Below are 56374 nucleotides of genomic sequence, written 5' to 3'. Positions count from 1 at the left end.
AAGAAAAAAAAAAAAAAAAAAGGGGGGGGGGGGGGGATGGAAACGACTGGGATCGCCCAAGCGACCATACAAGGTACGTACACGCGCGAAGGAACACAAAATTCGATTACGCTCCACGGGGCTGTGGCCGAGCCATGCGTGTCGTGCACACATACACACAGACAGACAGAGGAGGGAGAGAAAAGAAAAAGAAACACACACACACAACACACACACTGTGCAAGAAACACAGCGTTCCCTCGCCACTACTTCCGTAGCTGCGCCTAACCTCATCTTCACTTCCAAAGCTGTTGCTGCTGGGTATACCCTGTGCCCGATCTTAGCACCTTAGCCTGTCTCTTCATAATATATATATATATATATATAATATATATATATATATATTCTCTCTGTAGCTCCCTGTGGTGCTTTCCTTCTGAGTTTCTGATTTTTACACCGTCGCTCAAGCGATGCGAAACACCGTTATGCGCTTCCTTCAGTCAATTTTCTGGGTCTTCTTTTTTTTTTTTTTTTTATTGTCCCTTTTTTCCTTAAACCCTCCATCCCGAGTTACTATCTGCCAATTTAACTCTTCTAGCTTATCAGGAATGCCTGTCTGTCTATTTCACCTTTTTTTTTAATCCACTTGGCGCTCGTGTTCCTCTATATATATATGCGGTATGTGGTGTACGCTTTCTTATTACTCCTTTTTTTACACCACGAAGCGCAGAGCGGGAGAATACGGTGTAACATGTCCCTTTTCTCAATTTCCTCGAAGTTTCACTTCGCCTGCTTCCTCGATTATATACATATATTCTTTTCAACCTGCTCTTACGCTTGTCTCGAAAACCGAAAGAAGAAACGAGTGAGAAGAGATATCAGAGAAGAAGGCTGGAATTTCGTGTAAGCCGGAGAAGACATCGGGCCGGAGGAAATAAATAAAACGTGCTTTAGCGGGCCGAGCCATGCGCTAGTTCAGTTCCAAGCCTCGAAAAAAAAAATGCGTACTTAACAGGCAAGCACGCGAGACAGCCATGGATATAACACAAGAACGGCGCGAAGATGAAACAGAATGTGATAACAAACGAGACTGAAGCTGCGGTGTTTAGTGAGCCAAGCTCAAAGCCGAGATAGTATTCGGGTAGCGCAATAACAAGTGAGATGATAAAGAATCTGGGATGATGCAGGGAAGGAAGATTGAAGCAGCGGTCCGTAAAGAGAAAAGTTTAAAGGAAAACTAAAAAGGGACTTTAAAAAATGTGATTACTCCTCTCTCGCCTCCCCTCCTTCTCCTCTTCTCAACCCCCCTCCCCCATTTCACGGTGTTCATATTTCTGTAAGCAACTTCTTTTTGCCAATTCTGTGCAGTGGTGGAGAAACGTTGACAGTCACTTAAGTACGATATCCTTACGTGATTTGAATGCGAAAGCATAATGACTTCTCTAAGTTATCACCTTACATTAAAACTCTACCTTAATCCACCTTAATCCGCTTTAATCCACTTGACTCCACCTTAACCCACTCTTATCCTCCGTAATCCCCCTTAAGCCAATTTAATCCACCCTAATCCAATTTTGGGAGTAGACCAGGTCAGTTTTTTGAGTCTGGGCCACGGCGCCGTCCGACGCTGTTCACCGTGGGATTTCGCAGTGCGAGCCGCAGTAGGTCCAGCGCCGGTAACGTGACGTCATCACTTGGTCACGTGGGTTTTGGTACCATCGCATGAGGCATATAAGGTTCGCTTCATGAGGCGTATAAGGCTTCGCCTTAATAAAACGACAAATCATTTTCAGATGCATGCCACTTCGACAACTGACACATGAACGACAGCGTGAGCGACAATTCTCCACAATCTTCGGAAATCGAACGCAGCCGGCAGTTTTGCTGCCGCGTTCGACAACGGCCGCAGCTGGCTGTTCTTACAGTCATCATCATCATCATCCGCCTATATTTATGTCCGCTGCAGGACGAAGGCCTCTCCCTGCGATCTCTAATTACCCCTGCCTTGCGCTACAGCTGATTCCAACTTGCGCCTGCAAATTTCCTAACTTCATCACGCCACCTAGTTTTCTGCCGTCCTCGACTGCGCTTTCCTTCTCTTGGTATCCATCCTGTAACTCTAATGGTCCACCGGTGACAGCCCCCAAATAAGACTGAATTGCAACACCACGGCGTCAGCAAGCCTTAACCGCCGCCGCCGTACAAACTCCATAATGGCGCAAAAGGGACGAAGGACGGCACGAAGAATACAAGACCAGGGAATACTTTCAACTAAAGTTTTATTGCGAGGCGTACACCCTCTATGTAGGTATTAGCCCCTGAAAAAAGGAAGGAAATATGAATAAAAGGAAGTCAGATAAGTTATCGCCATAGATCATGTGCGCACGCGTGAGTAAAAACCTACACATCACGTAACGGGGCCATGCATGGTTAACAAGCATGGTGTCACGCGCGCACAAGCAAAAACAAACGCATATCTCACTCGATGACCGCGGAAACTCGCTGTGGAAACACTGGAGTGAGTAAGCGCGGCGGACAGCAGCAGCGAGCGAATTGACCTTCGTCCCGCCGCTCGCATCAACGCGAACTAAGCCGCGAAAACGCAGCGCAGGGCGGAAGTACTCTGCCCCCGCAGCAGATGGCTTTCAATGTGCAGCCGCCCGGGCGGGAGCGCGAGGCGTACTATGCCTCCCCCCCTCCTTACCCTCCCTCCGGAGCGTTGCACGCGACTGGATGACGGTGCGCTTCCATCCCGCTTCGTTCGCTTGCGTGTGGGAGACTGAGCCGCGATTGCCGGCTCACCCTCGCTCGCTTTCACTCGCACACAGAGCACACGGCACGCGGCGACGGCTTTATCGCCCGTGGACTTTGTACGGAGCCTCACGGCGACGCCGACGGCAGAAATGCGCCTCGAGTGTCCATATAATTGCTATCGCAATAAAATATATAAATAAAGATCGTTCTATATATGTGGTTGTCTACTCGTATTAGATATACGCAAGGTAACGTATATTTCAAAATCACTGATCGTTACTATTCAAAGCGAATTCGGAGCTCCAATACGCGTCACGTTGAATATGCATTCGACATCGACCACACCGTCACATGAAAACCGTTGCGGAACTGCCCATTAAAACTTTGCCGTAATAACCCGAACTTCGAGCTTCAGGTAAATTGAACACCCCCGCGTAGCTCAACGCGGCCCCATTTCATTTCTACGTGGGGAGTATTGCTACATACGACCACTTTACTTTGCTGTTCAAAAGAATTATCGTGTTTGACGGGATTTTCGACGTCCCACGTTCCGTAATCGGCTACAAAAGAATAGTGTCTCATTTCTCGTATAAAGCTTTCAGCGAATGATTATCTTGGGCTCTTGCGTTGTGCCCATGACGAAAAAACAATTAAAAACCAACGTGGCTGACAATGCAGTATATTTATACTAAAGTAATGTTTAATTTAAAAGACTCATTAGAGAATGCGCGAAGCATCAACCTACCAAATTCAGTTTCTTCAGTGCAGTCTGCAGCTTCTTGCTGTACAATTATGCACCACCTGTGAAAATTCTCGAAGCTTGCTAGTTTGAGCCTTTGCTTCTTTTTTTTTTTTTTTCAAGAAGGAATGTAGTCTTCTTTTAACACTGACCAGCGCTGCCAACTATTATTCGAGCTTTTCGTTAAACTGAGACTAAGAAGTCGCTAAATTGTCGCTAAATTTTGCAAAAATTGCCCCGAAAACTGTCGAGTTAACTTTGGATAACGAAGGCATTTTGGGACATTATCTTATAGGCTAACGTGCGCGGCGTAACGCATCCACCAAAGCCTTTCACGTTCGTTTGGTGCCCGTGCAGGAAAAGCATAAACTAACAAGTTACCAGAAGATGCAGAGGGCTCTTAACCAATACGCTTGCAAAACAACGATTGACAGGGCTAAAATTCCGCGTTCAGCTTCAAATTGTAACTACTAAAATGCCGCACGTCCCAAAGAAACAGGGCTAACTGTATTTTCTTTGCACGATAACGCACAACCCTCCAATTTTCTATCGTTCAGAGCTCGCGCAAAGAGTAATCAATTCAGCGAAACGAGCTTCGTCATGTTGTTAACACCGCTGATGACTTACATGGCATTAATTTGGGTCGAACGCTTCGCTTCCGTCCCTTAATCCACCTGAAAGCTGCTTTCAGCATTTATTAGCCCGAAAGCCGCGAGATAGAGACGCAATGCGTTTAAATTTGCATGGGCTTTACGTTAAAAAGCCCAGCCACTCCATTATGCACGCATTTCTACACTTGATCCGCGATATTATCCGCCAACTGCATCATTAATACAAGCATAAAATTTATTGCAACATGTTCCAGTATACAGTTTATTTGCTGCTACGCTTGCTAACGTCTACGCATCGAACGCGTATGTAGTGAAACTGCAGTCCCCCCAGGCGTCAAGACCCATTCTAACGAGTTTTGTAATGAACAAAATAGTAATGATAATAACTGAATTTTTAGCGCACTTTAAAGCGTATTTACCTCGGAAGTAACCGCAGCGCATGGCCTCTTTGGAGACCACCGTTGCTTCATCAAGGTCATAGAGCTCAAACCCTGTACGGACAATTTCGGCCGCCTCGAAGTAGCTTTTGAGTAATAAAGTACGTTCTAGAAGGCAACTATTTAAAGCAGCTTTTAACTTCAGAGTCGCTAACGAATCACCAAACTGCTGAGTCGCTAAAAAGAATCGCTGATAGCTAAACAGACAAAGAAGTCGCTAGATCGGGCGAAAAAATCGCTGCACTGTCAGTGGCGCGCATGAAAACGTAGGGCAATCAATCAATCAATCAAATCAATCAACATATCTATCTATCCTGAAATCCTGTCCTCCCACTAAATTCTACACTTCTATTTATTTTTCTATCACAGTGGGTTCCCATCTCTGGTCGAGTCATCCTGTTTTAACATCAATTTTGTTCATTAACGGCAAGAACTACACCACAAACAATTTCATGCATTTCTTGCACATTTGGCGTAGGGAGATAGAAACCATCGGGTGCTTAATGCGTGCGACGCTTTCCATGTGTGTGCATATATTGTCATCATCATCATCATCAGCCTATATTTCTGTCCACTACAGGACGAAGCTCTCTCCCAGCGATCTCCAATTACCCCTGTCTTGCGCTAGCTGATTCCAACTTGCGTCCGCAAGTTTCCTAACTTCATCACCCCACCTAGTTTTCTGCCGTCCTCGAAAGCCGCTTCATTTTTCCTGGTATTCATTCTGTAACTCTAATGGTCCACTGGTTATCCATCCTACAAATTACAGGGCCTGCCCAGCTCCAGTTTTCCCTCTTAATGTCAACTAGAATATCGGCTATCCGCGTTTTCTATCTGATCCACACCGCTCTCTTCCTGTCTCTTAACGTTAGGCCTAACAATTTTCGTTCCATCGCTCTTTGTGCGGTCCTTCTGTGTGTGTGTGTGTGTGTGTGTGTGGTGTGTGTGTGTGTGTGTGTGTGTGTGTGTGTGTGTGTGTATGTATGTATGTATGTATGTATGTATGTATGTATATATATATATATATATATCCGTTTAAGGAAACCGCGTCTAAGGGCGCCATGTGAAAAGGTCTGGCCGTCGTCGTCACTGCTGTTCGCGTGCTTTATTCCAGCCTAACATTGCGAGGAATGGATAATACAGATTGCCTATATGCCTAGAAAAAGAAAGCGTTCCCGTACATGATAACGAAATGGCCTAATCCGGCAGTGTACATATAGATTATACTGATGACCACGATGTCAAATGTTCACTGCGTGTCCCCTGGCGGACAAACGAAGTACACGAAAGCGCTTTTAAAGTAAGCATCGCTTTTAGCGAACGCAAATAATAAGCTCCCTTTCGAACTAAATGGGGTGTCGTTAAGGAAGGAAGGAAGGAAGGAAGGAAGGAAGGAAGGAAGGAAGGAAAATAAGAGGTGAAAGGCAGACAGGTTAACCAGGTGAAGTGTCCGGTTGGCTACTCTGCGCGGGGGGATGGGGTAAGGGCAGAAAAGATTAGAAAACAAGATTTCAAAAAAAGAACAAAAAAACACATCTGTCCGCACAATTCTATAGTTTTTCATGAAGTCCTGTTTCTTTTAAAAAGCGAACTAGCGCTTTTAAAGCAGTTCGTTCCGACGTCGGCTGGGACCAGGGACCAAGAATTCTGGCTTCCGTAAGGGGACGGCTGTTTATCTTGTCGAGCGTAGTTCTGAGGACTTTCCTTTGTACACTAAAACGACGACAATCACACAGAAGATGTGCTATCGTCTCTTTGCACCCGCAAGTTTCACAATCTGGACTTGTGGCCATTCCAATCAGGTAGGAGTACGCGTTGGTGAAAGCTACTCCAAGTCTTAGGCGACTAATGAGAGTTACCTCCCGTCGTGGTAAGCCATGTGGAAGGCGGAGCTTCAGATTAGGATCCAGGGAACAGAGGCGCTGGTTTTTAAAGTCCGTTGAATTCCAGTGGGCTAACGTAAGCTCGCAAGCAAGCGCACGGAGCTTTCTTGCTGCGTCTGTTCTGGACATTCTGTTCTGTGACGTCTGTTCTGGGTGTCGTTAAAATAACCAGCGTGCGGTTAGGGGGCGCCTGGCTTTCTTTTCTGCAGGCCCCGCGTGCATCCGAAGTAAGCCACATCGGCAAAGTGATGCCGGCGTCCCTGTTATCGTTGTATTGCTTTTCCAGCGAGCCGGCCCCTGAAATTCGGAGGCAAGAGCGAGCACGAACGAGATTGCAAAAAAAAAAAAATTATCCGGGAGATCTGTAAGCACAAGATCTCAAGGAAAACGCACGCTCCGCAGCCTCTGACTAACGGCTCATTCACACTGACCACCCACGGAGGTAACCCGACCAAGTTGGTCAAAAGGAGACCGATCGCAAATCATCGCTTTGGTCGAAAAGCGACTGTTTTGGGCCAGTCGCTAGCTGCCACATTTTTTCAAGCACGTCACCGCAGTCGCCAACCTACTAAACCGATCAGCGGCGAAGGAGCAGGACGCTGGTACACGCCCACGGTTATTTTACGTGGAAATAGAGGGTTCTAGCGTATCTGGTATTCCGCTAAACGCAGGCAAATCAGGCGGAATAGAGGGTGAGCGGGGCCGCAAGCGTGAGTGGGCTGCACCGGGCAGGTTACTCCCGCTGGCGCCCCCGCTCCAACCCCCCCCCCCCTTTTCACCCACTATTCCGCTCGACCTGCCTGGGTTTAGCGGAATACCAGATACGCTAAAACTCGCTAATGGCGGTGCGAGCAGACGTGAACGGCAAATATCGTGAGACATTTCGCTGTGGCGACGGGCAGCAGGTCGCGCTTTACCGGTGTGAACGTCGGTTGCCAGCCGCGGACGACCTCGGTGAATCACCGGCCTGAATACGCTACAAAGCCCATAAAGTGCACAGAGCTATAACTTTGAAGACGAACTTCAGATGAAGACGCCGTGACATAGGCAGGATGTTTACTGTGTCGCGTTGGCGTCTGGTGATCGCTGCCGCGGACGCAGTTCATCGTTTGGAGTTCGCTGGACCCATGTATATACTCCAAGCCAAAAGGCCGTCGAATTCTGGCTCAACTAGCAATCCTGCCGTTTCAACACGCACGACAATCTCTGACGGGCGGGGTCGGGAGTCTGACGGAACCTCGTCCAAATATTTTATTCGCCTTGGTCGGCCCCAGTTGTGTTTCCTTCTACCTCTGACAGAGTTGCCGCGACGCCCATGCACAATAAACTGCACTCATTCTCGGTGTTATTGAAGCAGACCCTTGCGTCGCGCTATACTCTCTTATTTATTCGGAAAATCAGTTATTGGAAGCCTTCAGAATGTCGATGGCTTCATTTGCGAAAAGCAATCGCATCATTTTCCTCTTACACTCTCTCACTCTGCATTTATTGATTGGCTGATTGATTGATTGATTGATTGATTGATTGATTGATTGATTGATTGATTAACGTCGCAGTGGAGTACTCGCCGACGCGCGCCTCCAGGGCAAGCGAGCGCGTCGACGCACTCTAGGCAGTAATCTGTGTTGCAAGTGTTCCAGGCACAGTTATTTTGTTTCTCATACAAGTAATCGGCGGCAAATCAGCTTCGGCGCGTCTTAGCAGTGCTAGCGTGCAGTACCGCTCGCGCACGTCGGCAATTTATGATCGCGCTCGCGAGCGAGCCGGCGCGACTGCGTGCGGTTCGCATCCCAACACGCGTCGTCCAGGAAGGATAATTTCAGCTCGTACCTTCGTCACGTCTGATCGTGGCTGCTCTTTTATTTTTTTCTTGAACTGCGCCCCGGGGCACGACGTAAATCATGCGCGCGGGAAAGCTCGCCTCTCCAGGACCCGTGATCACGCCCCCGAGCGAGCCACGGCCACGGTCCCAGCCGGTCAGTCGGCGCAGGATATGATGCGGGAATATGCGGGAACGACCACATCTTTCACGCAATCCGGCACGTCGAGCAACGGCAGCAGAAGAGGGGAGCGATGCACGAGCGGCGGAAGCAAGCGCGCAAACCGCAACGGCAGGTATATCGACCAGCAATACTTGTTGCTAGGGGGAGCTGGTGCTTCGATGATGTGGTATGTAGATACGACGCAGATACGGGTTACAGAGATACCAATAAGTACACGCACCTGTTTGTTTGTTGTAGGATAGAGAGAGAGAGAGACAGAAGAAATGGGAAAGGCAGGGAAGTTAAACAGAGGGGACGGTCCGGTTTGCTACCCTACACTGGGGAGAGAGGCGAGGGGGAGGTAAGGTGACGGGAAAGTAGAGTTAGAGAAAGAAATGGAGCACAGATACACAATGGCAGTCGGTCACTGTCACCGCATACTATCACCGCACAGCACAGTAGCACTTGTAGCACTGTAAACATGGATCAGTTCAGGGACCTGTAGTGGACGTTTGGGGACATGGATTGGGAACATGCCGGGAACATGTATGGAGAACATGAGGGGACATGCGTGGGGACATGTATGAGGAACATGAAGGGGCCGTGTGGGGACGTGTGTGCAGGGAACAGATTGATGTAAGGAAGGCGACAGAAATTTGCTACCGTGATATTTTTTATTTTCTTTCTTTTTTCTTTTTTTTTTTTTTTTTTTGATGTCAACTGGTGAGGGTTGGTCAGCACAATCGACGGCTTCGAAAAATCAGGCTCAGAAAAATCGGTCGACGACTGTGGTCAGTTTTACTCTGAACTAGGTGCATGTAAATGAAAGCGAAAACGCAAAATCATCGGTGTCAAAACGAAAATCACGAACGGCAGCTGTAAAAATCGTGCATTTAACGATAAAATCGCAAAAAGGTGGCAGATACGCTGGCCCCGAGTGCCTTTGAGTTAAAGCAGCGCACTCGAAGAAAAAGGGAGACACGCAGCGAAATAAGGACAGACAGAAAGCTCTGACATATGAGGCGGTTCTCGCTTTGACTAAATTATGAATAACCAAAGATAACCTCTGGGTATGCCTGTTCTGCATGACAAGGACAAACCGCCAAACAAAACGACAAGAAAAAAAGAAAAGAAAAACGAAGCGGCCCTTCTACGCCGGAATCGAAAATCACAACCAAAAGCACACGAGATGAAAGAAACGTACATCGAACGATTTAAATTGACTTCCACGTGGAGGAAGGGCTACACATGAAAATCTCGCAGAAGGCAAGGTGATTGCCTACGAAATCAAAAAGCGAAGCCTGAATACCCATGGAATACGAGAGGAAATTAAAAGGAGGGCGAAGCTTGAATGAATGAAATATACGACGTTAGGATGTAAACATGGGCGTGTGGGTTCATAGCATATTCGGAGATGAAAGGCACGTAGGCGACGACACACATAAGGCGCATTGTGTGTGCATATCTCTCATGTGCCTCGTCGCCTACGCGCCTTTCACCACGGAATGAATGAATGAATGAATGAATGAATGAATGAATGAATGAATGAATGAATGAATGAATGAATGAATGAATGAATGAATGAATGAATGACCAGTGTTTCCTCCGCCTCCACCCAATCATAACACCAGAAAGTGCAGAAAGCGCGACGCAGCAGCGGCGCGGTGGGGCTTGAAGAACGGCGTAAATATAACAAAAGCACGTGATCGATGAACGGATCGGCGCTTTCCGGGCGTATATAGGGCTATACAGAGCGCGCGTGCGCGCAGCATATCAAACCCCAAACGAAAGGCGCAGCCCGAGTTCGGTCCCAGAGATCGCAGGCCGCCGGTCCATCCGGGGGCTAACGCACGTAACAGCAACGACAACGCGGCGCGGTAAGGCCTCGATAGTGAGTGTATGAGGGGGGGAGGAGCATCGTTAGCTGCTGCAGCAGCAGCAACACGTCGGTTCGAAGGAGACCGCGAGAGACGGCGCGCGCGCCCTGCAACAAAGACGCTGATGATGGTCGGCGATGGCCGTCGTCGTGTCGAAGAAAGAAACCGTGGCAACGGCGGGCGGTATAGGGTGGGCGCGCAGGAGATGCGTGGGTGTGTGTGTGTGGCCCCTGCGTTCGATAAGGCTCGATCGGCGTCGCCCGAGAATGGAACTCCGGCTGGGAAGAGGAGGCAAAGGAGAAAGATGAAAGGGGTCGCCTTTACGCTGACCTGGCGCGGTCATCGCGGACCCTACGCGGACGACCGATGACGAAGAAGACGACGACGGGTTATATAGGAAATATTAGGGAAGACGGCGCGCCGGCCGGCGCCAACGCCGATATCGATGACCGGAGATGACCATCGCGGAATCGCAGAGGGCGTCGACGCAAATGCCTATAACGGCCGCAACGGCAACCAAGTCGCGTGCGTCGAAGAAGGGGGAGTGGAAAGAGGGGGCGGAGTGAAAGTGTGTCACCAGACCTCGGAGTCGATGAAAAAAAAAAAAAAATGAGGAAAGTGAAGACTCGCCATTGGACGTCGTACGATATACTATGTAGATGCGAAGGCAGTGACGGTGCTACGATGGTTCGCGCGCGACCACACCGGAAGGGGGGAGTGGGGGGCTGACAGCGACGCCCTATAAATCGCGTTAACCTCCGCGAGGAAAAATGGCGGAGAAAATAAATGACCGCCGACAACGCAAGAAAACCGCGAAGTACAGAACGGAAGAACATGTGTCCGATAGCTGAAAATGTCGCGGGGTCGCGATCTGATCGGTGAAACCTGCGTTGATCACTCTGCGCCGACGTTATAGCAGAGGTCCCCGACAAAAAAACACTCGCATCGACAAAAAGTAGAGTGGGCGCAGTGTATACTATATGAGGCGCGAATAAAACGTCGATCCCGTATCGTGACCGATCCACGGCCGCGCCGAAGCATCTAGAGTGCCTACGGGCGTCGGAAGTCGTTAGACGACCAAGCGTGCCGACTGGTATACGTATAGCAACGACGGACACACGCATTTGGCGAGCGAGCTTACACCAGAAGGAAACTCGAGTTGGCGTAAGGCCGGTACGGAAGAGGAGTATGCAGCATAAAGAACCTCCCGGGAAATGACTGCCCATATATGGGAACGGGAGAAAAGGAGTGTGTATATATATATATATATATATATATTATTTGTTTCAGCGAACACTTTTTAAAAATTTGTAAAGGTTGCCTGTCTGTGGCAGATAGCAAAATTCTAGTACATGAGCTGGTCTACTCGACGAGGCGGACATTATACTCGCACAAATACTGAAATACATAATTGATTGATTAATAAACAATCACTAATTACGTTTTTAACCAAGTGCCTTATGGCCCATATTGCAATTTACAAATTGTAGCCGTGGAATTCGCAAGCCGGATGCACTTGGAACGAATGCTCAGGACGACACCCGTTACCAGATATGAATTCCTGAACTTCGCGGAGAAATGCATTGGCGTTCCAGTTATTATGTTTAACAAAACGTCGTTTGCTGCATTGAAGCAGAGAAGTATGTGCCAAAACCATGATCTGATTATGAGGCGCGCCGTAGTGGGGGGGGGAAGGGGGGACTCCGGGGTAATTTGGACCACCTGGTTTTTTTTTTTTTTTTCTTTTTTTTTTTTTTTTTTTTTAACGTGCACCTAAATCTGTGTGCACGGGTGTTTTTCGCACTGAGCCATCCTTTTCATTAAAGTTCCATTCTCTTTCATTTCGCCGCCCGTCTAAATGCGGCCGCCGTGGCCGTGATTCGATCCCGCGACCTAGTGCTTAGCAGGCCAACACCATCGCCACTAAGCAACCACGGCGGGTGTCCCTGCGCTTCGAGCCGTCGGTGGATTAAACCTCGCGATGCGATCTGCCAGCCTGCTAGTTAGCTCGGATGGTAGACAGAAACAACCTCGAAAATGCGTTGGTCCCGGCTTCGAATGCCGGCCCAGGACAACTTCCTCCTCGGCTATACGAAGTTCATTTCCGAGAAACCCGTATATTGGTTACCTTTGTAGCTTTGTAATAAATTCGAGTGGATGACAGCTTCCCCCCCCCCCCACCCCCCTTATCCTGAAACAAAGTAGAAATGACGCAGTATGCGATCGAAGGACGGCGACAATGAGGAGGACAGGAACGGGGGGCATCTCCTAACGAGGCGGACAGGAAAATGGGCGTCGCGCCGACGTGAGCGGGGAAGAAAACCCCTCGAGGCGCGCAGATGATAACGACGCGGCGTTGGTGCCTGCCGCAATATAACGTTAATGAAGGCGACGAGACACGTAACACCGGCGTCGAGGAGAAAGCCTTGTGCGTGACTCGTGTGGCGGCGAGTGTTGCAGATGACGACGGCAAGAACAGTCGGGAGTGACAGCAGACGACGACCACGGTGCCTCGAACGCAAAAAAAAGAAAAAAGAAAAAAGAAAAAAGAAAAAAAAGAAAAAAAAGAAAAAAAAAGTTACGACAGATGTCGGCACACTTCCTGAGAACTACGTTATAGCAAACCGTTCTTGAATACTGAATATGCTTACAGCGCAAGGGCAAACAGGGATAGAGATAATACGCAGAAAGAAGACCAAAAACGAAAAAAAAAATACATATACAGAACGACCGCTGTAACCTAATCACGCACTACGTGGAAAACTTTCTTCACTTCTGACTGACGGTGTGCAAATTGAGGCTGGCGAGATAGCGCCATGCGGAAATGTGTAAGTGTGCCATCGATTTGCCGGAACCGGCAAACAGCTAGATTATATTGAACACTACACGCGCACTTGATATGACGTGGTTTCATATGGTGTGATTAGGTGAAAACGGCGCTTCTGTACTTTTAATTTCGATGTTTTCATTGCAGTGTCCTGTGTAAGTGCTTATTGTGCGAATGAAACCAGTTGGAAATCAGCGCTGTTCCGAGTTGTTTCTCGTCTTCTGTTCTTGTTTAATTAACCGTGCGCGCTTTATTCACATTCAGGATGACACACAAACTATAGTCCAAATGTTCACCTTACTGTACGTTCTTGAATCGCTTCTAAATAAACGTTACGCGAGGAGACAAATGATGCAAGCACAAGCTCACATGGCCTCATGAGTATGCGACGTGGAATGCAGCGATGTTTTAGCGAGTGATGAAGGAGACGCTGCGCGAACAGCAGAGCCGCGCGTACAGAGAAATACGAAACGTAGCGATGCATGTTTAACGCCTCGACACCCTTGACAAACACGAATCAATCAGCCCCCCCATAACGCTACCCAAACGCGACCGCAAGTGAAATATTTATTGTTCTACGAATATTCCTGTTTTCCCTCTCTGCGCCAGAGCTGTGCAGGGGAGCCTCTGTTAGGTTGGCTTTATCGGCCATTTTCGGGGTCGGAGGTGGGACTTTCACCACTGATACAAAGGGCGCGTGTTCTTGAGGTCACGTTGCGGGGTGTGCCGCAGATGTGCTGGTTAACGGCTCTGTTCTGCGCGTAATTAAGCAATAAGAGAACAAACGCTACTCAAATATCCTAACTGCAACAACCTAGCAGTGTTGTGCTATTAACTTACATTGACAGTCATCGTCTATGAATTGGGCACTTTTTTGTAGTTTATTTTACGCGAGAGACTATGTGCGGCTCAGATTCGACAATTTCGAAACTATGCGCCAGTAGCACTCCTTTATTTAATTAAGAGCTTCGTTACAACGAAAACATTGAACACTCGCGCGAATAGAATAATACGCGAGCGAGCAGACACCAATTATGAAGGCAAGAAGAAGCGTGTATAGCGCAAACAGGGGTGTGTTTGTGTGTGTGTCTGAGGGGGGGGGGGGGGGGGGGGGGGTGTTGGAGCCGACGTTGACAACGACACGGCACCAAACAGCTAACGAGCACAGCACACACACACACAAGGGGGGCGCACGCACAAGCAGCGTCAGTGCATGATCACGTTGAACGCTGGGCAATCAAAGAAGGAACGCAAACAATCCTCCGACGCGAAAGAGCATCACGAGGCCATCCCCGGAATGAGTAAACAGAGAATGTGTATAGCCCGAGAACGACTATCGAGAGGAAGACAAAAAACATATAAACGTAGTAGAGTGGAGGCGGGGAAAAACTAAACCACACGCAACCTGACTACGACGGCAGGGGCAAGAATGCGGCCGTCGGGGCCAAGTGTCTACACGCGTCGGTCGACTACACGCAAACCACTAATTGGCCAGCTCTTTCTTTTTTTTTTTTCGCTACCTCCCTTCCTCTTCGTCCTCTTGCCTAAACGCGTACGCGGCGAAGAGAGGTATACACGTGTCGGCATTATCTCCTGACAACGCGCGGAATTAGTAGTACGGGAACGAGACAGGTCGGTTTTTTTCGCTCGGCTCCTTTTCTTTCGATTTTTCTCCCCGTTCTTTCCCTAATGGGGAAAACGGAGCAAGCAGAACAAGAAGCTCATTCGGCCGCTTAATTAGGGAAGCCGCCGCGAGTGCAGGAACGCCATCTCCTCCGCGGCGTCGGGATAAAAAAAAAAGTAGGGGTGGGGGAGGCGTTAAAGCAGTGTGTATGTGTGTGTAGGCCTGACACGTTGACATGCGGGAAGGAATGCGGCAGCGCGAGAACAGTCCGGCGCCGCGTTTTTAATCTACGAGGCACAGCGAGGCACGACGGGTATACTAATAGGGGAGGAGACGGTCTGGTGGCGACATCTCTCGGCGGGGCTGTCGGGCGCCGGAGGGTTGAACCGAAACTTTCTTTTCGTTCGGGTTCGGCGAAAACGGTTCACATACGGTCGAACTCCGAAGCAAAAAAAAAAAATGAACGGTTCAACTCAGCTTGAACCGGTTTATGTTTATTTGCATAACGTGGGAGTCATAACAGAAACAACAGCTCAAATTTACTTCGTACAAGAACTCAACGCTACTGCTGAGTTGCATATAAATAACGAATAAAAAAATTACGTAGAATCTCCTCAGGCAGTTATCTGAATGATGCGCAAGCATTTCGTAGTAACAACGTGGTGCTGAGTGCTCACACTCAACACTGCTGGTAATCCTAGCACTGCTCAGCGGCTGCGGTCGTCTTGGCGCCATTATACGGTAAATGCGACAGCGCTGCAGCGACCCGAACTGGTGCGGAAGGCGGCGCAACGTGAACTGATGAGGCAAGCAAACTACTGCAGGTGGCGGCGCCAGGAGCGCTGATGACGTTCCGATCCAAAGTCACGGCTGCTCCACAGTTCTAGTTTACTAAAGGCTAAAATTAAGATGTGCCTAGTGCTGTGCCTGATTGCATGCGTCCCGTGGTCACAGAAACGCGCTCGTGCCACTGCTCGCGCGTTCGTCGTCGTCTTCTTCCACAGCTGGGGAAAAAAATTGCTGCTGGTTCTATCCTGAAAGCGGTCGTATTACGCGAAGGACGGACGGACGGACGGACGCTCGGACAGTTTTCTCGTTGTGTAACCATAGAAATGCTTGCGCATTTAAAAAATGCTGGCTCTCCCGTGATCGAGAGTAGATGTAAGCACGAAATGGCTACCGGTAAAGCAGACTGGTACCGCGACGCAGGCCTGAAAGCTTACTGAGCCGAAATGAACCTGTTTTGAACTGAACCTCGTTGCAAGTCTCGTCTCGGCCAAACAACCATCCGCGGCGCGCCGGACGCTGCCGGCCTGGTCACGCAGCGTGGCGCCATCTCTCGAGGCGGCGCAACACCCGCGCCGCGGAACTCGCGGACAGCTGACGATTAAAAGAGCACAGGCAACCCTTTATCAGCGCCAAAAGATGACAATCAAGTGTATGGTGCACTGTATCTGCCTTTTGAACGTCGCTATTGGAAATGACAAATTAAACTTCAGCATACTAGAAGTTACAGCTTGAGTGATATTGTGAACAAACATTAGGTACAAATCGGAAGCAATATTTTTAAAACTTGTTTGGGCAGTAACTAGCGTATGTAATGCAGTCCTGTACAAGGGGTTGGAGGCCAGAAGGGGTTGGGGGCCAGAGACCACATTTTCTTAAGTTTTGACTGGTTGCCCGGGTGATCTCGTTTTGCTCTCGCAACAATGCCCAGATGTTCTTGTTTCGTTCTTGCCCCACTCTCGTCTTGAGTGCCCAGATATCAGCTCTGGATTTTGGCTCAAGGTCTCTTGAATTTTGCCGACAATGGGAGCTAAAAGCATTTAATGCTTAAAATAAAACAAAACATGAAAGAGCAGTTTTTCATTCCTGTTCTTAAAAGAAAGTCTGATTGTGGAACCACAACTGAAAATCACTATGCAATTTCAATCGGGCCTATTTCAGTTCACATACCAGCATGATCAAAAGCGACTGCATAGCTAGGAGGCGCTTTTTCATCTGAGCGATTACGCAGGCCTCCCACCACCAGAGAGCTATTTGACGGTCATCAATTTCAAATGCTCTCGAATTTATTACTAATATGTATGCCTCTCAACGAGCCACGTTGAAAACCACAATAACGCAATGACATTGGTGCCACGTATCTATAAAACGACAGCGAGCTCACGTGCATTTACAAACGAGGTGGCACAATTCAGATACGAGTAAAAGCAACACATGGACAAATATCTCCAGAGAAGGTGACGAACCTGGAAAATAAGCTTTTTTTCTTCTTTTTTTCCGTTTCGGTCAAGGCGCCACTGACGGTCTAAAAGAGGGGCGGAAAGAGACAGTGGCGCTACTTCTCGCAGAACGTCACTACTTGGGTGCGAAATTCGACAAGTGTTCTGTTTCGCGATCTATGGTTCTGACGTATACAGTTGCTCATAGAGCTTCCTGCACTTGGGAGAAGGGCGCTGCCACTTCCTCATAAAATTAAGTCCAGCTGGACAGTCTATGACAGTCCATAGATTTCAAACAGACTGACCTGCCATTTCACTGACTACTTTTTCATCATATAGGATATACAGGGTGTTTTTGACATAACCTGAACCAAGGATTTTAAAAAAGTGGTTAACCGCAGCTGAATGAAACCAACGACATGTGGTTTACCGTCATGTGGCACTCCTTAAGAGTATTTTTTATATTCTGCTTAATTAGTTAATTAACTAAGATCAATTATGCAAAATTTTTCATGTGACTTTAGGGCCAAGAGCGTTACATTGTAGATGGGATTCAGAAATGACCAATCCAATTTTTTGTGGCGACGTACATGCAGTGTGATTTTTTTTTCAGTGCTTAAAGAAAGCCCGCGAAATATGGAATAAAACCACGTGACTGCACTCATGCACTGTCGTATTGCAGCACTCTCAACCGTGCTTTGAGCAAAAAAACAGTGCCAACAGGTCCAGAGTAGTCTCATGCCGGGACGGCTGTCTGGCAAGCGGTAAAGAAATCTTGCGACGATATGTTCCTCGTCGAGCGTCATCTGTAAAAGAAGCGAAGCGAGGGCAGGCGGAAGAAAAGCTGCACAGACCTTGGGTTGCCTCGGAGCGCCGCGTGGTGAAGGGCGTTGAAGCCATTGTTGTTGGTGAGCGTGATGTCCGCGTTGTGGTCCAAGAGGAGGGTAAGCATGTCGTCCCGCTTCTTGCTGATGGCGTCGTGGAGTGGCGTGTCCCCCTCGCAGTCCTGAAGATAACGGAGCGAGCCGGTTTTCTCCTAAGTCTTTCTGCAACTGCGCCTAATCTAATCTCTGTCTGTAGAGCACTGGGATGCCCACAACTTCAGAAGTGATGCACTGATACATACGTGAGTGATCTATCAACTTCAAAGATATTGCTCTTAGGGTACACTGTGCTGCGCCTAAGTTTTCTTTCGACGACAGACCATGGCACGACAATGACGAATCTTTTTCTTTATTTCTTTAACTGCTGATGCACTGAACGATCGAGCAGTCAGTGTATGAAAGACTATAACCACAAAAATCGAGCTGATATTGCCACATATGGCGAAGAAGAATTGCGCCTATATGAAGAAGATTGTGTGCCTGTTTCTTCCATCTGCAAGCCACCAACAAAGCGCAGCACTGCAACCACATCTTGCGCTCTTAAAAAGCCCCTTAAAAAGCAGTGCCCCTTAAAAAGCAGTGCTGCACGGCTCACCTGGAGACTCGGGTGGCAGCCCAGGTCGAGCAAGGTCTTGACAACGCCCATGTGGCCCTTGTTCACTGCAATGTGCAGGGGAGTCTGGCGACGCTTGTTGCGTGCATTCAGGTCAGCACCGGCCCGAGCTAAAAGCTCCATCACACTCGGCTCGTCTCCAAAGGCAGTGTGGTGCACGGCTCGGTCACCATCTTTGTCCTGTCATAAGGCATGGCAAAAGACACGGCACAATGCACAGTGAAGTGGCTGCACAGAGCCAACGCAACGTGGCACCACTGTAAATTCTGCCACTACTTAATGCCACACACTGTGGAATCTCGTTGATATCATCTTCACGGGAACCGGAAAATAAAGCGTATCTGAAAATTGTATCATCCAACGTATTATCCAACCAAATCGTATTATCGGGAAAAGAAAAAGAAATATTACAGTCGACGACCGATAATTCGGACTCCATGGAAAAGGTAAGTAAGTCCGAACTATCGAATGTCCGAAAAAAACGGATGATGAGAGAACAGCGAAGGCTCGAGTTAGGTCCGCATGTGACGGCTCTGGAGCACACGGCACATAGTCATCTAAGTCAGAGTCGCTGTTTGGCGGTTGCAGAACCTGCTCTATAATGTCATCGTCGTTCAATTCGGCACATAACGACACCGCACTGTCGACCTCTGCTAACTCTTCAAATGTAACTGTGTCTGGGAACGGCACACCGCAGGCTCACAGGCCATTAATGACGTCTGCATTTGCGCCCGTTGTGCTGAGTGACAGTTAAGGCTCTTCCGTTGCAGAGTCAGGTTCACTGCCGAATGTAAATCTGGCGTGCCGGAAGCAACTGTCGATTGTGTCTGCTGACACTGCCTTCCAGGCATCAGCAAGTATACTCACGGCGGCCATCAAGTCGACGTTGTACTTAATTTGATTATCTAAGCACAGAAACACGTGGTGCAGCAGGCGAGAATGGTACAGCACCTTTAAATTTTTGATAATGCCTTCATTCATAGGCTGGAGAATACTTATTGAGTTCGGCGGGAGGAATTCTAGTTCAATCGCTTTCAGACAGCTGATCGGCGCATGGGCATTGCAGTTGTCCACGAGGAGAAGAACCTTGCACATCTGAAACTCAAACTTCCGATCCAGTTTTCGCCATGCGCTTCGAACAGGTTTTGTGTGATTCACATCTTGGTGTTGGCTTTGTACCAGACAGGTAAAGTTCTTTTTCCCTTGATGCATCGAGGGTTTTTCTATTTTCCAACCACCAGCAGCGGTAGCTTTTCTGTCCTCGAAGCGTTGCTGCCTACAACGACAGTGACTCATTCCTAGCTGAGCTTCCCTCCGTGACAAGGTTCTCCAGACCAGGCAAGTGTCTTGTCTGGCAGCAGCTTATAAAGAACCCCGGTCTCGTCGAGGTTGAAAGTGTCGTCCGGTGAATAGTGCCGAAGTAGCTCAACAAGCTTTCCATTGTGGTAGTTCGCTACCAGTGTGCTAACCACTGCACCGCTTTCACTACACACTTTTTTTTAAGCGAGGTAGTAGCACTTCTTAATGTTTCTAAGCCAACCGTCACTGAACTTAAACCCGTCAATGCCAAGTCCAAGTGAGAGGGTCTCGGCCTTTTGCTTCAAAAGGTGGCCAGAAACGGGAGCACGCTGAGCGACGGTAGCGTTAAGCCAGATGCTCAACGCTTTTTCTAACTTCGGATAATGACGTTGGCACACCCGTTTCTGTTCAGCTGCTGAAGATTTCTTCGTAGCACCTAAAATCTTCTCCTTATTCTTCATGTGGTCCAAAATGGTTCGTTTAGATGCACTGAATTCTCGGGCAACTTCGACCTGCGAACGGCCACTTGGCACTTGTTGAATGATAGCCGCCTTCTTCGCCATTGACAGCGTTGTGTATTTGCGGCGTATCATCGGCATGGTCTTCGGCGCAGACTGTGAAGGCACAGTTGGCGCCGTTTGACGCAGACTTCTTAGGAGACAGCAAGGCGCTGTCTAGAACGCAAAACTGAATGAACAAGCAAAGAACGCTGTACAGAAGGTAAACAGAATGGCGATAACACACCAATAGCGGCAGCAGCCCATGTGCGGGGATGCCGGAACAGGAAGTGATGATCGCGATGTTCATACGACTTCACAGTTGAGGCTGTGCCTCCAAGATCGGCATTTGCAGTTATAAATCTCTGAGGCTTCATAAAACCAGGCCTCATAGATCACCACTTAGCTTTTTATCTCTAAGGCCATACCTCGTATCGTCGAGGTGCCAGAGGAGATAATGGCGGCCGATTCAACGTGCGCGACAGTTAGAGATGGGGTCCGGATTATCGAACGTAGAGCTGGCAGCTGTCCTAAATATCGGTCATCGTTACGTATTAACTCTATGAGGCCATCGGCGGTGCTGCGGAGCAGTCCGAATTACCGAGCCTGTCCGAATCCGAATTATCGATGTCCGACTTATCTGTTGTCGACTGTATCCCAAAAAACGTATTATGCAGAATCATATCAATGAGGTTCCACTGTACTAGGCACCACACTGATGTGCGTTACACAACGTAACGAGCAGCTTGCGAAAGTTCCCTGCGACACTCTGTGCATCACTAGGTGTGAATTAAACACTGGGAAAACTCCAATCAAAATTATTTAAAAATCTGGGAGGTGTAGCAGTGCTTATATGTGTTTGTGCTGCTGAGACAGGTACGCAGCGACCTTGCATGGCCCTTGGAAATAAGACAGTGGGGAGAGTTCCCAACAAGCGATTACTGTTCCCCAGCCTTTTCTGAATGTGCCACACTTACTTACTGAAAAACACTTGCTCTAAAATAATGGCCACAAAGTGAAAGTTCCTTGTTCAAAATGAAAGATGCAGTGTTGTGCAGACATTGTAAAATGACGAATGAACACGATGCACATTTGGACATGAACGAACGGCTCACCTCAATCTCAACATCTGCACTGTGGCGCAGGAGGATCTTGACGACCTCCACGTGACCGTTCTGGCTGGCAGCCTGGAGGGCGGTGTGACTCGCAAACACCCCGTTCACCTGGATATTGCAAAAACAAGATGGCACGAGTCAGCTGCAGTTTTAAGCTTTTTTTTTTTTTCTTTTCAGAATGACCATTTGGTCACGTCGTGTTTGCCTCGTCCTCGAAAGCCGCATCCCCCCTTAATGTGCAAAGCAGCGCACGTCAAATGAGACTGGTAAAACAGCCATGGCCAAATGAGAAGCACAACTCACGTTGGCTTCAGGGTGCTTCAGAATTTCCTCGCACTTCTGAGCGTCGCCGTTGGCCGCCGCCTTGACCAGCTCCTCATTCACATCTCCGGAGACATGGTTCTCGAACAGCTTCTTGAGCAAAGCACTCAGGCGTTCTGCCAAAAGGCAACATAAAGCAAGAAGGGGAAAACAGCATGAGGAGTTGGTTGGTGGAGCTTTCCTTGTGATTAAACATTAGTCAAATTACTTGTATACAAGATGGCACAAACCACACGACACAGAGCACTGCAAAAGTAACACTACAGTATAGACCACTTATAACGTAACCGCTTATAGTGCAGGATTAAATATAGTACGGTCTTTTCAGACTTCCGTTAATTTTCCCGTAGCACTCCATCTATACACGTATCGCTTATAGTGCAGTTTCGGGAGACAGGTTACAGTGCAGCTGCCTGGAAGTTTGGCAGTCAACTGAGACGGCGAACACCCCCTCAAGCCGCAGATATACTCCAACGTAATGCGAGTGTGCACGTCGAGCTCCGCGACATCATGGTGGAGAACAACCGGCATCGCGCCATCGGGCGTGTTCCAACGTTGTTTGTGTGTGAATAGCTCCGTACATATTTTTCGCCCGATGCACCAAGCCCACGCATCCCAGCATTCCTCACGAGGTGCGGGTAGAATGACGTAAAGGCTGGAGCACTCGAAAGCACGTCCGTCGCTGCGGCTCTCTGCGCATTAACAAGCATGGTGTCAGGCATGCACAAGCGCAGTGCTCGCCGTGCAACATAGTGTATGGGAGACTGTGCCGCCGTCACAGATGGCTTTCAAGATACAGCTGTCCCTGCGGGCGGGCGTGTGCGCTTAGAGTAAACGCACTCCCCCCCCCCACGAGCTTTGCGCGCAACGGAAGACAGCGCGCTTCCTTCCCGCTTTCCTCCCGTGCGTGTGCGAGATTGAGACGCGATTACCGGCTCAACCTCGCATGCTTTCAGTCGCACATACAGCACACAGCGACGATTTTATCAGATTCAGATTCAGATTTTATTAGTTCCAAAAAAGTTGTTACAACATCAATAATCGCCCATGGACTTTATACGGAACCTCGTGGCGACAGTTACAGCAGCTAGAAATGTGCTTGGAGTGTCCATATAATTGCTATCGCAATAAAATCATTGTTTTGGTTATAGTGCGGTACCGCTTACAATGCGGATATTCGCGACACCGGTGACTTACGTTATAAGCGGTCTACACTGTACATGGAATTGCTGATTTGACAGACTCATCAGGAATGGACATACTGCATGTTTCTGAGAACAGCTGCCTCAAATTAGTAAGGTTAAGTATATCTTTTTAATAAGTGCATGACGAATATTGCACAAATTATGATGTTCGGCCATTCTTATCACCTGTATTTTTCTTCTGTTTTAAATACAGTAGGACCCCATTCATACGGTTTGGAAAACAACGCGAGAAGACATACTAACCTGGAAAACGTACGATCTGAAGTCAGTAAAAACATTGGCAGACTGTACTGCAGTTGACATTTGCCTAATGCGAAATGTTGCTTGGATTGTTGCAGCACGGGACGCCGAAGGGTGCAGAGTCAGTGTGGCCCGAGCGGCCCGAGACACCGAAGACCTGAGTTGTCGTCTTTGCGGCTTCGGCAAGCTTGCACTTACCGACGTTCGTCTGGTTGACCACCCTGCCTTTCCTCTCTTCGCTGTCTCTCTCTCTCTCTCTACGCTCCTTGAATTCGACCTTGTTCAGCAGCTTCTTTGAGAGGGGCATTTTGGCGGGAAGTTTTAGCGCGCCCACTCGGCGCGAATCGTTGCAGCACTAGACATTGATGCATTTCGAGCTGGTGGGGATCAAGCAGCCCAAAACAAGCATCGTCATTTGCCTATTGCATAGCGAAAGACAGCGACGGGAAACCAAACCGAAATCAAGCTTGGGAGTGGGGTTGTAGTAACGCTGATCGTGGGTGACGTCAGAATACGATGCCACCAGAGCAAAACATATCCCGCACTTCCACTGCCTGCAGCAGGGACAAACAGCGCGTTTGGGTTATCGCCTATTAAAAGCATGCAGTACGCTTCCGATGGCACCACGCCACACGCACTGTGAAACAGATAAATGAAGTTGCTTTCTGCAATAGGGTTGGTGGCAATAGCCCTGAATGTGGGGTGCAACAACCCGCGAGGAGGTTTGCCATTACTAGAAGAGGAAACCAAGTGCCTGCCAGCATTTTCACATGACACAGGCGGGTGTGTAATGCAGAGAAGCTGCTGTCACAGGTGCCTACTGTTCTCGATCGTGCGTGCCTCGAGCATTTTTTTTTGTTCACATGGAATCTAGCAGCCGAAAAATGTATCATGATCGCAATTTGGCGATGTACTGAACATTGGCGCCTAAAGATCACGTATCCCAGGAACGTACTAACGCTAGCACCAGGAAATAGTAAAAAAAGGGGATCGTATTAATTAGGTTCTACTGTACTGCTATAGTTTTCGTGTACAAGTAAGAAAAAGGTAAAACACAATGTCATTCGCATTAAATATGGCAAATCCACTCACCACCACTGGACACACCGGCAACAGCGCCATCTGATGCCATCTTTGTAACAGCAAGAGGGTTGTAGGTCCAAGATGTGCCGCAGACCTCAACCTTTAGGTCATTGTCATGGTAAATCTGTTGGACTCTGCCTATCTTGCCCAGGGTCTAGGGAAGAAAGACAAACGAGGAGGCAAGAAAACGGGTCAACCAGACGGCAGCACGCAGCCACTGGCCTTTAGGGTTGCCAACACTCAAGTGTTCAAAGTCAGAACTGTAACCTAAATTTATTGATTGTTGTCGACAATTCTGTGAAGAAAGAGACAGGCTTAATCAAATATCACACAGGACACAAATAGTGCTGCACATTAAACGTGCATAACAATTAGCAATTACTCTGGAATGTACGGCGAGACTCTATGAACAGCCAACAGACTTCACTTGGGGGACTAGATTTGATGACTGACAACTATGCTTGCCACTGTCATCGTCATCTTAACGTTACTTGGCTTTCCCAGCACAAGTTCTCCAAATGAACAGTTAGATTCTTAATTCACACTTCTGGTACCACTTCTGCTTTTTCACCATCACTAAAACATGACAATATGAAAGAACACATTGAGAGCTGAAAGAATACGTAAGCATTATGCTCCCAGACGTTTTAGGGCCATGAAAATAAAGCAGTGAGGGCCATGCTTCTCCACACATATCTTTCCACCAAGATGTATGGACAAGGCTGGCGCTGCCTTTGGTTCTTGCGACCTTGTGTAGCACATTCACCTTTACGATGGCAATCACAATTAAAGCAGCGTACATGTGCATATTCTTCTCCATCTCTTCTGAGAGCCATTTGTCACTGAACTTCATAGACCCCTAGGAAAGCTGAGAGGCAGGTCAGCAGCCAACAAGCAGGCACCAGAAGGTGCAGATGCTGTTCCGCCCTTGATAGATGCACAAAACGAGTGACGATCACACACGCACCCGAATTCGAAACAGCCAAAATGAAAACAGTATTTCGCAAAGACCGTGACGTGAAAACTCACAGGAGCCATTGCCTCCGCCCACTCTCCATGACCCCGCTGGAGGATCTTGATACGCTCAAGGTCGCTGCAGATCTGCACCAGGTCCCCGACAGCAAACTGCTGCGATGAGGCCGAGTCCCCTGCACCGCTGCCGCTTGCCGACGATGTCGATGCAGTCGGTGCCGTGTTGACACGAGTTAGCACAGCTGGGTTGAACGTCCACCTGATGGCAACAACAAAACGAGCTTTCAGGCAAGGCTACTTCATAAAAGTTAAAGCATGCTGTACCACCTCAAGCAATAAGGGAACATGCAAGCTGCTTTCGAAAGGTCCATGGCGGTAAAAGACACATGACTTACATAAAAGTATTTAATGAAACTCAACGTTCGACGGGAAATCTACTGGTTTACGTATTAACATGCCAAGTTCAAGTCAGCCGATAAGAAGTAATCAGTGCTTAAAAACGAATTCGGCATTCCCTCTCATATTGCTTCTTACTGTAGAGTCGTCCAGGAAAAACATTCTGGCAGAATGCATCCTTTGGGTTATGTTTATGATTGTTAATGCAATTAGCAATCAAGTGGTTCAGGGAAATTCTTTATTAAGAGGTCTGGTATGCAGGTGGGTGGACGATGGATGAGAGCACAATCAGGTTCGTATCACCATTGTTTGGAGGTCAATAGAGAGAACTGAAAGAGCCACCACCAAAACGGGTCATGTGTTATCTGTGCACTGAAGCTGAGCTCCTCTCATGCACTTGCCTCTGGACACGCTACGCCATCTAGCGACATGCTCGCGAAGTCCCCTTCCTTTTGCATTTCCTCTGAGATTTCACTGGTGGCGCGCCGTGCATGCTAATGCTAATAATTGATCCCTCATTGCCCAGCCCTTGATCATGGCCGAGCGGATACAGCATCGAGATGCTGCGCTCAGGTAACCAGGTTCGATACGTCCAGTACTGAACTTTTTCGAGTCTTTCTTTTTATTAGAAATACCGCTAGAGTAAAGAAGCTAGAAACACGACACAAACCACAGTGGAGGAAATAAGCTAAGAATGCCATGCTAATGGCAATAAACGATTAGCACAAGTGAATGACAACTGGAATAGCAAAACCCTACTGTGCGGCACTGCTACTCATGAGCACAGAGGTGGCGAGAGGGTTCCAGGATTTATGCGGCACGAGGTAGGCCAACAGATGCCACTAAGGCATGCACTTAAAAGGCTGTTGCTGCCATAGAGTGTCGCTGCACTCTGCATGATAATGCACATGAGTTTTCTGAATCTCAGCATAAGGCAATAGAATCGAGCATCAAACATATACAGTAGACTTCATTTGATTTAACTCCAGTTCGTTAGATTTTTCAGTTAATTCAATCCTGGCCAAAGGTCCCAGCCAACACCCATGCATTTCTATGGGCCAAAATGTTGTTACTTCAATCCTAAAGTTGGCCTTCGCAGGATAATTCGAACTTGGTCAGTCAGCACACATACGCTTGACCCCTGTGGTGACTCCTGTGGTGAACGCAACAGCGACCTCTTTGGTGGCAGCATCTGTGTCGGCCGAGCTTAGGGGCAGTGAATGTGTTCAACACGTTATCTCCCATCGAAAACACCTATGTTCGGCCTGCCCAGGAAGATTTTCCAGCAACAACTGTAGCTCGCAATGTCTGAGTATGGTATTTACTCGATTCTAGGAGGAGGAGGAGGAACAAACTTTTATTTAAACCGATTCTAACACACGTTTTTTTTTTTTTTTAATTGGGTCGAAAATTGGCTGCACAGTGCAATCTGACACAATACCAAAATCATTTTTGAGGCACCTTTATGCTTTAGCGCATGACACAAATGTATTGCGGTGAAGCTGACTTAAGGAAACAGGAAAAAAAAAGTGGCCGAATTAGAATTAACAGAATGTCGAATTATCGCGGGTATAAAGAAAGTAACAAACAAATGCCTACTACATCAACCCGCTTCTATTTACTGAATGAATCGGCAAATCCTGTTTCTGTTTTGCACAAAAGCAGTGTGGAAACTACAGTTCTCGTCAGCTCATATCGGATTAGCGCCTGCAGTGGCGAACGCCTCGCGACTTCCTTCGCAGCACGGCCGCGACGCGCATCTTCATCTGAGGCACTCTTTTCACTACAATGCCTACACACATTATTTTTAAGTGCGTAAGCATTTCTATGCTTTCCCAACGAGAAAACTGCCCGTACCTCAGTCCGCCCATCCGTCTGTCTGTCTCTCGCGTAAGGCGATCACTTTCAAGATACAGCCCACAGCAGTAAGCGACTTTACCTTCGTGCCACCTGGCGCTTCAACAAAAGAGAAGCGGCGAAAACACAGCCTGCGGAGTTATCAGCAGTCGGCCCTGTCTGTCCACTTCGCAGATCGCTTTCAAGATACGGCCCACGCGGCCGTGCCAGATCACGGTTCATAATGGTTCGGCACGGATGGACATGGAGCTAAAAAGCGATAATGGCTTATGATGATCGAAACGTCATCAGCGCACATGGCGCCGCCACCTGCAGTACTTTGCGTGCGTCATCAATGCACCTTGCTCCTCCGTCCTAACCAGTCTGTGTCGCCGTAGCACTGCCGTTTGTACTGGCCGGATCAAGTGTCATAACACTGATAACGACACCCGGCTGCGTGGAGATGAGCAAGTGGCACAATGCTTATGCATACTTGGACAACTCCTGGAGGAGTTCCTGCTTGAAATTTTTTAGCCAGTGAGCTGGTCGCCAACAAATTGTTCATCCATTGCGATGTAGAGGGTGCGCTTCATCCTCGACATCTTTGCACGGAGTCAAAGCAAAACTATCGTTTGCCACAACCGCTGCGGACGAAACCGCGGCCACTATCGGCGGTGACCTTGCAGTTCTCAAGGCAGGCGACCGACACACACCAAGACAAAATGAAACTACCGTTTGCTGCAACAACTGCGGACAAAGCCGCGGTCGCTATCACCGTGTTCATAGATGGCGACTATGCATTTTTGAACGCAAGCGGCCGATGCGTGCACCGAGTCAAAACGATACTGTTTGCCGCAATCACTGCAGACGAAACCATGGTGGGTATTGACGGGATCATGGATGGCAACTGCGTAGTTATGAATGCACGTGGCCTGTCGCCAAAGCGGTGTTATGCGCGGCGATAAACGCAATAAAGGCTTTAAAGGCCCAATTAGGCACGAAGAGTTCCAGCATTGCTATCACATACGGTTTCCACTGATAACTATGGTGATGCAGACTTGGCGAGCACAGAACTAGGGAATATTTATTGGTAGCTCGAGGAACCCCGAGGAGGGGTCTGCGGAATCCCTGGGTTCGGCGGAACCCACTTTGAGAACCCATGCTCTACAGCTTATCAACTGACAATGCAACACAACTTCATATGATGTTGCATGTTGCTCTAAGTAGCAGACATTAAAAAGTGTGCCTGAATAAGCACCATACACATTAGTGGTGTCATAACTAAGGAACAATTAAACACAATCTTTCAAATATTACAATAATTTTTTTTCTTGGTAAAATCGCTGAATAATCAAGGTAAGAAAGTGCAGTAAAGTAAAAAAAGAAAGGAACTGAAGAGCGATTCAAGATCGCATTATTGGATTCACAAACACAAGCTGCACCTCGCTTCGTACCTGTTTGCACTTGGATAGGACACCACTATGTCGTGGTCTTCATCAACTCCAATCACCGTGCCTGTTGTTCCTAGACACTGCAAGAACAAAGAAAAGAGAAACCCGCGTTAATAATAATAAACAATAATAAAAGAACACAAGCTTTTATCAACAGAGCTTGCTCTGAACCAAGTGTCACGTGACCATGGCCTTGACTATTGCAAGTCAGAAGCTTGTAACTATGCTTTGCTAGAGACCCTAAAGAGAAAAACAATTTGAACTGCATCTGTAAATCACCATTCTACAATGTCAAAAGAGTCACTAGTATACCGCCAGTTAGAGGCTCGGTAAGCCAGAAAAGCCGCACAAATAAAAGATGGGTGGCACTGCCGCCATGAAGTTCCCACACCAATTCGCCGTGATGTCATAGATTTTGTTAGCACCTGTTCCAGTTTCTTCCCTGCCTTTCCTCTCTTCTATTTCTCTCTCTCTCTCTGTGTTCCAGTTTAGTGCACTGCTCCCTGGTAAAAAAAAATGGACTATGTTTTATTATAAAAGGGTCAAAGTCTGAACATGGCAAGTTTCAAGAGCTTTCACTGAACCACAAAGGCCCAAGTATGAGAAAATACCGTGACGTCCGTGACATTACTGTGGCATAGCGTTAGTGAGGTTTTAGAGCACAGTACAAAAAAAATTGAACTTTGATATTCATTTTTCTCTTCTAGTAATGGACATAGTATCGTGAAATTAACAAAAATGGTGGTTTGATAGAATACTTTGTCCGCCTAAACTGATTCAGTGTTTCTTTCTAGTGCACCTTCAAAGGGTCCCAACACAAAATTTTAATCCAAGCTGCCCGCGTCAATCAATTTTTTGCATGCAGTGATGCCTGCCACAACATATCAAAGCAAGGTATGTCCCCAAAGATCAATTTATGCACGGAAGAGCTAGCCAGATTTGAGAAGTAATTTGTCTATGTGACAACATGGAGAAGACCACAAAACAACACCATGCTACGCAAGTCTGTATGGTTGCTTCACTATCACATCGGCAAGAACACTTTTAAAACACAGCTGAAATCCTTCTTAGCAATCTTCCGCATGCTTGAGAACAAATAACCAATGTCTGAGTGCTTGAGCCTTTCACTAGCCCTTGAGACAGTTGAAAAGTCATATTTCAGCAATTATCAAAAATTAAATTTTGGGATTTGTGGCAAAACCAGGATCTGATTATGAGGCACGCCATAGTGGATTAATTATGGGGGCCTGGGGTACTTTATTGTGCACTTATATCTAAGTACATGAACGTTCTTGTGTTTCGCCTCCATCATAATGCGGTGCCGCCATTGAAGTTTAACTTGCGACCTTAAGCTCAGCAGCACAATGCAATAGCTACTGGGCCAGCCACATGTTTCACTACATACACAAATCTGCTCCAATGACCTTCATTTCATACACAGGCCACAGCGCCAAGTGGCTGCTACACTTCAGCGGTATCTTGTGAAGCCAGTGTATTGTCATAGCCGGTTATAATTAACTCGCTCTGACACTGATGACAAAGCAATCCAAATAAGGCAAGAGGCTCACAAGAAAATCGAGACTTGACATGACCGACAGCAGTCAAACAACAAACATCTCAGCTGGGGACCAAGTGTTGGCCAATGGAAATGTGTGGTCGCTGACTGGGACCTTACCGTAAAATTCCGAGCAAGCCCCCCCCCCCCCCCCCTAACTTCACTGCCAACTTCAAATTTTCGCGCTGTTCCGGGAAAGCGCCCCCCCCCCCCCCCGCTCCGCACCAACACTGGCCTGCCACATCCAGTCCACGAAAATAACGGCAAATTCGGCAAATCACAGCGGTGCGCATCGCGGTGCCCCGATGAGCCATTTCATCGAATCATGGTCGCACCCGTCGCCCCCAAAGTCCCTAGATATTTTTTTCTCGGGAGTTTAGGCGCCCCAGTGGGCACACGTGCGCATCGGGGCGAACTGCGGCTGGCGGTCTCTAAATCACGGACCGTCGGCCGACGGCGAGATCTGCCTCTCACACAACACAGAGGATTTACCTGCGGCACAGCGACGTGACTACTCGGTGACAGAGGAGTGGTCGCGGCTACGCTTTGGCATCGCCACTGCTAATCACTCGCCACCGATATCGTCGCTAGGCCTTTTCCAGTTCATTTCGAATCTGTAGCAGACAGCGCTTCAGAACGAACCACCGACGCTCCCAAGCAGCAATGTTTTGTTACCGTCTTTGCCGCTTTACCCTCTCCTCGCAATAATTTCACACGATGAAGAAAACATGCTGATATTTGCGGTGCCACCAGCTGCGATGCGAGCATGGCCGAGCCGCGGTTCGCTGTCCGCCGTTGTAACCATTCACTGTAGCTGAGCTTGACTTGTATCGGAACTCTCATTAGTGCTAAACGTTTCACCGTGGACATGGTTATTAATAAAGTGAACATTACACGTCACTTTATTCTAGTGGACATAATTTTGCCTGGAATAGAAGCTGCATAACCAATGCTCGTTTCGCCGGTCGCGGCGACGCGTCGGTGCAGCGTCGATGCGCTCTTTCTGTAGTTCTTTCGGTGGGTCTGAGAGTGATAAACATCACTAGCAAATCTTTGGCTTAATAAAGCTCATGTTCAATAAAATTTTAATGCCATTCCCACTGCGCTTCTTTTTTTTTTGGCGGGAAAATTTTGTCGTTGCCATCTTGAATTTTGGTGCCATTCCGGGATAGCGCCCCCCCCTAACTTTGCCGGTAATTTCGACTTGCTTGAGGGGGGCACTTGCTCGGTATTTTACGGTAAGTTGGGAAAAAAACTAACTGCAAAATCTATTTAACTAGAGTTGAATCAACTAAAAATCGAGTGAACAAGAATCAGATTTACAGAAGACTGCTGTACTATCACTTTCAGAACACTCCCAATAAATGGGCAAGCGGACAGGATAGTCATTGCTCTGAAGGAGAATCACGCTGGGCGTCATATCATGGTACCACTGAAAGTGTTCGACCAACAATACAGCCCGAGAACAGCCGTAACCTGAAGGCCTTGCGGCAGCGTTTGTACAATGTGGTCAACGCACCTCGTACATTCCATCTGTCCATCCGCCATGGCCATGCTGAAGTGACTGAACAATTTCTAGATCCAGGTCTACGTTCACTTGATCACCCACTTGGAAGCCCACACCTCCAGAACGACCGGGGCCTTGTTCTCCTGCGAGTGAAAAACGAAAAACAAAAGTATGATGGTTGAAGAAAATGGTGAAGGAAGTAAGAAGTGATAACTCCTATTGACATACAAATCACATGGAGAAAACAGGTCACAGTACAACAATACTATACTTCTACCACAATACACTTCTGGCATATTTGTTCTGCAACCCGCTTGTTACACAACAATGTATACCCCAATATTCATCCTGAAGACACACCTGCCCGAATAAACAGTGTAGGATTCGGGGGTCATGGTCTCGAAGTCCGACGTCAAACTAAGGGTCGCTATCTACTCTACACCCCAGGTGCGCCTCGTAACGGGTAGCTGGCCTACGCTACCAGGGCGTCGCACAGACGCTTAGCAGGTCCACGGCGCCATTCGAGCCGACTTGATGAGGGTTACTTCGTTCGTGAAGATCACGAGGTCGAGAGGTAGGGTAAACGGAACAGGCGGTTTATTTACACGGATGAGGCAAACTTATTTATTGAACAAGGGGATCATCATCGTACTGGCCGGAGTACGGAGCACAGTACATCATAGCATGCCAGTGCTACTACAGTAAAACCTCGATAATTTGAACTCGGTTAATTCGAAATTTCGGTTAATTCGAATAATTTGAGCGGTCCCGTCATTCTCAATGCAAATTCAACCGGATAATTTGAATGGCCCGCGTGGCTCTATTCGGATAATTCGAAGTTTCAGGCTGGTAGCAATGTGCGGCGGTTAGGTTAGGGCGCTCTGTACAGTCGTCAACCGATTTTTCGAGCTCGTGGGGACTGAAAAATAGTCTGAAAAACTCGCAGGCAGAAAAAAGAGAAAATTATTAGTGCGGCTTAAAAAAAAACTCTAATAATGCCCTGCCTCATACTACGCTTGGAGGGGATCGACTTGCTTGGATTTGCGCAGCAGTGACGTTGTCTCCGTGTACAGTCGACACGAACGTCACCGCGTTGACAATCTCCGCCAACGGAGTTCGCCATGGAGATCCAAGAAACAAGCTTCGCACCGCTTAGCTCTCACGAAAGCACAGGAGGTAGCGCCGATCACTGAGACATGGGTCTCCGAGACACCTGCTCAATGTACACGCCGCGTTCAAAATGGTAACCGAAACTTTAGAGATAAAGAAAAAAAAAACTAGCTGAATTAACAAGCGTGGAGTCAGCGCGCACAAGCGCAGCCGCCGCAGCGAGCAAAGGTTCGTGCGATCTATCGCTTCAACGGAAACTGAGCAGTGAAAGCACAGCGCATACAAAGGTCAGGGCCGTCTGGAGATCGCTTTCAAGATACGGTGCGCGCGAGAACCCGCTCCGGCGCTAAGTACGCAGTTGTTAGAAGAGTAGAAGTCGCCACCCCTCCCACGGCCTTTCGCGCAAGGGAGGAAGTCGCGTTTACGCTCCGCCGTGCGTTCGCTCTCCATGAAAGCGCGCGTCCCCCGCGCGCTGTCACTCGCACATACGGCGGGCGCGCGGCAATAAAAAAACATCCCACAATAAATGGTTAAAACGATAGTGCAGAGCTCATATACTAGAAAGGAAAAAGTGCAGTACTCTGGAACGTTTTGTCAGCCAAGGAAGAGCGGCCATGGCTTCCGAGACAGGAGGATGGCGCGAGCTCTCTATTGATAGCACGCGCCTTCCAATCTTGGAGGCTATACAGCGAGCTACTGGAATCTAAGCCAGTGCAAAATCCAACATGGCGGCCTCCAAGATTGGGTAGTGTGGCTCAGAAAGAGCGATTTTTAGTCAAGGAAATCGAACTTTGGTGTCTCAATTCGTCCGAAAAATTGGGTGTGAAAATGCATGAACTCAATGGGAACCCTGACGGTGCATTTTTGAAGTCCGGTATATCCAGAAAGTCCAAATTTTTGAAGTCAAACACCCCCACGCCTGCTTTCGCGGCAGTTATCGATTCCGTGAACATCGTCCGCAACTTTGTTGAGTGCAGTGCGGGTGATATTTGTATGCTACGTGCTGTGAGCCAGCTGGAGAGCATGGCACTAGGGGCGGCGAACTACCGTGCCAAGTAATCCCGCATCAGTGACTACTTCAAGTAATCTTTCTCGGAAATGGAAAATAAAGGTGGTTTCTTTTTGCGGCAAGTTCTTGCTTGTTTTCTTTTTTTTTTATTCATTTCAGTTAATTCAAAAATCCGCTTAATTTGAAGAATTTTCGTGGTCCGGCGACCTTCGACTTATCGAGGTTTTACTGTACATCTGAGCAGACTACATCGTTCCCGGAGAGCACACGCTACATGTTAGAGCAGAAGGGAGAGCACTCAGCTACATCTCACAGCAGATGGGAGAATACTTTTGATGAACCGCAAACGTCTGCTTAGATGCCCTCTGTCCTCCCTAGTTCCCTTGGCCAGGAAAACCTGCGGACGCACCTTCCTCCAACCAGAGCGTCGAAAATCACCGAAGGTTTTGCCCTGAGGGGGAGGGTAACACATAATCACTCCGGCACCTTCGTTCCCTCAACATGCTCGCAAAAGTAGCCTCGGGCGCACACGGCTCACTGTCCCAGAGAACAGAGGGGACGCCCGTAGACAGGGGGTGTCACGCTTGACCCAATCTGGCGTGCCTTGGCTCCTAGGATGGCCCAGCAATTAGCGAAATTCGTGCCGAAGCTGCTCACGGTGGTGCAAAAGCAACTTCGTGTTGAAGTCTCACAGGACATGCTATATTCCACAAACAGTGACCCCGACTTCATGAACACCATAATCCCGGGTGACGAGTCTTGGGTGTTCGGATACGACCCGGAAACCAAATCCCAGTCACAGTGGAAGCATTCATCACCAAGACTAAAGAAGGTCCGCCAAGTGCGCAGCAACGTCAAAGTGATGCTGACTGCTTTCTTTGACTCCCGCGGTGTGGTACACCATGAGTACGCACCACAGGGTCAAGCAATCACCAACGAGTACTACAGGGATGTCCTCCGTCGCCTACGTGATGCTGTGCGGCACAAGAGACCGGAGTTGCGGTCAACAGGAAATTGGCGCATCCATCACGACAATGCTCCTGCACATTCCTCGCACTTGATTCAGACTTTTTTGGCAAAAAACCAGACCCCTGTAGTTCAACAGGCTCCTTACTCTCCTGATATGGCCCCCTGCGACTTCTGGCTGTTTCCCAAAATCAAGAGGCCATTGAAAGGAGCGTGATTGCAGACAAGAGAGGACATTATGACTGCAACGACAGCTGAGCTAAACTCCATTCCGAAAGGAGCCTTCTCGGAATGCTTCCAACAATGGCAGCACCGCTGGAAGAAGTGTGTGGAGTCCCAAGGAGACTACTTTGAGGGTGATTAGGTTTCCAACGCTCCAGTTATGCCAGTTTTTTTTCTTCGGCCAAAGGTCGGATACTTTTCTAACAGACCTCGTATGGCTAGAGATCATGGCCCTCAGTGCTGCGAAGTACCACACCAAGCAATCCCACACCGATGATTACTTTAAGTAGTCATGCAACACGAAAAATAAATGCGACATGTTTGTGTCATGCAATTTCGTCCAAGTTTTTCTGTTTTTTTTTTTCCTTCTTTTCGGGTAATTCGAAAATTCACCTAACGTTAAGTGTTTTCGTGGTCCCACGGATTTCAGATTAACAAGGTTTTACTTATCTGGGAAAATGTACGATTCGAAGTCACTAAAAAATGTCACAGTCTTGCCTAAAAGGCAAATATTGTGTTACGATTAACTTTGAGCGGCCATGCCCGGACCACGTGCAAACGCATGGGAAACGGCGTGCCTAACGATCTCGCTCGTCAACATGAACAGACGTGTCCATTGCGTTTGTCCGAGGAATGTGCAAAGCCTGTCGTGCTGCCTTGCGACAATCTCAACCCCGTTGGAGACGTTCACCCCGCTACGACCACCAACTTTCACTGCTGACACCGACCCTCACTACTTCGACTGGTTTACCCTGTCCTGCAGTGGGGGGAGGAGAGGGGGAGAATGCCCAGATGGTGGAGGGTATAAGAAAGCCAGCAAGCAGCCACGTGGTGAACACTCTTGCTTTGCCCTAGCGTGCAGGTGCATGCACGCTGAGCGTTTCCCGTATGTTTTCATTTGAGCACACCCCATAACCATGCATTAAACTTGTGTTATTTCTTTTTACGTCGCCTCGTCTTCCCTGCCAGACCCTCTGTCATGGTCAACCTGGTTCGAACTCCAAGCAGACACGGTTGACGGTCTACCATACCCCCGCCCATAACAATTGATAGCAAAAGCACTGTATTGGACTATTACACGAAGTGAGGCTCGTAGTTTTATGGGCAGTATAAGAGGCACTAAACATCTGCTTATTAACTAAAATGTGGTGTCATTCATCCAAGGGCATACATGAACAGAGTTCACTCCACAGCCACGAGCACTCATGGTCATTACAATGTTGGCATGATAAAGCGCACCGGGAGTGGAGAGCCCGCAACATCCCAAAACAAATGTTCCGTGCTGCCCCTTGTTTCAAATTTCAACTATCGGAAGACGGCGCATACTGAACCAGCCAGCCTGGTCCCGGCAAAGTTCTGTGTATCTGAATAGAGAAAGACTCAAGCGAATTCAAACTCCCAAACCACGCAACGGTTATTTCAAACAAAATCTCTCACTCCCACGCACCGCTTTTCCGACAAACCCAAGCCAAAGGCGAAGGTTCGATGCGTTGCTAGCTACCGTAATGATGAGTGTTGAAAAATGATGAGGAAAGACGTGCGGGAAAGCTGAGGCCGAACCACACCTACCGCGTGCAAACCTGCCCCCTCCCTCCTAGCGCAAGCTCGATCGTGTCATCTCCAACATTGGGCACGCAGGAGTAAGGCGCTCATCAAGCCACCATCCTTCTCGCCTCACCCTTGCACGTTTTCTGTCACACCCACAGGAAACAATGCGCGAGGCATGACCTTAACGCACTTGGACTTTATGCAGAACCTAGGCTTCCTCCAGTGCATGTCAAGCGCTGATGGAGAAAAGATAACGCTTTTAGTGCAAAAGCATTATATTGCTTTCATCGTTTGCTTTCATCTTTCACTGTGCTTGTCCGCTCAGTTACGCCGAAACTCGCCGCAGAAACGGGATTCTAAGCGCTGCGCTCTAAAACAACCAACACAAGAGCACTACATCACAGAACAGATAGCATTGATCACCCCAAAACATGAACGACTTACCTAAGAGGGGGAGATGGTCCCTATAGACTGTGCCACCCTTTGCGTCATTCACAACTTTGAGGTCAGCCTGAAAGCAAGAAGAAGCAAGAGCTCTGTGAAACCACTGGCACTTGCCGATGCTCAACAACAATTTAAAGGGAAAATGAGACATCCACACAAAAGTAGCAATTGATACAAAGGAAACCCATACGGGTGCCTTTGTATTATGTCAACAACAGCAAGTATTACAGCAACAACAACTTGTAACACCGGGGACTGCAAGTAATATATATTTTGTTTTGCCACTAACTTAAAAAAATTAAATTATGGGGTTTTACATGCCAAAACCACGATCTGATTATGAGGCACGCCGTAGTGGGGCACTCCGGAAAATTTCGACCACCTGGGGATTCTTTAACGTGCACCTAAATCTAAGTACACGGGTGTTTTCGCATTTCGCCCCCATCGAAATGCGGCTTGCCACTAACTTAAAGTACTCATGATTAGCGTTACGGAAAACTCATCATATGAAATAAATTGGCAAGCAAGTGTTACAAGTGCTGAAAGGAAACTAATCGATGCATTTACTATGATTGATTGATAGATTGACTCAAGTGATAGGGCTTACCCTTCCACAGCAAAACCATAGCTACCAGGTGGAGGACCCCGAATGAATTTCGATCACCATGGATGCTTTGACATTCACATAAGTGAAAGTGCAGAAGTTGAACTACCATATGTAGCTAACAGATAATGAGACAGACAGAAGTCATAGCAGAACACAACTGAGTTTGTTTAATTGAACAGTGAATTATAAGGAAAAGTGAAGCGGAAGTGGAAGAGAACTTGCCTCCGGCAGGAGCTGAACCTACAACCTCCGCTTGACGCATGTGACTTTCTACCAAATAAGCAATAGCAGCAGTGTCCCATCTAATTTCTTGGGTAGTACAGTATAACCTTAATATAACGAAGTAGTTAAAATTGGCCATTTGCTTCGACATATCAAAATTTCATTACATAAAAATTCGACCTTTTATGCAAATAATTAAAGTCCCCTATGCATTTTTCTCGCACCGAAGGGGCCGCAAAATTTTCTGAGTTGTCGGGCAATCAGAAAAAAGCAAACTTGAATGAGAAAAAAATTCATTTTGTTGAATTTTAGAGTCAGCGGCCAAAGATACAGTTTCATGCTAAATCGATGATAGCTTCACATCAGCGGTACAAAGTGAAGCCACGCTTTCGCTTCCGCTCAGCCCCCTAGGCCAATATAGTGTCGCCTGCAGTGGGATGACGCTATCACAAAAAGTGCCGACAGTAGGGAGGTGAAACATCTCGCTTCAACGCGTCTCCGAAACTCGAGATTACACAACATCCAACACTCAACGCGCGGGAAGACAGCGCACATGATGCCGCGCCATCTCGACACGCCCACTCTATGCACCTGCAGCGGATTACCTCTAAAAAAGGGCACGCGAGCTGCGTACGCGCTCTGTCGTGCTGACATCCACGTGAAGCCACGGCCGGGCTAAAAAGCTGGCACGCGGTAACTTCCACCCCTCCCTTCACACCTGCTTGATCGCAGTTACCATGAGCACGCCCCCACCTTTCTTTTGCTTGCACACAATGACAGCGCTCATCAAACTATATCATTCTTCTTGGCTCCCCCTTGCAAGCTTTCACTCGCACCCAAAGCACACAGCGCGTAGCAACATTACTAGAGTAGCTTCAGTTGTAAAACTCTCCGCACGTGCGCTTACCGCCACTGTCGCCACTCCTTGGGCAGCCGCCAGATGGCGGCGCCGTTCCATCGCGCTTAAAGTCCCTATATATAAAAAGTAGCGCCATTCTTAGATCTTGCCGCCACCGCGCTCACCCCGGCGCTTCCCCCTCGCTGCCTCCTGTTGCCCCAGCCTCCTCCGCTCCCCCATTGGCCAATCCGTGTCACGTGGAAGCAGGCGTTGTGCTTTTGTATATTTTTTTTTCTTTCCAGCACGCTCCGACCGCCATTCTCGGGCCTGTGCGACGAAAGTGCTGTACGCACAAACGGATCAAACGTGTTAGGGACAAGAACTTCGTTGTGATGGCATGCTGCTGCGCCTTAAGTTGCCGCAACCGACAAGGCGAGGGCAAAAGGCTTTTTTTGTTTACCATCCGGCGAGCGGAAACACTTCCTGCACACTTGGTATTTGCGCCATCGTCGCGTTGCTACTTCCAAAACGGCATTATTAAGGCCAGTTACTGACTGACGAAGCAAAATCGCGTCTCAATAACTGCTCCGCAGGGCGCGATCGAAGTTTTCCGCAGATTTCCTCTGGTAGCGCATTAGCTGTCGCCTGCCAAGTCAGGCCCAACGTAGGCGGCGCCACTGCCGATATCGTGCCTCGATCACGCTGGCCGCGCCGAGCGCGACAGCGGAACGGAGGAGGAGGGAAGTGGTTGGCGCTACTTTTTATATATAGGGGCTTTAATCGCGCTCCACTGCAGACGCCTCACCGCAGCCTTGAGTTCGTGTGGACGGGCAGCATGCACGTGTTTCACGCTCACTGGCATTCTCCCTATAGTCCGAATTAGTGATACTATGCGAAATCGGTATCCACTTACAGCGATAACATATATCGGGCTAGTTGGTTCATACTGAAAGAACGGTAAACTGCATGATAGGAAGAAACGCATACGACAAAGCGCAGAAGCTGCGTTTTTAAGTGTCGTGTGTTTCTTCCTGCCGCCTAAACCTTTCACGCAGTTTACTTTTCCCATACAGCAGCCTTTCACGTTTTCTCGCTGCTTTTACTTGCTAAACGCTCTGGTCTGGGGCAGTTATACGCCAGCTAGCGAGACCAAATTTGTTATCCACAAAAATAACAGCACAACTTTCTTGCAAACCAATGACTATGGTGATGCAAACTCCGCCGCTTTGTTTCGACTGGACGTTAGTGCCATTATCGCGCTTCTACACTGCACATTTGCGACGCTCCTCGCTCGCCGAGCTCCGAAAGTTGTCCGAATTAACCGATGTGCAGCCAAATACGTCCGAATTAACAAGAGTTTGATTGCACTGAATAATGCATACACCAGCCGGGACCAGAGGACCAGTTCAAATTATCCGATTCTCCAAATTAACGAGGTTTTACTGTACTTTCCGAACCATTTCTCGGAGCTTCAACCATAGTGCCACAAGAGTCCACAACGTGCAAGTGCAGGGCGGCCTCTGCATGCCTCGTGGCCTTTGCAAACCGAGCAAAAAAGTGTGTAGCAAACGAATGAACACTGTCGTCTGCTGCATGCAGCTAAGCCTTCTCGACAAACAGGTAGCTACCAACACGGAAGGTATTTTCTTTTCACTATTACAATAATTAATATTGTGACAGCACTAAGCTGTGGTTTCGAAATGGTGGCCAGATGCTATTTTTTTCATTAGCAAAATGTGTTCCAAGAGAAATCAACACAGCAGAAAGCAATTTAGCTCATTGCAAGTCTTTACTAACCTGCCCTGACAACCACTGAGGCATTGAAGTTGCACCTCACATCCTCATGCCTGCTAGCGCAACCGTTGTAACCAAAGCGGGAGACATTTACGCTCGCGCAACGTGAATCAACTAGCACTGTACCATGTCACCGGCTAACGAGAGCTTTCATGACGCCTGCGCTTCCAAAGTGATGAGTACAGGAGAACCAAGAACTTATGCTGAAATGTCCTTGCGTGATGTCAAATCGGAGAACGCAGTGCAGGCAGTGCTAAACCGTCAAATCAAGGACAAAAGTGTTGCACTCCCTGAACTAGTGCAGAAAGTGCAGCCAAATCGAAGAGACCCTAAAGAGTTTGATACGCCACTTTTTGCAGCGTTCCTGGTTGTTCCCTATCGCTACGAAGCGACAATGATCACGCACCATGCCTTCAAAGCCGACGCGGTAGAGGTTCTTGGCCCCGTTGTCCCACACCACGTAGGCAGCGCTACGGGGACTGGCCGCACTCCAGTCCTGGATCTCGGTGACCTTCCCCCGGCGCCCATTGCCGCCGTCCTGATCCTCCCACTGCCAGTCGACGCCTCGGACGACTCTCGCTCCGGGGAACATGCCGCGGACTCCCATCTTCTTGCTCTTACGGCGAGGCTCCATAAGTGCCCTGCGAACAAATGCACCGTGTGAATTAGAGGACATCGATTTGCACGGCGCAACGTCTTAAAGAAACACGTGGGCTATGAAAGAAACTATGGTGGAGAGCTCCGCAATAACAGCATTGCTCCCGGCAAAACTATGATACATTCCGCAATAGTCTAGCTAGTTATTTTGCTAATAAAGATTGTTGATACCTTGCATTATCTACCATAGTGTTTTTTTCACAGAACTATGTGAGCTCTTTCATTTCATTGCTTGTCCCCTTCAGGCACTGTGTGAACAATTTTGCATGCAAAGATAGCAGTGTATCAAAAGCAAAATAAAACACCTAACGAAAACAATGGTATTTAGAAGAAGCCGCTTAAATCTTCGAACACTTCTGACTGGACCTGTTCTGGAAGTTTTAATGATATGTGTTAAGTGTTGTAGTGAATTGGGTGGGGTGGTTGCCCTTGGTGTCAGTATGCCGTTGTCTAGGAGGGTTCAATTCTGTCATTGTTTTTCACAATGTCTTACATGAGAAATTTTTTTCAAGCGGTTAGATGAATGTTTTCAAAGTATACCTAGGCCTGATATAATTATCTTCCAATAACTGACACTGCTGTAGAAAATTCTCCCATGGAACCCCCACATTCTGTAAACCTGACAAAACTCACTAAAGAACTGGAAATTCCTAATCTGTTCTGCAGCTATACAGCTTTCATGATTCTCAATACGCAAGAAATCAGGTGAAATGAAATTCTCAATGGAAAACATTTGCAGTGTTTCCTTGCTTTTTCTTGTTACAATATAATGGAAAAAAAAACTTTTTTTTTTCAAAGATCAGCATTATTGTACATCAACCTGGTTCTTTTCCTTTGAATATGCATGCTTGATAGAATGTATTTAGCGCAAATATTATTATTCATACTTTGATAAGTGTACTGTCTTTGTCAGTGTTGTATGTTCTTTTTTTTTTTTTTTTTTCGATGTATGTCAGACGAGTAGCACTTTATGAACTGCCCCCTTACTCAATGTCTCCACTGAGGCCTACAGGTATTCCTTAAAAAATAATTAATTAATTAATAACCATATAAACAAATAGGCCTTCTTCTAATTTGCAAGTGCACTTCTCTGCATGGCACTATTTGAACCATCAGCAATGGTACCACCGATGGTTCAAACGGAAAAGAGCCAGATGCACATGCTGACGCTTTTCCCTTGTGCATAGTTTCATCACTAAACCAATGTGTACATTTTCCAGTGTTGTAACACAAGCTAAACTGCACTCATATGCACCGACTGCAAAATTAACTATGCCACCATTAGGTTGGAAAACTGTCTCACAGGCAAGTTATCTTTGCAATCATGAAAAGGGCCAGTTTCGATGACCTGGAGTTTGTCAGTGTTCATCTAAACAAAATAAGCACATGAGCGGTTTTGCATTCCACTATTATTGGAATCTGGCTTCCGTTGCCAGGGGTCAAGCCCTGGAATTCTCTGAAACACTGGAAATGTAGGAATTTTATACATACAACATCAAATTTAAGACAGTTTCTTTCTACAGCCTCCGATTAATTTTTTGTTAGATTTGGTAAAAAGCTGTGATTTTTACTGGTAAACACTAAGTATCAGCGTCCAGCTGTGAAATGCTGAGGAATCGAGTAAAATATATATCATGGTGCTATCTCTTCTTTTACTGTGTTATAAATCATGCTATCATGTTCTCCTTGAAATCTTACCTGTTTTTATTGTTGGTATGTTTGTGTGCTAATTATTTGTGACGTGGTTATCATTTCATCACTTTTTTTTCATACTGTATTCTTTCTTTTTTATTGTGTTGGTATGTTTGCACTGCATTTACTAGCTACATAAGTTACTAATGTATATCCATTATTAACAGGAGGTCCCCCCCTTGACAGTGTTATTCACTTTTGGACCTCCTAATGTATTCAACTATGACCTCCTATGAGCAGAGGTCATAGTTGATGCCAAACTATAAGCTATACATGAGGAACGAAAAGTTGCGGGCAAACTTTGAAATAAAGAACGTCGAAAGTGATATGTCATGCTGCTACGCATGTCATTGCTACATTACAGCAATGTCCCACAAGCCGATAATTGTGGAAATGGAAGTAGGCATATTGTTTAGCCCTAAAATGATGCATAAAAAATTTTAATAAAATTCTTGTGTTTTACGTGCCAAAACCACGATCCGATTGATAGGCACATACGTTGTTGTGGGAGACTCCAGATAATTTTCACCACCTGGGGCTTTTTAGGCATACAGGTAATGTAACCAACTCTAGAGGAAGAGTGCAAGGGTGCCGCCATTTTGCTCCAGTGCAGGCGCACAGGCACAGGCTACAAGGTGAGATTCAGACGAGACAGGCAATCACGCAATCCCGAGCCTCCCTCAGTACGGTGGCGCCGTCCAGTTTTGGCGCCTGCAAACGCATCCTTTCACGCGCTGTAAGTTTTGCATCTAAATTTTATAAGTAGCCATTGGATAGTGCTCAAAACTACATGGAATGAACTTTACACATTGTCCATATGTACGTGATGTGTGCAAAAGCTTGCTTTTACATCATAATTTGATTATATTTGGTGTTAAAAGAATTAGAGGTAGCAACATGGCAGTGTCCTTGCAGTTGCCATTTTTCTCACCCAGCTTTTCCTCTAGAAAAAAAAAAAATTATGGGGTTTTGTGTGCCGAAGCGACCATCTGATTATGAGGCACGACGTAGTGGGGCACTCCGGATTAATGTGGACCACCTGGGGTTCTTTAACACGCTCCTAAATCTAAGTACACGGGTGTTTTCTGAATTTCGCCCCCATCGAAATGCGGCTGCCATGTCTGGAATTTGATCCCGCGACCTCGTGCTGAGCAGCCCAACACCATAACCACTAAGCAACCATACGGCAGGTTCTTTTCCTCTAGAGTCAGTATAGTAACTCTTAAGTGTTTAGGTGTGCACATAAATCTAAACAAAGAACTTTTTTTTTTGCTTTTTCTTCCTCATCGAAATGTGGCCACCACGGCCGTGGTCGAGCCAGCAACCTCGAAATGAGCAGCGGGTTCACCATTTCACTGCCCGCAGCTCACCGTTCGCTGCCAGGGTTAGTGATGCGGAAGAAGCGGTGCCGAAGCTGGTGCTTGTCCCCGTGGTAGCACATGGAGCAGAGGTCATAGTTGGAGCACTCGGCGCACTTCCAGCGGATGCCAAAGATGGGCTGTTGCCGACACGTGTCACACATGGTTCCTTCATGCTTGATGCCTGCACAGGGACACGGCAAAGTGCTCATTTATACACGAAAAGCAACGTACAATGAAAATGTCGTGCTTAATTCATCCCAAACCAAATGAAAACAGGCAGATCTTTTCATATAGAGTGGCGAGTCAAATATATACCTTAAATGCATTTTTTTTTTACTGCTGTGTACACACAGCACAAAGCTGTATTACTTTTCAACTTAAGCTCCCCCACGCTGAATGCATGTTAGCCAGCGCTTACAAAGTGCCTGAATTTCTGTAGAAAAGAATTCGTTTGGGAGTGTGCGCAACAACTCATGCACCGCATGGCATACCCCGTCATCAGAATTGAACTCCTTGCCACCCAAGGCTACTTTGAGTGGTCCAAACATATGAAAGTCGCTCGGGACAAGATCTTACGAGTGTGGCGGATGCAGAAGACACTCAAACTTCAGGGACGTTATTGTCGCAACAGTTGCACAAGCTGGATGTGGCCGTACGTTGTCACATTGCAAGAGCACACCTGCAGATGGCAATCCACATTGTTTCAATTTTATTGCAGGCCGAAGATGATTTTTCAGGAGGTCGGAGTATCAGTCGCTTGTGATAGTTGTCCCTCGCGATGCATAGTGCCACAAGATGACACCTTCTTTTCATCCCAGAAAGAGCGTCAGCGTAGTAACCTTCCCTGCTGATGACGGTGTTCGAAACTTCTTTGGTTTGGGTGATGAGGAATGGCACCATAGCTTACTCGCTCTCTTCGTTTCTGGTTGGTAATAGTGGACCCAGGCTTCGTCCCTAGTGACAATTCTTGCAAGGAAGGCCTCACCTTCTTGTTGAATGCATCACAGAAGTTGTTCACACACGTCAACATGCCGCTGTTTCAATTCAAGAGTCAGCTGCCGGCGCATACACCTTGCAGACAATTTGTGAAATCTGAGAACATCATGCACAATGTGCTGTGCTGAACCATGACTGATGTTTACACTTGCAGAAACTGTAAACATCAGTCATGGTTCAGCATAGCACATTGTGCATGATGTGAGTGACCACTGAGTGACACTGGATGACATTGCAGCACTGCAATGTCATCCAGTGTCACTCAGTGGTTTTCCGTCATGATGGCTTCAACAGCTGCAATGTTTTCTGTAGTCACAACGTGATGTGCCTGACCCAGATGAGGAGCATCGGCCATGGATGTCACACCCTTTTCAAACTTGTGGCTTGATTCGTAGACTTGTGGTTATGACACACATGCATCACCATACTGAACCTTCATTCTGCAATGAATTTTGATAGGTTTCGCACATTCACTATAGAGAAACCAAACAACAGAACGCCGTTGGTGCAAGTTGCTAGTAGGGCGTCCATCTTTACACAGTGCCTACATTTCTACATGTGCACGGTGCTGCACCCTAGTGAATATCTGGCCCACTGCTATGAACATGTCTGCCAACTTACAGGCTACAGGCACCATCTTTCACTTTATGTAACAAATTCACAGCATACAATTGACTCACCCTTATGGAAAACTACAAATGGTACCCCAGGCATTCTACTCATTCTACAAGACATTATGAATAGTTGTGTCAAACCAGTCCCATTCAAACATCCATTTTTTCCACAAACCATACGCAAATGGAATGCACTGAGGCACTTAATTCACCGCAATAACATAAAAATAGACAAAACTATCTATATAATCATTTAATGTTTCTACAGCAAGGCAAAACGAACGGTAGGGCAAATCTTTGCTTTCAATTAAAAATTTATAAATGTAGGAATGGGGACACCACATAAACATAAGGGTTAGTGAACAACACAAGTTTTAATTAAACGTGTTTCAAAAGTGTCACTCCTGTCAAGCTTGTTATGCAGCGAGCAAATACCGTCACTAGATCAGCCTAGTGATGTCTAGCATACTGAGATTAGCTCAGCAATTTCACTGTGGGAGTGATTCTAAGCTTCCATAAAGCCATGCGAGCAAACCTGCAAAAAAGGTTTGTGGAACTCCCCGCTGTCTCCCTGTTAAGTCACTATCTCCGACTGCAGTGTTCACATCACAGGGATACTAAAAAGGATTCAAAGTATAACACTGCAGCTTCATGAACGAGACCAAAAACAAAAAACAGACAAGATCAAGAGTTGACTTTCAGAGTCGCGCTGTTATACTTTGAATCATGCAATACCAACTAGCCCATCTATGACGTTACTAACTAAAAGTAAAACATTAAACAGGTTTAGAAATGCCTTATTTCATCACAATTTGTGTATGTTACATTGTACGCTCGGGAAGTGTAATTTCAAACTGTGACCATGTATTATACGCCTTTTTTTTGTCGTCTTGTACTGCTCTGTGTATGGGGGCCTACGGCTCTGTCAAGCTGTCATTCATGACAGCTTTTGCTGCAGGTCTCCCGTGTCGTGTATTTTTATGGGACACAAATAAAGGCATTATCATTATTACTATAATTATTAAAGTATTGTTTGATAATTATATTTTCATTAATTATAACATACGAGAGGCAGAAACACAGAGAGAAAGGTAGGGAGGCTAAACAAGGATGTGTCTGGCTGGCTATTGGTGGGTGATTATTGTAAGAGGAATTGAAAGCCAAACCTCCATTTTTTTTAATTTCATGCCAAAATCCCAGGGCCGTCATGTCAGTGTGGCATCATGGATTCCAATGCGCTTTCTCATGTTTGGGTTGTTTTGCCACAGTAAACATTTTCAAAACTAGCCAAATTCAATCTTTGGCTGTTTTAGAATACAATGTAGTCAGTCTTTGCCGATAAGAAATGAACCAGGCCAGGGCAGACGTCGTCAAAATCCATGACGTCATGACAAGTTGGTGCGGGATGTCAAAGGCTTCACCACCACCAGTTTCTTGTTTTAGCATCTTTTCTGGCTTATCAAGCTTCCTCTCACGACAACAGTAGCTTTTCATGTTTTGTTGTACGATAATTTACAAATACACCTCAAATGTAGGTGTATAACAGACAGGGAAATCCATCATGCTGTATAAACGATTGCTTGCAAGAAAAGGATACAGTAGACGTTAGAGATTAGTGTCTCTTTGAAAAATACCAGCAACAATCTTCATATGAGCTCTGATGCTGCTCTAACCCTTTCAGTACCAAATTGTGGTCAAGTGCTCTTAAGACTTCCAAATTGATGTATTTTTCTTAAAACATCACGCAAACATTACAGACAACTGTTTGGGCTCACAGCATGAATACAGAAGTCACATCAGAGCAATCGTCACATTTACAAAAAGAATTTACTATGGATACTGCTACAGATAGATTACACAATATATCATGAAAAGAACTGAACTGCTTGTTACAAGTTGATGCACTGATTAATATTATTATGGGCATTTCCATAGCGGGACAAACTACTACGTAACAATATTAAGTTGAAGGCCCTCTGATGCAAGAAGACCAGTAATTAACAACGATACAGGGCTACACCTTGAACTTCTCATCAAACCGTGTAGTGTATCTCTAAAATACCACTGTTTTGCAAAATGCTTTGGCAGGCTAGTTTGTGTACATTAATAATAAATTTTAGTGCAAGCAGAATGACACAAGGGTACAGGACAAGGTGCAACCTGCATTACTATCCTTATGTGGCTTATGATGCTGCTGATATCTCTATTAGTGGCTTATGATGCTGCTTCTGGTTAGCAGCAGGTTACGTTTACAGTCAGCGCTATGTTCAAGATTTAAATCTGTCGTCACTAGTCAGAACATCCAAAAGTAATGTGCATCTCAACACTGTGATTGAAAATACCAAAGGGCGTGCAAGGGAACATTTAATGGGCATAGTGCTAGTGCACAACGCACAAAGTGCACCTTCGTTCAAAGCTGCAAGTGAGCTGGGACGACTCACAGCAGGCAATACAACATCGCGTATAAGGTCACGATTGCGACCTTCAACGACTTCTGCACTGGGACACATCCGGGTGTCTCGGTTCAGAGCCAGTTCGATTTGGACTGGATGTAAACAAGACTAAACGGCGCGAAACCTGTCTGTGCTTCCTGTCATGTGTTTTACATAAACACAATCTCACAGCGACCGGCGGTTGTGAAAGACAAAACGATTTTGAGAACGAGTTTACGCACGTACCGACGAGACTTTGAACACCACCACCAAGCGAAGCTAAATGTACGCGACGCTGAATGAATGAAAAATGAGCTTTTCGAGAGTGACAGCTCATTGTTGCGACGACGCAGCGGTGAAAAATTGTCACATTCATTTCCACAACCAACGGCTAGAAGCAAACATAAACCTCAGACCTTCAAGAGGCGATACTGCAGCTTGTTTTCGTAGAAAATGGAAATTGGAGCTGACAACAAAGTTTGTTAAAGGAAATTGACCTGAACCTTAACATAAACGGTAAAGAATGCGCAAAAGGGAGCACCTGAGGTGTTCGCATCACACTGCTATTCGACCTACAAGATTTTTCTCATTTAGCAACTTGGATGACAAACAGTAACAAAGCCCTCAAGACGTCGTAAGAAGCACACAGCGAAACGACAATATGAGTCAGTTTCGCTGTCTTTCTTGAAACAGTAGCCCTGCGCGCGCACGTGTGTACCACTTCAGTTAAGTGAGACCGGTAATTCGAAAGAAAGTGAAAGTCGTGTGAATGCATAAAAAAATGTTCAGCGTTCAAGTCGTGGGCGCGCACGAATAAACATTGTTCTTTGAGCGCACCGTGCGCCTCAAAACCCACCTGTGGGTGCGCTGTCAACGATGCGGAGATCGTACGTTCCGGAACAGCGGTAGTTGGCCGCCGTGCCGTTATCCCAGACGACGACAACTTCTTCCGACGACTCGAAATTTCGCACGGTGCCCAGATGTCCGTCTCCGCCGTCCTGTTTGCCCCATTTCCAGTCGGGACCCCTGATCACGCGCGATCCGACGCCTTCCATGACATTCGCACGGTTCGTCCGCGATGGTCCGCACTGATCCATGCCTCAAAAATAGTAGGGCATGCTCCTCGTCCAAGGATAGCTACGGCCGAGGGCGCGGGATCCGAGCCCTCAGTCCAGACTCCCGACTATAAACGACGAACTGTGTTTCCTTTCTGACCGCCAACCGACGCCGATCGCGCAAGCTTTTCTCTCACTTTTAAGCGTCGCTTTAAGCAAGACATCAATATCGACGTCTAGAAACGACGTCGTAACAGTGTAGAAATTATTTTCCCGTAGAGTCGTGTTGCGCATGCTCCGTGCGAGAGACAAAATGGCGCGATTTTCATATCAAAATTACGGTGGCTAGATGGGTAGGTGTGCCGACCGGCGCCTCTGGAGCGTAGTTCACCGCTTCTCCGCGTCATGACGCAAAATTGGCGCTGCGGTCAGTAGAACGGTTCCGCAGCGCGCGTCGTCTGCTACAGGGGGCTGGCGGCGAGCAAAAAAATAAAAAATAAAGCCCGTATTGGAATAGTTGTATGTCGTCTGTTCGTGTCAGTTTCAAAGGTGAAGAGCTCCGCATCTCTCGTACTGTTTGTAAGTTCCTAAGCGATGTGGGATGTTCCAGGTCGGAAAAATGACCGGCGAGATTAGCGGCGGCGTTGCTCCACCAATCAAGACCACCAAGGAGACCTATACTGCTTCGCTCCGAACTGCAAGTCGGGCTCTAAATTTGTGACAAAGACAGCGGAATTGTTCCACTGTCTGACAGCGGAAATGTTCACCCCGAGCTGCTCTGTAGCTTGCTCAGTATCGGTACGGTGGCTAGATTGTATCGGCGACGTTAATGAGCAAGCGGTACACCGAAAAGCGTACGTCCATGAGCTCCTCGACGTTGGAAATTTTCAAGCCGCACATGAGGTGCTCAGCGCCTGCGACATCGAGCCCCGCTGCGCTGATACAGGGAAAAGAAAAGTGATTCTAGGCTGATATTCTATATAGCAGGCTATGTAGCAAGGAGGTTCCTGCAAAGAACCAAGTGCTCCGATTGCTCAGGGACATTACTAAATTCAACAGAATGAGTAGGTCAGGGCTGTTGCTCCCTTCTGGAGCACTAAAAAAACTGGTAGCATCGCTCGAAGACGCCTTCAAGCTGTGCTTCAGTTTAAATGAGTTACGAAGGAACAGTGTATCGCCGACTTTGCATCCTTTCTGCAGCGGAATCCCCCGAATTTGATCGGCTGTAAGCGGCACAAGAAAGAGCTCACAAATGATGTTGTGAAGTTCTATTCAATTATACGCGTTTACTTTCTTGTCAAGAGCAATAACATGGCGCGCGAAAGCAACAGGGAGAAGAAGAATCACCTCAAGTGGAGGCGTGTGCTGTGAATAATGTTATGATGTGGTGGACCAACGTTGCGGCCTTGCTGGCGCTAGGCTATTTATGTTGGTGCGTTTGCTGACTCAAGTTACGAGAGCGTTTCTTGTATTTTAAATAAATTCACGAATTTAGCCCAAGACGTATTACTCTATTTTATTACAATGAAACAGTGAACCATATGCACTTACCAACACAATTCTTCTCGCACCAATTTAGATACCGTAACTGACGCAGCAATAAAACAATAGCTGGATTTCTCAAAATTGAAACATTAGAACTCGCTAAATATCATGTAAATACGGTTCCACATACCGTATAAAACCATTGCAGTATTGTTTTATGCATGGAAAAATGCATTTACGTCTTTAATGCAATGGGCTGGAGCGCCGCGTTTATATCAATAAATGTGACCGATTGCCAAGCTAGAAAATTTACTTCAGCATTTCGTTTTTTCTGACTAGACGACAACAACAAGTTCCTCATTCTGGCTTGGCCTACACTGCTCAGAACGGTGTTATTACGCGCACTTCAAAGATACAATCAGAGGCAAGCGTACTATCAGACACGCAGCTCGTCTACACAGCGCAGCCGCCGTTGCGCGCCGCTGAACCGTTCTACTGTCCGCAGCGCCAATTTTGCGTCATGATGCGGAGAAGTGGTGAACTACGCTCGGTCGGCACACCTACCCATCTAGCCACCGTATCAAAATAACGAGTAGAAACTTTTACTTGCTGCTACCGAAAGTTTACGCTGTACTCAGACCCACACACCTCTCAGTAAGTAAACTATAACGTAGCAGCGACCTACTCAGTTTCTTGGCAGGTCAGTGGTGGTTGCAGAATGAGACAAGGTGGTGTCGGTGAACTCAGTTGCGATCACCGTTAATTGATTAGAGAGATGTAATCTTGTAACGGTGGTTGCGATGGAGTCAGGGGGATATTCGATTTGTCTTCCCGTACTGCCCACCGAGTGCCCAAGGCGGTGCTTTCAGCCAATCAGCGTTGCGTATGCAGTGTTTCGGGCAGCCCTGGACAATCCGCGACCGGGACGACAAGTCGAAGAAACCCAGTTGACGCAAGGCCGCACCAACTGGAGATAGTACACTGCACTACGTTTATTGTGCTCTAAAATAACCAGATTTTCAGAACAGTCAGGCCTGCCCTAATTCGTCTAATCTCATCGACGATAGATGATGACCATGACGGCGTAACTGACTGGACGGACGGATGGACACACACAAACCCGGTGTCGAATTAACAGTGAAAATCTGCCAAGCGAATGATGCCGATGTGGACTGAAGCAATTGGCGTAAATAACAGTGGATGATCCGCATATTGGCAAAGCCTTTCACGCACTCCAAAAGAAAGTGCCATCAGCGCCCGCAAAGCGACTAGGTGTGCAATGAAAGCACAAAATTGTCATCCACTAAAAAGGAAGCTCATGTGCGTTTCTGAAAAAGAAAGCTTCCCAGTTGAAGAAAAATTACGGTTGATCGCTCTTCCATTGGAATTGGTAGAACACGAAAGTGAAACATGTCTTCAAAAAAGCTGTTGCATGTTTGCTTCGTGAACTCACGGTCCGTTACAGCGAAAGGCGCACGACTAGTGTGACGGTAACCATGTTGCATGTTTGCTTCGCGTGTGGCGTCCTGTTGGCAAAAGGCGTTGAAACGTGCCCGGCGCCTCAACGCAACTTGCCCGCGAGAAATTGATAAAGGTGTTCTAATGCCCAAACCACGTCAGAGCTATATTGAGCGCGACGGCGACAAGCTACAGCTTCGAACGTCGAAACGGGCCGTCGCGCGAACAGATCGCTCGTTCTTGCCGCTCGATCGCTCGGTTCTGGAAATATAGCATTCGTCGCTCGTCGCCCGGAAGTGCTATGAGCGACTAGCCAATAGCACGAAGCCGGAATAGGACGTACATCAGTCGAGTAATATCGATTGTCGCACGGAACGAGCAAACGACTTAATTTTGATACGTGCAAGGATAAGAACCTAGTGCAAGACCTTTAGAAATATTTATGCTGCTCTTTACAGCAAAGCACGTCAACTTGAATTAATGAAGCACGCGTCACGCCAGTTTCGGCGCCTATTTGCTGCCCTCATACCGGCAACACCGGGGAGACGTCGCTCAAAGTCGTCGCTCGCATGCGGTACGACTTGCATGCGACGAGCGAACGCGACAGCCATCTCCATCGCGTCTCTTGTCGCTGTCGCTCGCAAGATCGCGTGCATGCGGTTTATACTTCAGCTGCGTGCTCGTGCATGCGTCCATGGCGTAAAGGTTTTAATGTCGGGCTTCTGTACTGGAGGTCCTGGGTTCCAATTCTGCCGTCGGACAGTTTTAATAATGTTTATTTTATTATATATTACACAGTAATTGGCTGGAAATGACGAGTTTACAAAGTCACGAAGCCGTTTACACTTGTTTCCTTATTCTGTAGATATACACCGCGTTGGAACCTCCGCTGCATGGATGGATGGATGGGCGGATGGATGAGGCTGAACCCTTTAAATCGGGCGGTGGCATACGCCACCTAGCCATGACTATTAACATATTTTGTACTTTGTGGTGGGTGAAATTTCATCCCTGCCTTGATTTTAGCCACCAATCAGATAACCTCTGTTTGGTTATTTCTACCCGCTTAAAGTCTATTTTGCCTTCACTGTCCCTAAACCGTAATGCTTTGAAAAAATCAGCCCCGTTGCCTTGCACTGTAGGGTTAAGCCCTTTACAGAAAAGTATGAGGTGTTCAGCCGTTTCCTCTTCTTCTCCACACGCACCGCACAACGTGTCTATACCTTGGTACTTGATTCGGTACATCTTAGTCCGCAATACTCCCGTCCTGGCTTCAAACAACAAAGAGCTTCCCCTAGAATTATCATATATATTTTCTTTAAAAATTTCTTGCTTGAAAGTTCTGTATGTTCCCAGTGCTGATTTTGTCTGCATCCCTGTTTTCCACAGACCCCTCTCTGTTTCTTTAACCTTTTTCTTAACCGCTGTTTCCTGGTTTGCACCCCTCCTGCAGTCCAAATATTTGATTGACAATTTTCTGGTCAGCTTCCTCCATTTTCTGTAAACATTCCTCATGTACAAATAACTGAAAAATCTCCTTGCCCACCAATTTTCTGCCATTTCTCTCAATCGCTCCTCAAATTCTATCTTGCTGCTGACTTCCCTGCCCCTGCCCTCAAATGACGTCCATCCCATGTCACCCTGTATCCCCTGATTTCGTGTGTTTCCGTGTGCTCCCAGAGCCAGTCCACCTACCCCTCGCTGCTTAACTTCCAACCTTGCTCGAACCTCTGATCTCATGCACAAAACCGCATTGCCGAAAGTCAAACTAGGGACCATCACCCCTTTCCAAATCCCTCTCACCATTTCGTACCTATTGTAATTACACAGTGCCCTATTTTTCATCACAGCTGCATTTCTGCTACCTTTAGCCGTTACATATTTTTCATGTTCCTCAGGCCCATTGTTTATCCACTCTCCAAGATATTTGTACTTATCCACCACCTCCAGCGTAACCTCCTGTATCCTATGCTCGCTGCCCTGATTATCATTAAAAATCATGACTGCCGATTTTTCTTTACTAAACTTCAAACCTAAGCTATCTCCCTCTTTACCACAGATGTCTATTAATCTCTGCAAGTCTTCCTTGCTGTCAGCCATAAGTACAATGTCATCCGCCTACATCAGTTCTGGTAATGACTGTTTAATCCACTCTCCTTGCTTGAAAAAGGAAAGGTTGAAGCCAAGTCCGCTCCTCTCAAATTTTTTCTCTAATCCTTGTAAATACAGCATGAACAACAGAGGTGACAGAGGGCACCCCTGCCTAAGCCCCTGCTGTATCTCTATAGGCCCAGATACCTTGTTTTCCCATTTTATAAGCACCTTGTTACTTTTATAGATATCTTTTAAAAGATTACTTATTCCATCTTCCACATCTAGAGCGCCCAGTATGTCCCACAAATCCTTTTGGATTAAACTGTCATAGGCTCCCTTGATATCCAGAAATGCGAGCCATAGGGGCCTGTGTTCCTTTTCTGCTATTTCAATACACTGCATCAATGAGAACAGATTATCTTCTAACCTTCTTTGTTTCCGGAACCCATTTTGTAGTTCCCCCAGCACCTCCTCGCTCTCCACCCATGCCTGCAGTCTGTCCTTTATAATCTGCATCACCACCCTGTAAACCACTGACGTCACTGTTATGGGACGGTAGTTGTTTATGTCGGCTTTGTCCCCCTTTCCTTTATATATCATGCTCATTCTGCTCAGTCTCCACCCATCGGGGGCATATGATGATGATGATGATTTATTGGCATCCCCTTTGAAACGGGGCGGCGACAAATAGTCACCTAGCCTGCTTGATTTAATCAGGTATACTATACATGTTCTTTATCTAGCATTTTTGTATACCTATCATTATTTTTCTTTTTCAAAAATTTACCTTGTACCGCTGCCTATGATTTTAAGAGATCAGGTCGCATCCATCTTTTCCCTACTTTTTTTCCACCAGTACTCTAATCGTCTCTTGCTGATCTCTACGGCTGATCTGTTTATGTTTCCTTCCACTTTAAACCCAAGCGCTTCTGGGAGTTGCACGTTACCTTCGGTTCTCGCTGGGTGGATCCCGTCGCATTCCATTAGGATGTGCTGAGTGGTCTCTGGATCTTTACTGCAGCATACACATGTCTCATCTAATTCCGAATATTTGTTCCGATATGTTTTCGTCCTTAGGCAACCGGCTCGAGCCTCAAATAGCAAGGCACTGCCCTTTGTGTTATCGTACAGATTTTCCCTTCTAATTTCTTTCTTCTCATTCTTGTAAATCTCCATTGTCCTTTTCGTTTCCATTCTTTGCATCCAATTCACGGTCTCTATTTCTCTCACTTTCTTTCTGATGACCACTGGTTGTCTATTTACAGTTTCGATTTTCCTGTACTTGGTTGCCAACTTCCTTGACCTCTTCCTCCATTCTGTGTCTACTCTTTTCATGTAGAGATACTTGTGCACTTTAGCCGCCCATTTATTTTCATCCATGTTCCTGAGCCTTTCTTCAAAACTAATTTTGCTCTGTGCTTCTCTGACTTCAAAAGAGGCCCAACCCATGTCTCCATGCACTGCCTCATTTGTCGTATTACCGTGTGCTCCCAAAGCCAACCGGCCTACTGATCTTTGGTTAACTTCCAAACCCGCCAATATATCCGATTTTAAGCATATAATGGCATTTGCGAATGTTAGCGCTGGCACCATTACTCCTTTCCAGATTCCACGCACCACCTCATACTTATTGTGGCCCCACAGTGCTCTGTGTTTCATTAATGCTGCATTCCGCTTCCCCTTTATTTTCAGATTATCTTGGTGGTTGCTTGAGTAATTCTTTCCTTCGTTTATGTGTACGCCGAGGTACTTATATTGCTTCACTATGGGTATTACTTGCTGTTGAATTGACACCACGAAGTTACTCGTGTGCTCATTAAAGATCATAATCCCTGATTTCTCTGTGCTAAACTTAAGA

At 47.1% G+C, this 56374-nt stretch overlaps 1 protein-coding gene across 1 annotated transcript; it reads right to left on the bottom strand.

The window, feature by feature from the left end:
- Window positions 1-17725: 17725 nt before the first annotated feature.
- On the bottom strand, window positions 17726-49694 carry LOC119431565 (E3 ubiquitin-protein ligase mib1). Its single transcript, XM_037699044.2, has 12 exons — window positions 49281-49694; window positions 44392-44563; window positions 41079-41313; window positions 37212-37278; window positions 31925-32055; window positions 28854-28930; window positions 25225-25426; window positions 24205-24349; window positions 21650-21783; window positions 21347-21454; window positions 18418-18615; window positions 17726-17944 (listed from the first exon to the last, which is right to left on the bottom strand). The coding sequence occupies exons 1-12, from the start codon at window positions 49519-49521 to the stop codon at window positions 17741-17743; spliced, it is 1914 nt and encodes a 637-aa protein (XP_037554972.2). The 5' UTR covers window positions 49522-49694; the 3' UTR covers window positions 17726-17740.
- Window positions 49695-56374: the final 6680 nt, after the last annotated feature.

This window comes from Dermacentor silvarum, chromosome 10, assembly GCF_013339745.2.
Source record: "Dermacentor silvarum isolate Dsil-2018 chromosome 10, BIME_Dsil_1.4, whole genome shotgun sequence".
Lineage (NCBI taxonomy): Eukaryota > Metazoa > Arthropoda > Arachnida > Ixodida > Ixodidae > Dermacentor > Dermacentor silvarum.
The sequence above is the reverse complement of the archived record's forward strand: the minus strand, read 5'-3'. Positions and strand labels throughout refer to the sequence as shown.

What these genes read in the sequence shown, in the direction of transcription:
- LOC119431565 (XM_037699044.2), bottom strand. Translation starts at nt 49,521, where the DNA reads ATGGATCAGTGCGGACCATCGCGGACGAACCGTGCGAATGTCATGGAA. An exon ending in ACTAACCCTGGCAGCGAACG is followed by an intron (nt 41,314 to 44,391) that starts GTGAGCTGCGGG and finishes ATTTGTTCGCAG; the next exon opens with GGCACTTATGGAGCCTCGCC. An exon ending in TCCTATCCAAGTGCAAACAG is followed by an intron (nt 25,427 to 28,853) that starts GTACGAAGCGAG and finishes TGTTGCCATCAG; the next exon opens with GTGGACGTTCAACCCAGCTG.